The 72,089-nt window shown below is 40.4% G+C and overlaps 1 long non-coding RNA gene and 1 other non-coding gene across 2 annotated transcripts; both read right to left on the bottom strand.

The window, feature by feature from the left end:
• Positions 1-41,508: 41,508 nt before the first annotated feature.
• On the bottom strand, positions 41,509-69,869 carry Gm36282. Its single transcript, XR_374750.3, has 5 exons — positions 69,767-69,869; positions 63,972-64,000; positions 44,014-44,119; positions 43,579-43,726; positions 41,509-41,774 (listed from the first exon to the last, which is right to left on the bottom strand). It is a non-coding gene; the product is annotated as a predicted gene, 36282 (long non-coding RNA).
• Positions 61,920-62,046, bottom strand: Gm25420. The gene has a single exon (XR_003954220.1). It is a non-coding gene; the product is annotated as a small nucleolar RNA SNORA17 (small nucleolar RNA).
• Positions 69,870-72,089: the final 2,220 nt, after the last annotated feature.

Here is a 72,089-nt window from a genome sequence, read left to right as displayed (position 1 = left end):
AGTTCCAGCACAGCAATAATAAGAGGCCCTGTCACAAACGTAAACAAACAAAAAGAAAACATTCACTCAATATTCTGAATATGTGTAGTGAGCACTAGCTCTGTGTCAGGCTTGTTAGATCTAAACCGGAGAAGAGGCACTCCAGAGAACACTGTGCTGTCTGCAGACATGTCCCTTCCACTCACTCATGGTTTCTGTGTCTTGTATCCTCACAATGGTTTTAGAAAGGAAACCTATGGTTTGTAAAGACAAAAAAGCGATAGTATGCTATGAAGTCCACACTGAAGCATCATGGACATGTAACATATGTCTAAAAAGATAGTCCAGTGTGGCTCTAAATGCAGAAGTAGACATTGTCCTATGTGGAGGTTAATATGATGCCAGAATTTTTGAAGCCATTCAACTTTCATATTGGCTCAATGAAATCTCTACTGTCCTTGACTGAACTCTGCCACTATTGGTTCCAATGTCAAACACCAGAGGCTTCGAGAGTTTCTACCCCCAGAGCTCAGCCCTCTTGCTCTACCTCCAACCCTCCCAGACACTCCCACAGTACTTGAGCCTGTGGCTTGATGCGCATACTATTTATAACTTCAAAATTGGAAAAAGGGTCTTTTCATCCCTACTTTCAAGTATGAGCCCACTAAGGCAGGATGCTGTGCATGAATATACTCACCTACAAAGGACTTTCCTCTCCAGTAAGGTTTCATCTCCACAGTGGTAGCCCTGGTAACCTAAGAACTGTGTTTGGCCTTTGTGAGTCACATTAAGCACAGGTAGGGAGCACCTTGGCTGCAGTTTCAGCAATCACAATGTTTGAATCCATCTCTCATAATCTGGATGAGGATTCATGGTACCATGGATATTTTTTAGATAGGTAAAGAACATCCAGGACATCAAACCAAGTCATTAGTTAATTGTTCTTTCTTTTTTATGGTTTCCCCAGTAATCCCCCGATTTTACTAAAAACTCTTACCCATCTCCTTTGTTCCCTGTTGCATGTTCTCAAACCCAATTAACATGCCAGAAATAGCCAAAAGCTACGCACATACCAGGCTGTAAAAATGCAGTTGCTTCTGTTGGGGAAAAGGCTGTGGGCTAGAGAGAGGTTCTCTGAAGACCATCAGCTTTGTGTTCTCCCACACACCAGTCTTCAAGCTCTCTGTTGCCTACAAGAACCTTTGCATTCTCAGCAAAGTGCTCAACAGGTATCTTCAAACACTCGCCCTCCCTCTCCACAGGGATGTGTGTACAAGCCGAACATTAAGGAGCAGCTTTAAAGCACTCGGGCTGCTTCAGGGTGCAGACATGATTATAGATCTTCAAAGGGCATTTTCTCAAGCCACGTGTAGCGGCAACCTGTATAGAACTCCTGGCCTCCCTACTTGAAACCTACAGTCAACAACCACGGGTGCTGATACTCACTAGCATTCATTCTTGTCAGCATCTGTGACAGGTAGGAATGCCATGCCAGCCTTTCCTCATGGAAGAATTTGACAGCTTGTGGGCACTTGGCATTGGCTTCCTCAAAAAAGGTCCAGGGCAACCTCTTAGAGCTTTTGTAGTTTTTAAAAAGCATGAGCTCAGCAGTTAGGTCTGTGGCTCTAATAACGGTCCTGGGCTTTAAGCCCTGGCAAAATCTTGCGGCTTTTGACTTTTCTTTGCTCTCTTGAGCTTCATCTTCCACATAGGAATCAGCTGCAGCTTGTGTGGGCCTCCTTCTCATACATCAGTCTCATGTGCTGTTTTCTGTGACTTGTCAAACTCAGCAATGAGGCAGGGACATGCTCCCATCCTTGCTTGAAAGATGATTTTGAAAGACAGCCCAACATTTACCTTGACAACCCAACCCATCACCTGAGAACTTTTTCCACCATATTTCTCTTCCTCTAGCATATCCTGTGCTTTCTTCAGGTTTGTTTCCCTATAATACTGTCCCCTAGCTTTCTAGGATGAAGAGTGATGTTGCTAGAAGCTGAGACACAGGAAGCCTGCAGGCTCAGCACTCAGGAAGTTGAGAAGGGAGGATTAAGCGTATTCTTGAACTCAGGTGACCCAGAGCAGTCTGATGTCAAAACTGCCTTCTCAGTAAATAAATAAACAAACAAACAAACAAACAAATGCCAAGCCTAGTATCTCAACAGACCAGTAAACGCAACTACTGGGGAGGCTGAGGCAGATAAGATCTTAAGTTTGAGTTCAAGGCCAGCAGGGCAACTTATGAATACCCTGTCTCAATATCAAAAGGTAGCAAAGAGGGCTGCGGACATAGTTCAGTGGCAGAGCACTTACCTAGCACGTGCAAGGCCTCGGCGGCGATATAAACCAGCTGGCAACCTGAAATCTGTTGTTCATATACTGTTCTTATAGCCTCCAACCCACCTCAAGCCTCAGTCATTATCATTACAACTTTGACTTCCTTGTGGCTGGGGTTTTTCACAGAATCAGTTGCAGAGCTTCACTGCTCAGCTCACCCCTTCGGTCTGAAGTCAAAAGGTGCTAATGATCAAAGGGATATCGTGCAGCTGGTAGAAGGGGAGACTAGACTCCGATATCTGGGGTCCAGTGCTGACCATACTACGCTTAATCCTGAGATTTGCTGGAGAAAAGTCAATTCCACCACTTGGGGCCAAATTTAAAGTAAGCTTTATCAAATATTAAATACTGACCAAAAGATGAACTTTGACCAGGACCCAACCCTGGGATTTCTTAGCAGAGTATATCCTGAAGCCATGTATTGAAGCAAGTTATAAGGACAAACCTAAAGGCCACATTACTTTCCCGTGAGGCTTTGTTATTTTCCAAGAACTATAATTTCCAGCATTCCAGGAAGTTACCTGGTTCTTGGGCAGGTAGGGCTTACAGGTAAACTTTGGGCATTACAGCAACATTCCTTGTAGAATCAAATGCATTATTTTACTTTTCAGGTGCACCCAACTTTCTTTTTCTGTACACTGGAAGGTAACACTGACCCACATATAATAATTGTTACAAGAAATGTGCTGTGACAGGAAAAAAGTTTAAGACAAGAACTGACACCTTCATTCTCCTTCGAAGGACAGAAGTATCCACACTTTGGTCTTCCTTCTTCTCGAGCTCCATGTGGTCTGTGAATTGTATCTTGGGTATTCTGAACTTCCAGGCTAATATTCACTTATCAGTGAGTGCATACCATGTGTGTTCTTTTGTGACTGAGTTACCTAACTCAGGATGATAGTTTCTAGTTTCATCCATTTGCCTAAGAATGTCATGAATTTGTTGTTTTTAATAGCTGAGTAGTACTCCATTGTGTAAATGTACCACATTTTCTGTATCCATTCCTCTGTTGAAGGTCATCTGGGTTCTTTCCAGCTTCTGGCTATTATAATAATGTTATTCTATGAACACAGTGGAGCATGTGTCCTTATTACATGCTGGTGCATATTCTGGGTTTATGCCCAGGAGTGGTATAGCTGGGTCTTCAGGTAGTACTATGCCCAGTTTTCTGAGGAACTGCCAAACTGGTTTCCAGAGTGGTTGTACCAGCTTGCAATCTCACCAGCAATGGAGGAGTGTTCCCCTTTCTCCAATCTTCGCCAGCATCTGCTGTCACCTGAGTTTTTGTTTTGTTTGGGTTTTTGGGTTTTTTGGTTTTTTTTTTTTTTTTTTTTTTTTTTTTTGTCTTTTTTGGTTTTCAAGTCAGGGTTTCTCTGTATAGCCCTGGCTGTCCTGGAACTCACTTTTTAGACCAGGCTGGCCTCGAACTCAGAAATCCACCTGCCTCTGGCTCCCAAGTGCTGGGATTAAAGGCGTGAGCCATCACGCCCGCTCAGCCGTTAAAGGGTAGGCTCACAGCCACCTGAGTTTTTTATCTTAGCCATTCTGACAGGTGTGAAGTGGAATCTCAGGGTTGTTTTGATTTGCATTTCCCTGATGACTAAGGATGTTGAACAATTCTTTAGGTGCTTCTCAGCCATCCAGTATTCCTCAGTAGAAAAGTTACTAGGGTTAGTTGGTTCTCTGGAGTCTAACTTCTTGAGTTCTTTGTATGTATTGAATATTAGCTCTCTATCAGATGTATGGTTGGTAAAGATCTTTCCTCAATCTGCTGGTTGCCATTTTGACCGATAGACAGTGTCCTTTGCCTTACAGAAGCTTTGCAATTTTATGAGATCCTATTTGTCAATTCTTAATCTTAGAGCATATTGTGCTCAAGGCTCTTCCCCACTTTCTTTTCTATTAGTTGCAGGAGGGGGGTAGGGATAAGGGGTTTTTGGAACGGAAACCAGGAAAGGGGATAAGATTTTAAATGTAAATAAAGAAAATATCTAATGAAAGAAAGAAAGAAAGAAAGAAAGAAAGAAAGAAAGAAAGAAAGAAAGAAAGAAAGAAAGAAACCGTGAAAAAAATAAAAAAAGAACTGACACCTTGTAAACTTTTTTTAAGCTTTTATTGGTCTTTGTCATATGATTCACAGAAGACCAGAGGACTTCACCATACCCAATGACTATGACCTCAAGGCCTTTGTGCACTAAGTTCTTCTTAGCTAGCTTGTTAAAAGCAAGTTATAAGTAGGGTATATGGGACCATGCTACCAGACGGGCATAAGAACTGGTGAGATGGGGCATGTTCAAGCCCTGGGAGACTCAGAGATCTGAGATGATAGGAGTGGAGCTGCCCCCTCCCAGCCTGTAAAGCCTGCTCTGGAACATGTGACCACAACCACCGACTGAGAGGACCATGGGCACTCAGTCCTGAAGCATGCCACCTGGAGCTCTAATGCGGCATCTAGATACCCTTAGGCTTCAACCAATGCCCTTTCCTTCCTGGATATTCTCACACCTTCCCCACAAAAGTATAAAGTCCCTGGTTCACCCCAAATAAAGTGCATGTGTTCACATCCACCCACAATAAAGAAATAGAAACAAGCTAAGATCATCTCAGAGAGCTGCTTCATGGGGAAGGCTTTCACCTAAAGGAGCTCAACACTAAGACTCCTGAAGAAGGCCTTCTTGCTTCTCCCACCTCTTGCACTTGGCACCAACTCCCAATCAGACCAGATCCTGCCAGTCCAGGGCTATGTTTTCCCCTTCCAGCCTGCTGAGCAGTCTGATACCCTGAGGAAAAACCTGAACCATGGACCCCTCATTCCTCAGTTGCTCTCAAGGCTGATGCACTGACAGCATCCTGGCACCCTGAGAGGGAGACCTTGGAACCATAGCATCCATCCCAAACCCTACCTTCTCCTTCCGGTCTGTCATGCAGCAGCGTTCTCACACCTGAAGGGAAACCTGTGGACTGCTGTGGACTCCCTGCTCCAGACTTTGCCCTGCCTTCTCTGGCCAGTGTTTTGGCAGCAGTCAGGCATCCCCAGCAGAGAGGCAGAATGCAACACCACACTTATATAAGAAGACAAAGCCAGATTCTGACAATATTGTCCCTATATTTGATATCTATCTAGTTCCCTCTCTTTTTAAAGTAACTCCCTTGTTTCTTGAGCCATCTGAGTGGGTTCTGGATTCTTATAACAAAAGAGCCTTCTTATAACAAGTCCTTAAGATGTGTGTGTCCTACAGAAACTGTCTTTATGACTTTTGTATGTGTTATTGACCTGTAGTACATATAGTATGTCATTGTTATATCATAATATTATATATTATTATATGAACATATAGTGCATATGTTAATAACATATGACCTACACATATGTTATTATGCATAGGTCATTATGCTAAGATAAAAAGGGCATCAAGGCTCCCCTGTTTAGGTCAGGAAGAGAAACTGTGCTCACTGTTATTCAGATGCGAAAGCCAAGCAGCTTTTGTGTGAGAATCTGGTTTATTACCTTTTCAAATTCTCTTCTCTAACCCATTAAATTGAGCCCTGAAGGGACTTCGATTTTGCAATATTTCCTTAGTTACAATGTTAACTTGAAAGTCAAAACTATATTTTGTTTTTTGGTTTTTTTTACGTATTTCATAATCCTGATTTCCCAGGAATTTGAACTGTATTTCCCTGCAGTCTAAGAAGGTGAAGTTTTTATCTGTTTTCTGTGATAGGAAGGATTGGGCCTTTTCCTACCTGTTCAAACCTGCTTGATGGCAACTTTGCCCACAGTGAAGAAATAAGAAAACGTCTCCCTAGAGTTGATGATGGGCAGCGTCTCTGCCTCAAGGACATGGTCTATGTCTTTCTCAGCTCAATCAGCTCAGCACCATGCCAGAGCCCTGCACAGACAGATGCTTCATAAACGCTTTTGAATCGACTGAGACAGCCAGAAAATGGAATGTCTTCCCTCCTCACTTCACCTGCTGCCTTTTAAAGCTGGTTAAGCTACAGTTGGAACACGTTGGAAGAGGGAGTGATTAGGCAGAACTTGGATGCTGAGCCTAGCATTTAAGATCATAATGAAATTTCCTGAGATGATTCTTACTAAAATCCACATGTATTCAGATAATCCCGGCAGGAAATATTACAGATGATAAATTGAGACCGATCACATTTCCTCCAGGTTTCTTGAAAGACTTCAGCCATCTCAGTGTGACAGCCAGAAATCAAAAAAGGGGTGGAAAATTAATAACTGTGCGTTTTAAGGCTTTAATGAAACATTTATAGACTATTTGGGCTCGTAATAAAAGTTATTACCCTTTGGTTGGCAAGTGTGACCTCCAGGGGACAATAATATTCTATTACATTTCAAATTCTATAAAGTTATTAGTTATCTCCTCCAGGAAACCATCCTCTATTGACAGGAGCTCAGGTGGATCGTCTAATAGCTGAAATGGCTCCATAAATAAACTTCAACTTGAAGGCTCCGTTGGAGTACATTGCCCAAGTCAGAATTTTCAAATTTGTTGTTATAGGATCTCAAAATTATAGGTAAGCATTTTTTTGAGTTCTGCAACTCGGCAGAGCAAGCTGTGTGGTTATGAATTGCATAGAAGCTGAATGCAAAAGAACTAAGACTTTCTTTCTTTTTGGGTCTATAAAGCCAATAAAACACAATTTTGAAGTAAGCTCTTGGCAAATAACACCACTTTTCTACAAATAAATAAATAAAAAACGGGGGGGGGTGATGTAACATATTGTTTCCAGATGTATGAAAGCATTGAAAAATACACTTAAATGTATATATATTAGTTCTATTTATATTTGCAATATATATTTATACACATATTATATAGAGGGGGAAAGAGAAGAGATTGGATAATCTAATGCTGTTTTAGTTGGGATGAACGTATAAATAAGGTAAATTGCTCCATCTGCTGGCTGCATTTGGAAACATTCTAAGTTGAAGCTCAAAGGAATTAAGTAAGAATTGAATTGAGGATTGCTGAAGGTTGAAAGAGAAAAAAGAAGCAAAGAGGGGTGGGATAGTAGCAAGTGGAGAAAAGGCACCTAACACGCACTAATGAAATGTCACTGCACACCCTGCCCCCACCACCTTTGAAGACCCAAGAAAGCATCAAGAGTCTCAGACTCACCAAGAGTTTCTCTGGCATGTGGAGAGCAAGCAGTGAAGGAAACCTGTGTGCTTGTGCAGGGCAATGACAAATACTGTGCTTAGACACTGAAAAATCTAGATGTGGTTTCCATAAACAGACTATGTAACCTTATAGCATTATGGTCTCCAATTTAAACATGCCTTTGTAAATGTATGGTGTTGAGGTCCATGTAGTGTTTTCAAATACACTATAACCAAAAGGGAAATGTCCAAGTCAGGAATGGTAGACCAGACCTTTAATTCCAGCACTCAAGAGGAAGAGGTAGGCAGGTCTTTGTAAATTCAAGGCCAGCCTGGTCTACAAAGTGAGTTCTAAGACAGCCAGGGATATTACACAGAAACTGTCTTGGAAGGGACGAAAGAAAAAGAAAGAGAGAGGGGGGAGGGAGGGAAGAAGAGTAGGGGAGGGGAGGGGAGAGGAGAGAGGAGGAGAGGAGAGGAGAGGAGAGGAGAGGAGAGGAGAGGAGAGGAGAGGAGAGGAGAGGAGAGGAGAGGAGAGGAGAGGAGAGGAGAGGAGAGGAGAGGAGAGCAAAGGCCCAAATTTAAAATTAGTGGCTTGCTCAACCTTACTGGAAAGTTGGAGTTCCCAGCTGTTTTTCCTAGGCTTCAGCCTAGCACTCTCTCACTCGTGAGACACACGCTAAAGCCTTCAGCAGTCTCCTTTCGTTTACCGTCTAACATGAAGAGCACTGTCCTGCAGGCCCCTGCCTGTCCTCTCCTCCTAAGCTTGGTGTCTTACTATTCGTCTCACTGCTAAGTTGGATGGATGAGGAATTTTGCTCTCACAACTCCTGAGGGAAGACAGTATTAATGCTCATACTCTACTAATGTTTCAGTAGCTGTTATATTTGAAACAGTGTTACCTTTATCTCTACTTAGTGCACTAAATCACGTTGTGAAAAATTCAATTACAAGTTCACATGAGTGATTCAAACTTGAGCTTTGTTGTTTATGAGGCTGCTGAGCTGCCCAAGTGCCGCGTTCAGCACTGAGAGCACATTACTCTCCACAGAGTAATAGCTTCCTGGGAGGCTTTGGTTCGGTGTCGAGTTGTGGCTTATCTCTAAGATCTTTTTCTTTCCTAGCATATTTTTCATGCTGTAAAATGTATCATTTTTCTATTCTAGTGTGAAGTACAAAAGTAACTTGTATTTAGATGCAAAAAAGAAAATCAACTTATCTTCCGAAGGAGCCCAAGTTTTGAGTTGAGTGTAAAGTATTATATGCAGTCCTCCAAGGGGAAGTGACAGTAAGGTATGACCAGGCCCGTCTTCTGACCTCCACTGGCCCCCTAGTCCCGGTAAATGTTGTCAAAAGAATTCAGAGAAAATGCATAGCGTACTGCAGAAGAAACCAGGTCATCATCAAGGGACAAGATAATGTCCAAAGGGACAATCACAGTGTACAACACTCTCATCAGATGCATGACCAGTGGCCATAAAGACCATTGTGACAATTTGCAACTTAGACAGATTTCACAGTAAGTCAAAGCTTCCAAACAAGACTACGTCCTTGTTGGTGTTTCCCTGCCCAGGTGACTACAGGGACATAGAACCAGAGGAGACAGTGATCCTGGAACCAGGTTCAGAAAGTTACCCATGAATGGCATTCTGGGAAGTTCAGGATGTCCCATCTTCTCCCAGATCCAAGTCCTGTTTCTCTAAGCAATAACCCAATGACTAGAGTTTTATAATTCTGGTCCTTGGTTTTTCAAGCTATTGGTTATGAGAAAGGGGTCCAACTCTGTCATCTCTAATCTTTCTAGTGCTTAATGACCTACCTAACAGGAGGACAAATGTTCTTGTCAATGATTATTATCAAGAACATTAATTATTACCCCCAAACCAAAACTAAATACTGATATTATCTCTCCACTTAAAATTCTTTTTGCATTTACTTGAAATTTCCCTATTACCTCAGCAATTGCTAAACATATAATTAAATCTAACAACCTGATGATTATTAGTGATAGCTGCCTTCAAGGAGCTTACTATCAGGGGAGGAGATCCAGAGACAAAGTGTGGAGCAGAGACTGAAGGAAAAGCCATCCAAAGACTGCCCTACCTGGGGATCCATCCCATAAACAGTCACCAAACCCAGACACTATTGTGGATGCCAACAAGTGCTTACTGACAGGAACCTGAGATAGCTGTCTCCTGAGAGCCTCTGCCAGAGCCTGACAAATACAGAGGCAGATGCTCACAGCCAACCATCGGACTGAGCTCAGGGTCCCCAATGGAGGAGTTAGATAAAGGACTGAAGGAGCTGAAGGGGTTTGCAACCCCATAGGAAGAACAACAATATGATCCAATCAATACCCCCAGAGCCCCCCAGGGACTAAACCACCAACCAAAGAGTACATATAGAGGGACCTATGGCTCTAGCCACATATGTAGCAGAGGATGGCCTTGTCAGGCATCAGTGGGAGGAGAGTTCCTGTGAAGGCTTGATGCCCCAGTGTAGGGGAATGCCAGAGTGGGCAAGTGGGAGTGGGTGGGTGTAGGAGCACCCTCAATGAAGCAGGGGGAGAGGAGATGGGAAGGAGGCTTCAGAGTGGGGAGGGAGACTGGGAAAGGGGATAACATTTGAAATGTAAATAAAGAAAATATCCAATGGGGGAAAAAAAAGAACTTACTATCTAACAGGAAGAAATGCAAATGTTACTATAATACAGGGTGGTGAGGATAGTGTAGACACATTAAGCACAGGGGCCACGGTGGCATCCTTCAGAGAGTGAGAAAAACACCAGATGTGGGGTAAATTGAACTCACCTCTTACTAGCCAGATAGAAAGGAGTTCACTACCTGGCAAAGGACAGGTTGGGCAAGGTTTTCAGATAAAGAAAAAGCACACGTTTCCTCTTCAATTTCCAGACCTTTGCATAGAAAGGTCTACATTGAGAACTGACTTTCTAGTAAAATGAATATAGAGCAAGTTCTTTATGAACTACAGGAAGTTTAACCCTGTTTAACCCTGCAGTTTCTACAGTGCTGAGGATGGAACCCAGGGCTTCATGAATACTAAGCACTCGACAAGCATACTACCTCTGGGCTATACCTTCAGACCAGTGAGCATGTCGTCACTGCATTTTACCAATGTTTTGTATATGTGGTCAGTCTCAGAGGAGGGGGATCTTGAGGGAATAATTAAGTACATGTGAGTGCTGTGCGGTAAAGTTTAATGTGATTAAAAACAACACGCTGAAGAACAGTGGAGGCAGATCCTTGCATTAGCTAGCAATAAAACACCTAGCTTTTTTTTTTTTTACACTGAAAATAACCTATAGTCAGGTTGAATAGCAGAGCAATGTCTCTGCCGATGGCTTTATTTCCTAAACGAAAATGGGTAATTAGGTATCCACTATTTTTATTAGAATAGATGCCATTGGGGATTTCTGCATGTATTTTTATAGACGTTTCACCTGATTCTCAGCTTGTGGCACCTGGAGCTGCTGCCATTGAGATTATATGACAAGGAAATAAATAGAAACAAGGCCTAAACACTCTTACAATAAAAACAATCACTGGTGTTGGTGAGGGACTGGAAGGTCTGAAAAGGCAGACCCCATGTAAATGGTGTGAGATACCGTGGCCCACGTGCACAATGTCTGCATCCCGCTTCCACCATTCCACCTCCGAGCGAGAAAGAAGGAACAGAAATTTATGTGTTTTAAATGTACGTGTATCTTTCACTGTGAAATCTCCAAACCTAGAAGAATAGAGGTTATATCAATATGGACAAGCTTATTTTACCTATAACCTAACACGTTACCCCTACTTCAAATTGTTTTTATAGCAAATCCCAGACATCAGATCACTTTTTCTGGAAGCTTAATTTTTTTTTTTCAACACCGGTTCTCTCTACACAGCCCTGGCTGTCTTGGAACTCACTATGTAGATGAGGCTGGCCTCAAACTCACAGAGATCTGCTTGCTCTACTGGGACTAAAGACAAGTGCTACTACATTGAGCTCTGTAAGTTGAAGCTTATATACTTAGGCCAGCAAGACGGATGTTGGGTAAAAGCCCTTGGTCCCAGGCCTAAAAACCTACATTCAGTTCCCAGGACCCTCATTATAGAAAAAGAATGAACTCCTGAAAGAAGTTGTTCTCTGACTCCCATATACTCCCATATACTCCCATATACATACTGGGGCATATGCATAAATGAGCAGGGCTGTGAATGTGCACACATGCACACACACCTGAAGAAATGGAATATTATGTATCTCTAAAAGATGATTAAGTCCATTGTACTAGCTAATGATTTTTTTTTTTTTTGATTTTTCGAGGCAGGGTTTCTCTGTGTAGCCCTGGCTGTCCTGGAACTCACTCTGTAGACCAGGCTGGCCTGGAACTCAGAAATCTGCCTGCCTCTGCCTCACGAGTGCTGGGATTAAAGGCGTGCGCCACCACGCCCGGCCTAATGATATTTTTAAGAATTAGAAATTAACCTTTTTGTGACTATATTTCTAATTTGTTACATGGTTAGTAAACAATTTCCAGGAGCATGTACCTTTTATCATGACAGAAAATAAAGTTTTATTATCTGAACATATTTTTTGGTGGAAAATTATTTCTAGGTTGTAATGGATCAGCCCAACCCCATCTTAAGAATAAAAACCACCCAGCACTCGGGAGGCAGAGGCAGGCGGATTTCTGAGTTCGAGGCCAGCCTGGTTCGCAGGGTGAGTGCCAGGACAGCCAGGGCTACACAGAGAAACCCTGTCTCAAAAAAAAAACCCAAAAATTAAAAAGAAAGATTAAAAACCAGCCCAGCTTGCTACAAAGTCAAAATAAGTTAGTTCCTATTTTCTCTAAATTTGTGGTTGATCAGGTCTTGACACATTTTATGGAACTTAACAGTTCCTCACCCTATACCCTGACCTCCACCCTGATAAGATGTCCTGCCAAATAATTCAAATCTTACGCTAAGTTCCTATATAACCACGATTCCCCTGGAAATCCTGTAACCCTTGGAAATGCCCTAGTCTTTTGGGAGCTATCTAAACCCCACCTTCTCCTGCGTTCAAGGTAATTTTCTCAAAATCTGCTTTAGGGAGATAGCCCTGTCTGACAGGAAGTAAAATCTGCCTAATTTGACAAAAGAATTTGGGTAATGGTCTTTACTCTCATCTGGTGGGATCAACAGTTGCCTATAGGAAGTATATATAAGATATATAGATATATAAATGCATGTGTATACATACCTATGGTCTTTAGCTCTTTATTTAAAATACATCATAAATGAGAAATAACAACATATATCTTCCCCCACCAGTCTTAGAATACATTAGCAGATCTGGGCAGATTACTCACAGATTAGAAACAGAATTGTACTCTTTTTTATTATTATTATTTTATTTTACTTTATTTACATTCCAGCCATTGCCCCCACTCCCTGTCCCCCCTCCCACAGTTCCTCATCCCATTACCCCTTCAAGGGAAGTGCCTCCAAGAGGGTCCTCCCATGCTCTCCCATCTCCCTTCCCTGATGTCTCAAGTCTCTCAAGGGTTAGACATATCTTCCCCCACTGAGGCCAGACCAGGCAGTCCTCTCCTATATATGTACTGACTGGAGGCCTCAGACCAGCCCGTGTATGTTGCCTGGTTGGTGACTCAGTCTCTGGAAGCTCCCTGGGGTCCAGGTTAGTTGAGACTTCTGGTCTTCCTATGGGAAGTTGTCCTCCCCTTCAGCTCCTTCAATCCTTCCCCTAATTCCTCCATAGGGATCCCTGACTTCAGTCCAATGGTTGGGTATAAGTATCTGAGTCTGTCTCAGTCAGCTGCTAGTAGAGCCTCTCAGAAGACAGCCATGCTAGGTTCCTGTCTGTAATCACATCATAGCATCAGTAATAGTATCAGGCCTTGGTGTTTGCCTCCTCCATGCCTGGCCCTGGGCAGCCTTTCCTTAGGTCTCTTCTCCACAAAATAATCTCCCAAAAGTTAAAAATTAAATATCCTATATATAATGAACTAAGTTTTATTTAGTAATGAATGTTTAATAATAATTAATAATTAATTTATGAATATTAATTTTAATAAATGGCCATCTCCACCTTGTGAGGTACTACTTAAAACAAATGAAAGTTCTTGAATGTGAACAGTTCTCTGTGCCCTCCTCTGAGGGAGCTAGGGAGTCACTATAGAAAGTCTATCACTCAGCCGGGCAGTGGTGGCACACACCTTTAATCCCAGCACTTGGGAGGCAGAGACAGGTGGATTTCTGAGTTCGAGGCCAACCTGGTCTACAAAGTGAGTTCCAGGACAGCCAGGGCTATACAGAGAAACCCTGTCTCAAAAAACCAAAAAAAAAAAAAAAAAAAAAAAAAAAAAAAAGAAGAAGAAGAAAGAAAGGAAGTCTATCACTCTGTGTTTGCCTTATATAAACTCAACATTGTATTCACAAATTGCTTAGTAGGTCTAGAGATGAAAGCATTATGACTATTAAATTTTCTTAAAGATCACAAACTGTAGATGAATTTAATCCAGCAATATGGCTGAACTGGCAAAGGATCACATCCAAAGATATGATTCAGCTAGAATGCAGACACGCCACACACCTGTAATCCCTCTAGCTGGAATACAGACATGCCCTTAGTACACACCATAAAAGTAAAATTAGTTATAGAAGGAAACAGCAAGGTTTGAAAGTGACATCTAATTGAGGGGCAGACAAAATGATGGATCAAAGAGAGATTGGGCAGAATGAGTCATAGATAGGATGTGCCCAACTGCTGGAAAAGCACAGGAAGGGGAAGCTATGTTAAGAGCAGCACAGGTAGAGTCAGTCAGTTGGGAGTCAGAACAATGAGTGCAGTGCACCGGAATTGAGTTGAGTTCATTCGTGAGTTCATGCAGTGCAGTGCAGGTCAGCAGAGGCAGCAGAAGCCAGAGAATAAGAAGGAGCAAGAAGATTAGAACAAACTGCCAGAGTTAGTTTGAGGCCATGCACAGCAACGCAGTGAGAAGTTGAGAGAAGCCAGATTGATTCAGTCAGTTTAGACAGGAGTTTGTGCCAGAACAGCTGAGTTGAACCAGCCACCCAACGTTCAGAAAGAACTAGAAAGAGTGAGTTTATGCAGCATTAAGTTTCAGAGGCTGAAACATTGTAGGCCTAGGTTAGCAGACAGAGGCTAGAAGTTGAAGCCTTCAAGGTCTGGGACTGCAGAACTGTACAGAGGCTAGAAGCCTTCAAGCCTAGGCCTAGAGGTAGTTAAATAGATATGCTCCAGGCTCAGCTCACTCTATGTATTCATAAAATTGGGCATGCCTCTCATCTCATCACTTCACCTGAAGAAATAAAAGTGACATTTACATTTACTACAAACTTATACAAATGGGTAATTTAACCACATATAAGAGCTGTTTCTGAGCCCACTCTTTGAGGCGAATGGAAGCCACCACTGCAGCTTAACCATCTCTGCTTAACCAGGGGAAAGCTATGAATGTATTTAACATCAAGATACTGTATGGAGGCAGGGGTGGAGAAACGTTTCATTAGGAGAGCTTACTGCGCTTTCACGGGACCTGAGTTCAGTGCCCAACACCTACATCAGGTGGTTCATAGCACTTGTAACTCCAGTATCAGGAAATCTAAAGCCCAAAGGTCACTGTGGGCACCGGCAGGCATATGATGCACATAAAGAGATTCAGCATCATCCATATAAATAAAAATAATATGTAAATATTTTGAAAGGAACTATATGGGCTTTCCCTCCTCTTTATTTCTCTATGATGAGATATGCATAAACATACTAAAAAATGAAAATTTGGAAAATCGAACTAAAAAGATTGAAATTTGGCGGAGTCAATTTTAGATGAAGAATCAAAGCACCAAAGCTCAGACAAGACACCAACTCTTTGCCATCTCAGTACATTTTTCTTTGTTAAAGAATTGCAGTCAATTGTCTGTGACTTGTTTGAAAACAAAGCTCTTTGGCCTATCCTCTTAGCTCCATCAAGGCTCCTACTGGGCTTTTCATCTGCCTTCTTATCCACGGGGCCATGCTAAGGTGACGTGTGTTCTGCCCATCTGAGTCTCCTTCCTGCAAAGAGCCAAGTGAGCCCATTAAGGGCACCATCTGCTTGGGCCTTCGTACTCATTCATCAATATTTACTCAATTGAGCATCTACTATGTGCCAAGAGCTCTGTTAGGTGCTGGGAGTACAGCAGTAAACAAGATAGACACAGTCTGCTTTAATGTGGTTTATAGTTTTATAAGAGCTGCAGTTGCAATTGTTATATCTGCTACAAAGGAAATGGCAAACTATAACTAGAGAGTCACTTACAATTATGAGAGCTACAAGGGAAAACAATATGATGAAATGTATGGACAAGAGCTTTGGAAAGTGCACTTCTAACTCATTGATATCCCTGAAATCAGTTCAGTGATTTGTATACTTTTATTTAACAGAATCTACTACTTTTATTTAATAAAATCAATTAGATATAAAAGAAAATAATCAGAGACATTAGTTGAAATACCCAATAAAGGGGAGAGAAAACCTGTAGAGACCATATACAGAGGTTAGGCATGGCCCCTGGTTGAGGCATGGGGCTACCCTCCCATCTCAAAATTTTTAACTCAGAATTGCTCCTACCTAAAGGAAATGCAGGGACAAAGAGTGGAGCAGAGACTGAAGGGAAGACCATCCAGAGACTGTCCTACCTAGGGATCCATCCCATCTGCAGACACCAAACCCAGACACGATTGCCAATGCCAAGACACGCCTGCTGACAGGAGCCTGGTATGGCTGCCTCCTGAGAGGCTCTGCCAGAGCCTGACTAATACAGATTCAGATGCTCATAGCCAGCCATCAGACTTTGCTCAGGGACCACAATGGAGGAGTTGGGGGAAGGACTGAAGGAGATGAAGGGGTTCCCAACCACATAGGAAGAAGAACAAAAATCAACCAATCAGACCCTTCCCCCTGGAGCTCCCTGGGACTAAACCACCAACCAAAGAGTACATGGAGGGACCCATGGCTCTAGCCACATATGTAGCAGAGGATTGCCTTATCTGGCATCAATGGGAGGGAAGCCCCTAGGTCCTGTGGAGGCTTGATTCCCCAGCATAGGGAATGCTAGGGTGGTGAGGTGGAAGTGGGTGGGTGGGTGGGTGGGTGAGTACCCTCATAGAAGAAGGGGGAGGAGGGATGGGATGGGAGGTTACAGAAAGGAAACCAAGAAGGGGGATAGCATTGGAAATGTAAATAAATAAAAGAACCAATAAAAATGTATTTTAAAAAAGACTAAGGGAAGAAAACTAGCCTTTTAGCATAGAAAGCTATGTAAACAAGCCTTTAATCTTTACAGTCTATTGTCTAGATTGAGAATTTTCAGGATTTCAAACTATAACATCCACAACAAACAATTCTCTGGGTTGGTTTCATGGTGTCTACATCAGTAGAGTGATCCATGTTTAGACACAGATCAGAGAAACTGGCTCCTTTCCAGGTCATTCCTATGTTAACAACGCATGAACAATAATCCACACAAACTAGGCTGAGCTTCAGTGTTCACTGGATGCAGTCTGTCCATTGCCTTTACTGTGGATGGCCCAATTGTTCCAACGTGGAGATGCCACTGACAGATGACACCCTTGTGCTCACTCATGTGGACCTTTGTTTGCTACATGTGACTCCGACTGCCATCCACTGAAAATCCTAACACAGCCCAGCTCTCTTTTAGTTATTCAGACATATAATGAGTTTCAGCAAAACAGAGGAATCTAAGAATCCGCATCCTCCAAAGAGTGCCCTTGAAGTGAAGGCTTACCTTTACAGGAATGAAATGCTGTCCACTTGGGAGGAAATCTGAAACTATGTACGTTGCACTTGAACTTCCATTGGACTTATTTTTCCTGTGCTTATGAAATGTAAATCAAAGGCGTCAGAATCACCATATGTCTTCTCTTAAAGGTACGGAGTGAGTTCCAAATCAGAAACACACGTCTTTCCAGTTCACTTCGGATGGTTACGTACCGCTAACTTTTGCAAGAAATGTACTTTTGAAAAATGGGGAAAACAGAAGAAAAAAAAGAAAAAGAAGAAAAACAATCTGGACAAGCATTTGTTTTAATGATCCAGGAAGGCTGCATTGCAGAGTCAAGCTGCACGAGCCGACGTTGCTAAGATGGCCAAGACCACGTGTCATCCTCAGTAAGTCAGTCCTTGGCTCATTCTCTCACTCCATCTCAGCCCTAATGCTGTTACCCAATAAGAATTAAACTTAATCCTGACCACAAAGGCCACAAAGCAATATCTTGGTGTATAAATAGCAGCTGATTATTGGTAGAGCAAAATAAAGCTGGGAAATGTCACTCATTTAATTACCAAGAGAGATCTGTGCAATATATAAAATTGCCTATTATTTTAATACCCTTCCATTTTTTCTAAAACATAATAAATATAAAAATTGACTAGCAGATATCATTTTCAAATTTGTAGGGAGATGAAATCTAGAAAGATAGAGACTCAAAACTTTTATTAGGTTCAAATACCTTTCAATATATTTGGAAAAGACATTTTATACCTTAAAATCTCATTAAGTTAAAAAGAATTTACATTTGGAAGGGAAAGGTATATACATGTCTTAGACGCCAAAGAAAAGTTCACGTTTTCATCCTGAGTAGAGGTATGAACTTCTACACTTTTTTAAAATATTTTTTATTACATATTTTCCTCAATTACATTTCCAATGCTATCCCAAAAGTCCCCCATACCCTCCCCCCCCCCACTTCCCTACCCACCCATTCCCATTTTTTTGGCCCTGGCGTTCCCCTGTACTGGGGCATATACAGTTTGCGTGTCCAATGGGCCTCTCTTTCCAGTGATGGCCGACTAGGCCATCTTTTGATACATATGCAGCTAGAGTCAAGAGCTCCGGGGTACTGGTTAGTTCATAATGTTGTTCCACCTATAGGGTTGCAGATCCCTTTAGCTCCTTGGGTACTTTCTCTAGCTCCTCCATTGGGAGCCCTGTGATCCATCCAATAGCTGACTGTGAGCATCCACTTCTGTGTTTGCTAGGCCCCGGCATAGTCTCATAAGAGACAGCTATATCAGGGTCCTTTCAGCAAAATCTTGCTAGTGTATGCAATGGTGTCAGCATTTGGAAGCTGATTATGGGGTGGATCCCTGGATATGGCAGTCTCTAGATGGTCCATCCTTTCATCTCAGCTCCAAACTTTGTCTCTGTAACTCCTTCCATGGGTGTTTTGTTCCCAATTCTAAGAAGGGGCATACTATCCACACTTCAGTCTTCATTCTTCTTGAGTTTCATGTGTTTAGCAAATTGTATCTTATATCTTGGGTATCCTAAATTTTGGGCTAATATCCACTTATCAGTGAGTACATATTGTGTGAGTTCCTTTGTGAATGTGTTACCTCACTCAGGATGATGCCCTCCAGGTCCATCCATTTGGCTAGGAATTTCATAAATTCATTCTTTTTAATAGCTGAGTAGTACTCCATTGTGTAAATGTACCACATTTTCTGTATCCATTCCTCTGTTGAGGGGCATCTGGGTTCTTTCCAGCTTCTGGCTATTATAAATAGAACTTCTACACTTTTATTAGTGTATATTAATTCTACAAAATGATAGGCTTTATTATGACACTGTCCTTCATCCACATAATGGGTTTTGACAAAATTCACCCTCACTGCCCTCTCTTGTTATCACTCACCCTTCTCCCTGACCATTTCCCAAAAATATTCTTCCCTTTTCTTTAACATCATGGACAAAATTATTTTTTAATCTAGATTCTAACTCTAAGCAAAAACTTGTAGTATTTTAGTATTTGTCTTTGTGAGTCTGGCTTATTTAGTTCAACATGAGGAACTCCTATTCCATCTATTTCCTTGCAAGGTACATAATTCTGTTATGTGTAAACTCTATTGTGGGGTGTGTGTGTGTGTGTGTGTATGTGTGTGTGTGTGTGTGTGTGTGTGTGTGAGAGAGAGAGAGAGAGAGAGAGAGAGAGAGAGAGAGAGAGAGAGAGAGTTGTTATCTTTATCCATTAATCTATTTATGGGTACCTAGGCTGACTATAACTTGGCCATTGGGAATAATGCTGAAATAAAATGGCATGGAGGTGCAGACATCTTTGTGGTGTACTTGCCTACCCCTTTGGGCATATACTGAGGAGGTGTGTAGCTAAATCAGACATATAATAGTTTTACGTTTTGAGAGGAACGTCCATATGGATTACCACAGTGCCTATACTACTTTTAGTAATTATAAATGTCTCTAACACTTCTAAGAATTAAGCAATTATGTAACAATCAGGCTGAAGGTGAAGAACTCTTTGGTATCATTGAGCCACAGGTATAGCAGCTATAAACTTGGTTTAGTATCCCTCATCAGATATATATCTAGCAAGTACCTGAACAGTGGGCAGACAAGAGTCTAATCACGGATGGCCCTGATGCTGTGGAATGAGTGTGTTACCATGAGATTCCCCATGGTAAAGTCCTAACCTCTGATGTGACAACATTAGTAGGGATACTTAGAGAGGTGATTATGTCATAGGTATGAATCCTGCATGAACATGGTTGGTACCTTCATGAAGGAGACACATGAGCTCTACCTCATCAACGTCATTCAAGTTAGTTTGCAACAAGATGTCGTAACCACAAAACAATCCCTCACCCACTATTATATATTCCAGAGACATAAAAATCAGTTTGTAAAAGAAATCTGGATGCTCATATTTATTTAAACACTATTTATGTGGCCAAGATATAGAACCAATCTAAGTGTCAATGGATAAATAAAGACAATATGTCTATTTATGTAATGGAATATTATTCAGTCACAGTAAAGGAAATGTTGTCATTTCTGACAGATCACATGAACCTGAGAGACACGAGGCTAAGCAAAACAAACCAGACACAGAAATACAAATACCATATAATCTAACTCATATGTAAAGCTTTAAATCATAGCTGAGTGATGGTTACCAGCGAGTAGGAGGTCAAGGATTATACAAATTTTAGTCAAAGGATACTAAATTTAGTTAAATAAGAGTAATAAATTCTGTACTATCATACTACATGATAACTCTAGATAATAATAGTAATATATACTTCAAAACTGATGAAAGTAATTTAAATATTCTCATCACCAAAACAGTTGAGAAATACTTTTCATGAAACACATGGCAGGTCATAAATAAGGACAAATTTATTTGTAGATTCATAATTAATGTAGGTAAGTTAAAAATTTTTATATCAGGAACTAGTATTTCACCCTAAGGGAGAGGGGAAGAGTCTGTCCAGGAGGTCAGGCAGCAGAGCTTCTAAACACTTGTGCTCTAGGTTCAACTCTCTCAGTTTCACCACAGCCTAACAACACTGGTGTTTAATTATTTTCCTCATTTCTCTTTAAATTGAATTTAGTTGTTTTCTGTGCTGTCCTGTCCTTGGGATCACAAACTTGAAGCCTTAGATTGTATTTTACTACTAATACCTGCTTAAACACATGATTTCATCCATTCGCCCTGCTTCAGCTTCTGTCAGCACACAGTCTCCTGGTGACATGCTCACATGCTGCACCCAGGCAATCGTGCTGAGATGGTGTCTTGTATCATGGACAGACAAACAGACAGACAGACACACACACACACACACACACACACACACACACACATACAATGTTCTCTTGCTCCCTGAAGTAAATGTTTTCTGAATTTGGTCCTCCCCTAAAGAGCCATTTGCCCTAAAAGTACTATTCGAAAACATGGGTACCAATTCCAGGTCAATACTAAGCCTTGGGTGACAAAGATTCATTTTTCCCTCCAGGATCCTGTAATGGGATAGTATGTGAAAACATTCTCTGAAGAAGAAATCTCCCACCACTGAACACAGCATTAGAAACAAACCTGATGGCAATGTGTACTGAGGAGCACAGGAGAAACAGTATACGACTTAGGACAGATCCATCGTGAATGACAGTAAGGCCTAAGACAGACAATGAGATCATCTGCGTGACCAGAGCACAAATATACAAATATATGATTATTAATACACATAATAAAGATTAAAAAGCAACACACCAAAATATCAAAACATTAACTGCAATTAGCTCTGCATGTTAGAATTACAAGCGAGCCGATTTTCTTACAATTGTATATAGTTGACCAATCTTCATTGATGGGCTTCTTTACTATCAAAATCTCTTCACTTTAATCGTAGGCTGCTATCTGCTTAAGACATTTTTATAACTGTATTTTTTATGAACACAATATCAAAAAAGGAAAAGAGCACAGCTTTAAGAACATTTAACCACTTGATTCCTGTCACAACCTCGCCAGTGACTTCATGCTTTCACAAACCCTTCTGACCCAAGTTCATTTTTCCTCATCACCACAAGTGACACCTGTGCTCATGAGATAGTCCACAAAGTCTGAAATCGTGTAGCACTTTATTTGACATTTGCTTATGACAATCATTTTCTAGCATTTTGAACATGAAAAAAAAGAGAGAGAGAGAGAGAGAGAGAGAGAGAAACCAGAATCACAGAATTCAAAACTCAAGGAAACCAGAGGTTTGCTTGGCAAACAAGGTGCCTGCAGCTCAACCCCTGTTGACTAAGCATCAAAAAACAAACTCAAAACTCCATGCAAGAAGATAACTCTGCCCCTATTCACCTGTCATAGAATAATCTGAGTCCTTTTAGGTCCAGGGATTAAATAGTTTTGCTAGTTGAACGGCAAACGTATTCGCCTGAAAACCCAGCATTTCTCTCTTCCCAATCAGTTAACCAAGTGTCTACCAATTACATCTGATACAAAAAGCAGTCATGCAATGACAACCATTTTGTTGTTGTTGTTTTGTTTCTTCTTGATTTTGTGTATCCCCTGTTGTATCCTCCAAAGCTACCCTCCATCCCCAACAAAAGAAAAAGTAGTCCTAAAAGCTGTTAGTATAAACCAGTGTCCATCAAGAGCACCAAGAAGTAACTTTAAATCTGACACTCTTAGACTTTTCCTCGAGCTTCCCAGGAAGGTACTTACTTAAATCCTGTCTCTACCCACCCATTCTTCACTTCTTCATTTAAATGTCAAATGCTTGTATAATGGAAAGTACTTCACTTTACTGGCAACTGAAGTACACTGATTTCCAAATCCAGCCAAGAATTCACGAACAATTCAAGCAAAGCCCTTTGTAGGAAGAGACTCACATGGTACATTAGGGATTCACTTAAGGGCTCCTCAGCTCGAGCTCAACCCACACTTCCTTGCATCTTCTTCCAACTCGATATTCCCTCATGCACAGAAACCAGGTTTTTAACGGAGTTCACGTGACCACTTCAAGTTAGCTAACAGCAGTGCAAGCTTTTCAAACAGCATTTCTCTTTCTTGATAAGCATTCGGTCACATAAAGATTTTGTTAAAAAAAAAAAAAGATTTTGTTTAGATTAACCTACTTGCGATTTGGGAAAGGGAAAAATAAAAATCAATGCATAGTATTATTCATGAAATTGAGGGGGAAATAACAACTTGACATGCCCTCAAAATAATGCATCTTTAGCCTCAGTCAGATATTTGGACTTAAAGAGATTCCTGCTTTTAACCTCGTAAAGGAAAAGAAGAAAATGACGGTGTTCAAAAGGCTGGACTATACTATCAGTATTTCCTTAAAGTGTTTTTTGGTGCTGCTTCAAGTACCCGGGAAAGGAACCTTAAACAGCATGTCAGTCTCTCTCAGGTACCACAAGGGTTCCAGTAAACCGTCATTAAAGCTTTGACATTTTGTTCTTAGATAAAAAGAACTTTCTGTGCACCAGCTCCCTGGGCTCGTCCCTCTTCCTAAAATAGTGGCTCCCCCCTCAACCCCCTGCTTTGTTAAGAAGCCAAATGGTTCACTTCAGGCTGGTGGCTGATTTCCCATTGTTCAACTAAAGTTACCCTTGCTCATTGTGCCCACAGTGTGGACCCCAGAGGGATTTGTCACAGTTCTCCAAACCTCTCTCTCCCTCGGAAGCAATTTCTATTTGATTTCTCTTTTCCTTTAGTTTTATAAAAAGAAAACTTCTCACTTTAACATACCCTGTCAAATTGTCCTTTGGTTAGGAGAGGAGGGAAGGGCCTTATTTTCTTGGAACCCAAGCCACCTTGCTGGTGAACAGTTGCTCATTTCTTCTTGTTATGACTCAGGGATGTGGAAATGATACTGTTAAAATACTTTCCAGTCTACAGTGGAATCTATTCACCAGAACTAACTTCAGTATAACTCAATCATAGAACTCATGAGATGACTTATCTTTATAAGACCTTCAAAGCAAGGAGGATAAACAATCGCCTTGCAGAAGTCTGGAGTGGGAGGCAAAGATGAAACTTTGATCTCAAAGAAGTGGTGGAACTTTCCAGGAACAAATTATATTCAGTGACAGAGCACACATTCTGGAAGTCTTTCTGAGTAGAGACATACACTCTCAGACACACAACAACAAAATGGCAGCTACTGATTGTCAATAGTCTTCCCTCATCTACACAGTAGACACTGGAGACTGCATTTAATTTGAAAAGCACTCTATGAGGCTTGTAATTTTTATATTACCTTTTATTAAAGTGCTTGGTCAATTTCAAACACATATGCAATGCATCACCTCTCCCATCCACCTTACTCTCCCACTGACAGAGCCCCCTCTTCCTTTCAACCAGTATCTATCCATTTTGTGGCTCAGATCTCCTGAAGGTAGCCACCACTGTTGCAAAGTCATGTTGCAGTGGCTATGTTACATTCTGAAGACAACATTTCACAGCATGTCTCTCCATTCTCCAGCTCTTAGACTCTTTTCACCTCCTCTTTCTTCCATGATGTTTCCTAGGCAGTGCAGATGGTTGCTATAGATGTCACATTCAGAGCTGAGAATTCCAGCATCACGTATTCTTAGCACTTTGACCAGTTATGAGTCTCTGCAATGACCTTTGTACTATGCAAAAATAAACCTAACTACTAGTTTGTAGTTACAAGCACACATTTAGACAACCCTTTGACTCCGTGCCCATTTAGCAACATCATAGTAGTAAATTCTATATACTAGCAGACCATACCAGCAAGGTCACATAATATCAAGTGTCACATAGCAGAGTCATTTCTATTCATATGAAATAAGAAAGTTGGGGTACAAGAAAACCATCAAATTATCTCTATAATTGACTCTCCCAATGACTGAGCCCCCTTTTTACTCTCTTAGGCATAAAAATGAGAATGAAGATCTGACTTCATGAGAATTAAATTGTTTCTCCCAGTGTACTTTCTGAGCCTGTATCTAGTTACACTGCACAGCAAATGTTCAATTTTTTGCTAATTGTAAATATAGAGTCAAACACAAACATTATTCTAAGGATAAGTCAGTAAAATTTGGAGATGACATGAGTCAATTTGAAAGTTATCAATGCTATTACGAAAAATATGTATTTGAAAACATTTTATGTTTTAGCATAACTTGATACGTGTGAATAATTCTGTTCTTTTTAACTCATTCTTATAACTTATCACACCATTTTAAAGGTTTTCAAAATGTTGTTCATACAGGAACACAAACAAAGTCATCAAAAGTGCAGTGAAGAGATGAAGAGACAGCTGAACTATCAAATGCTAAGCTCACAACTGAAGCACCGAAAGTACACTAACCTTACAGCAGCAAGTTGCATGCTGACGGATAATTTCTCTGATTTACAACCTGACTTTCTTTACTTATAGTGGCAGTAAGATGCAGTGGGTATAAAAGATGCTTCTGAGGCAGTCCTAGCATCTAAGGACCTTTCATTTATAACTCGTTTCTCATTCAACATCACAAAGGGAAGATGGTCATTCAAATCACTAAAAATCAATCCTGAAGAGTAAAGGACACAGATTCTTGCTGATTTTACTGAAAAGTTTGAGGCCTTTCTGCCGGCACAAGATTTTTGCAACTTGTCCTCTAGCCCACCACCCAGCAGAGGTAGTGGAAGAGAAAAGTTATTAGGATATGGGAGGAGTGGACCTGTTCAGCATTAGTTCTTTGGGGATGAGCTCAACCTTCTTGGGCAGCAGGTCAGTCCCATAGCAAACACCAAACATAAATCAGCAGCTGCAGACCAGTCCTCTAGGCAGGCAGACACCAGGCATGAACCAGCAGCTACAGTCCAGTCCTTTCAGCAAGCAGACACCAGACAGCTGTAGTTCAACCCAGAAGAAACCACCAGGCTTGCCAACTGGCCTGAGGTGAGGGCACAGAAGCTGCAAGCTGCCACAGGAACCTCACAAGCAGTTCTTGGGAAAGTTTCTCTCAATGGTGGCATTATCATAAGTTGAGCTCAACAACACTATGTAAGGTGAACCAATACATGTGTGTCTTTAGTTAAAAAATATGGAAGCAAAGCAAAACAAACCAAACCAAAGCTCAGTGCTCCTCTCTCACTGTCTGTGGGGTCATATTTATAATTCTTCATCAAGAGTCCTTTTACATGCATGTTCTAGCCAAACATCCTTTCACCTGTGTCTACTTCAGGAAAACAGTCTTTCATGTGTTTGCTTTAGCAAGACATACCTTCACCGGTGTGCTCCAGCAAAACATCATTTGGTATAACTAACTTTCTAAAGAACAAAATGTTTCCAATTGACCTTTCCTACACTGTTTCTCTTCATTGAATAAGTCCTTCCAACATCAGCAGAAACCACATCCCTATAAATCAAGAAATTAGGCCTGCCAATTTTTAAAATAATACAAAATTATGTTCCTACATACACCCTTATCCTTTCTCCTTAAGATTTCTAAGTCAAAAACGGTAGTATTGATATTCCTTAGGATGTTTATTTATAGTCTCCATAGCAGCAGGCAAGTTTTAATATGAAAATAAATCCATGTCTTAAATCTCATAGTTTAGAAAAAAAACAGAAACAACTAAGTATGAGAAATAAAGGACTTTTAAAAATGGAGACAGAGCCTCTAACACTTATAAAGTCTGATAGTCTGTCACACAGTCAAATGAGGGGCCTTTTAAGGTTTAACTGATGTCCTGGGAACCTCTGGGTTTAACAGCATAGTATTTTGATAAGAAGAGCTATAAACAGATGAGATACATGTGGGTTACATCTCCCTTGGAATTCTCAGGGTTTTAAAATGTAAGAGATGATGTGCTCTGAGCTTTCAAATTCAATGACCCTGAACATAGACGGTCTCTCCCTCACCTCAGATTAAGAACCGGCCTGGAAACACTAGTCACATTTCATAGCAGATCAGTGGCTCAGGAAACATAAACAGAACTGATGCTCCAAATCCACAATGTGTGCTCAGACTTGTAATCCAAGCCCAAGAGGCACATGAGAAGGGTAGGTAGGGGAAGAAGCAAAGGAAACCAATGAAACAGAAATGGCCCAGAGCACAAAGACTCTATTACACTCACAAGTCAACAATTCCTTCTTGTAAATTACTTGCGCATCACAGCAATATCAATTAATCTGAGTAGCCCACAAGGTAGATCATCACTTATATTAAAAAGACATAAATAATAACTGCCAAACAGTGAATACATTTGTATAGAGAGCCCCTTTGAACATACCACACTATTAAACGCTGTCATTTAGGAAATAAAGGCAGAAGTTTGACTAATTTTTTTTAATGAAAGTGAATCCTTAGGAGGTAAACACAAAATAATGACCTGAAAATAAGCCAGCAGCATAAGCAGCTGCATGAGGCACACTGTGCTCCACTCTGAGGGTGTAACTATGATAAGGGTATGGTAGCCATAGACTTAAAAATGCATAGGAATTAGCACTGTCAGAGAAACAAGTCTTTTTCAGAGTCTGCTCTAATCCAGGCACTATACAGCCATACAACATCTCTGATCTCCTTTTATCCTACAAGATCTGTAAAATAAGCATTAGGGATGGCTATAGGCTTAAATTTTTTAAAACCTACTTTAATAAGGGTTCTTAAACTCTTTAACATCCCTATCAGCCCAGCACCTACCAGAGGTAATGGAAAGGAAAGGTTAAAAGGGCAAAGGGGGATGTGGACCTGGTTAGAAAGAGTTCTTTGAGGAGATTCCAATCTTCATCATCAGGGCATCAGCAGTTCAGTTCACACAAATCAGCAGCAGTCGCTCAATCCAGTCTCTGCCAATCGCCCGAATCCATGGAAGTGGCAAGAAGCCACAGGACTACCGCAAGAATTTCTGTGGTGCATTTCTCTCTACGAAGTCACAAAAAATGGTGATCAGTGAATAAAGGAAGGTGAGCCAATGACATGGCATCATCACAACGACCAGCATCAACAAAGGCCAACAAAGACCAGCAAAGAGTGGCAAGGTGAACCAATGCCACAGCATCGTCCACTGTCTGTTGGGTTATATTTATACCCTTTCCAAACATCACATGTCCTCTCAAGTGTCTACTTTAGCAAAACATCACATGCCCTTTTTTCCAGTCTGCTTCCAGAAAAACACCACGTGTCTGTTCTCAGCCAAACATCCTACCATGTGTCTGCCTCACAGAACATCCAAAGTTTCCAGAAAAACATCATATGACACAACTAAGCCCCCAAAGAAATCAGAAATTTCCACTCCAGGTGGCCTTATGTATAAATAGAAAGCCTAGGATTTGTGGAATTCAAGTCATATACACATGTCTCAAGCCTGTCCAGAGGAAGAGGAAACAACAAATGAAATGTTCTTATCAGTACAAACCACTCTTAAGTGTAAACATAATATTGTAAAGCTTCATGATTAATTTCTGGTTCGGTAAGCCATGGAAAGTACAATCTTTCTCTCCTGAAGAGGAGACACACACAAGAGCAAAAGCGAAGACAGTCATCTTCAAACCAAGGAAAGACATTAGAATGTTTCAACCACCAGCAAGCTGACCAGCAATCTCCAGCTTCCCAAAGGATGAGGGGAAAGCATGCTGTTATCTGTCATTGTTGCTTAAGTCACTCAGACTCTGGCACTTTGTGATGGGAGCACTAGCAAATTAGGAAGAGTCAACCAGAATATCACCCCTATAGTCAACTATCATACTCAAGACCTTTCACAAAGAAGATCCCATAATAACTACTTATTTGGGTCAGTGTACTCCATGCTTCCAAAATGTGTTTGCTCAACAACAACAAAAAATCAAACTAAAACCAACCTAACAGAAACAAAGTGAAGAGGGGAAAAATGACTGTGAATTGGTTAAAACAATGCATAGCAGAGACGCTATCTTTTAAAAACACTTAATTATGTATCTGCAGAGGCTTGGTCTATCACGGAATGAAGTCATCTCAGAACAGAGAGCTCTCCTGTGGAATTTTGTTTCCCCACAAGTCCACCCACACTGCCAACCACCTGTTCACAGAAAGCTGTGGATAATAATTAGTGAATGAGAAAGAAAATAGTGTGGCTTAAAAAACAAACGTAGGCTGGTTTTCCTTGACTACATTCCGGAGCACTTTAAAACATGGAGGAAGATTGAGTACCAGAACTTTGTCATATTCTGATAATAGATGCTACATGTAGATGGGTCACAAATTCCAAATTCCCTTAACTGACAAGCACAGAAAAGTCTAACCTACAACAAATGGGTTAAGTTCCAACTTACAGAGAGACAAAACAATTTCAGATGGATGATAATGGCAAAGTGGGTAGGTGGAGAGGTAAATTGATTGGCTGACTGGCTAATAGATGAAAGATAGCCAGAAAGACAGAGATAAATATTTGCTAATGCTCCATCATGAAATGTTCAGTCTTGTAGAAAATTTAATTCAACTGCTTAAACACTTTCTTGATAGCAATTATCACCAGCTGTATCAAGCTGCTCCGATGGTATGTGGTGGTGATCACAAAGCCACACCTTTGCTGGTTTTGCATCCCACAATCTCTAGCTGAATGACAGCAACTTACTCTTTGTCTCATCTACCATCAGAATCCTAGCCCATGAGTACACAGCATTCTACAGCATCCCTTGGCAGACTGGGTAGACTTACATTCACATTTTATACCTCAAAGATGTTTAAACTTCAGCTCACTGTTTTTATCTTGTCCTGTGTTGTTATCAAAACCATGTTCCCATGGCTGTACCCAAGCCTTAAATATAAGAGCTCTAACAGAGGAAAAGGATCTAGTTCCAAGAGCTCCTTCTGGCCTTGATTTAACCAGTCAGGACTAAAACCCCTACCTCTTTTCAGAGCTGACCTTCCACTTTTTTTCCCCTTCTTCCTCTCCCCAGCATGTGGAATAGCAAACTTGACTAACTTCCTCTTCCTACCTAGTCTCTCTCTCTCTCCCTCCCTCCCCCCAGTGTGTGTGTGTGTGTGTGTGTGTGTGTGTGTGTGTGTGTGTGTGTGTGTTGCATACATGCATGTGCATATGTCAAAGACCCTGAAGGGAAACTTTCGGTGTTGGTCCTCCTATGCCTGCCATCTTTTGTTTGAGACAGAACATCTCATTAACCTGCAACTTCACCAAAGTGGCTAGACTAAGTTAATAGAGAACCCCCAAGGATCAATGTGTCTCTTCGTCCTTAGAGCTGTTATTACAGACATAAGGGCCACACCCAGTTTTTGTGTGAATGGTGGGAATCTAATCTCAGGATCTCCTGCTTGTAAAGCAACTGCTTTACCAACTGAGCCATCTCTCCAGCCCATATATATGACATCATCTACAATAGAATGTCATGCCTACACCCTGAGAAGTTAAAACACAAAGCTGCCCAGAGACTCTCTTCTGAGAACACTTAAACTACAAACTCTTATTTTGAACATGGGAAGATACATGTTACCTTTGTTCTTCTTGCATGTATTCCTAATCTTCTCAAACCAAATCTACACCAGTGTATACTCAGCTACAACTGAAATCATATACTCAATGAAAAAAAATGAATTTATTTGTAAATGTTTTTAAAACATTTGTCATATTTCAGAGTAGTTACTAATATAGTGCATGACCCATCTATCCTAACTAGAGGTTCATCAAATCAAAAGATGAAAATATTGTTGGAATGTTATACCCTGAGGGATTTCCAGGATCTTCCATGAGATTTCTGTGACATTTTTTAGGGTGATTCTGAACTTGTGTCCTATATCTTCTGGAATATTGTTCTTTGGTTTTTGTTATTCTTGTAAGTCTTGTTTACTTCAGCCAACCCAAGCATGTCCACCTAAGCCCCATCTCTTTGCTTTTCTCTGCTTTCAGTGCTATTCTCAGTGGTCGGCTTCAATATGGATTTGAAGGCAATGGTAAGCAATAGACTTAACATTGTCAAACCTTTAAGCTGAAGGCTAAAAATCTTTTTCTTAAAAGAACTATTCATGCTTCATAATTCAGATTCCAATTTTCCACTCTTGCACCTCTCTCTCTCTCTCTTTCCCTCCTTCCCTTCCTCTTTCCCTCCCTCCTCCCTCTTTCTGAACAAGTCACAGTGAAACTTTAAATTTTGCTTCCATTTTACTACAGAAAAAAACAAAACTGTGAATACTTTCAATTTCATCATCTGGTAATAAAAAAAGGTGATGTAACACAAAAATATTTTTCTGTAATAAAATGAGTAAGTAGGGCTGGAGAGATGGCTGAGTGGTTAAGAGCACTGACAGCTCTTCTGACGGTCCTGAGTTCAAATCCCAGCAACCACATGGTGGCTCACAACCATCTGTAATGAGATCTGATGCCCTTCTTCTGGTGCATCTGAAGACAGCTACAGTGTACTCACATACAATAAATACATAAATCTTTAACAAAAAAAACTTTGAATAAATAAATAAATAAGCATGTAAATGTGCTAGAACATTATATCATGGAGACTTAAAAAACTAGTCCCAGAAAGCCACAAGTTGTTTAATTCCATTTGTATGCAACATTCAAAATAGATCTACAAAATTAGAAAGCATCAGGGTGGTTGCCCCGAGCTGGGGAATCCACAAATTTACTAAATGGACACAAAGTTTTGATTATGAGGTGATGAAACATACAAAATGTATTTGATGATCGTTTCATTATTCTATGTGGAAAAAACTGCTAATTAAAGTCGAAGTCTACCATTGACCGGATAGCCTTCTGGGGCTTGGTGATAACGGAGGACTCCCTTCCTTAGCAGAGTTTCTCCTTCTCTGACCTTGTCTCGGGTATTCTAAGCCCACACTTCGGCCTCTACCTGAGGAATGTCACGTAGCCTCAATTAGATTACATGATCAGTTTCTTTCTAACTGACAAGACCTATTCAGCCAGCATCTGAGAGTCCTGAAATGCTTCCCCATGCTAATGAGACATTCCAGCTATACCAAAGCCCCCAGCCAATGACCTTTGCCCATCCTGGATGTCCCTGAGCTCAGTCCCCCAAACTTTACCAGCCTTCAATCACCCTAAAGTTGGCCTGCCTACTGACAAGCAGTCAGGTGTGGTCATTCACTGTAAGTATTTGTACAGCTCCCAAATCCCCTGCTCCACGTCTCACTGCCTTTGCAGAGCAGGAAGACCCATAGTTGGCACCCAAAACATAGGGCACAGGACACACTGGAGATTGGTGAGCGCCCCCTCAAACACTGGCGGGTAGCAGCATCTTGTCATATCATCCTCTGAGTGTTGGTTACTCTTTTCCTTTCTTTGCTATACTTCTGGCCGAGCCTTTGAGTAGGACTGGAAACTGTTTGTGGAATAACTGATTAATATTATCAGTCGGGGCCACTCCCCAGTTTGAGCCAAAGGTTCTCTTACCCTCTTTCCAGACCTCAACAGCCCAATAGAGTGTAGGCAACGACCTCTTAACTTCTCACAAAAATCTGGTGACGCCGCAGCCATTTAAAAGTCACAAGGACGGCTGCCAGTTTCTTATTCTGTGGTAAAGCTGGCGCTCGTTGGGGCGTACCAATCCCTCTTGCAGAATAGCTTTGGGAAAGCTGACCATCCCTAGCTATACTTCCTCTCTTCCCTATTATAGGGAACATTGCATCTTAGAAAATAACCTCTCAGACTGGAAAAACGCGAGCCCTATCAAATTCCCCTGTAAAGGAACTCACCAAAAAGCCACAGTGGCTTTCGATCCCATCTACTTTCCCATTCCCCTTGGTCCTCAAGCCAACAAAGCTGTGCCCTTAAGGAGGAAAAGCCTCAGCCAAGATCCCTCCACTGTAGCCCTGCCGGGAGTCTAGAGCCCTAAACGTTTTCTCCTTCGATGACCACCCTCAGGGGCTGGATCCCCCCCCACACACACACACACACACACACACACCAAGCACACCAAGTGTTTCCACAGCTCGGGCAACAAGGGGCTACAGCTCAATACAATTCCACCACTTCAGAAGGCTTGAAATGGAAACGCACCTTGCCCTCTGGCTCTTCGGACTCCATCTCCAGCTCTGTCAGCACACTCTGAAACTACTTTCATGTGGATTGGGCAGACAAAAAGTTTGTCCCTTTTACAGGAACAAATTCTGCCCACAGGGCTGTGTCCTCATACAGCCAAGGTGTGCGGGCAAGGAAATGGGGGTGGGGGGGTGGGGTAGAGCTGCCGAGCACATCCACTGCAGGGTAAGACCTGGCCTATGGCAGGGCCCCAAAGAGAAAAACCAAAGCAAAGAACTGGCAACGGCAAAGTGGGTTTCTTCCCCAGGTTAGGAGCAGGAAGGACCTGCCAGATCACTGGTACAGCGTCACATATGGCCAAATTAAATCCTCTGGGAAGACTGACTACACGCGGTCATTCCTGTTAGTTCAGCTGGAGCACAGAGCTACAAACCTCGATCTCAGGGATGATGTGTGCAGTTTTGCTTTTACGACTGGAAAGGACATAGCTTGGAACAACAGCAGTTTGCTCAAAATTTAAACATTTCGTGCTTCTTTGTCAAAAATCTCCAATTAATACAAAATAAAGGAAGGCCATCTACTTAAGCCAGCTTATTTCTCACAGACAAGCTGATACTGCCCATTCCAGATACATAATTGACATGACTCTGCTACCTTAAGCAAATGAGATGAATAATTCCTAACTCTTTCCTCTGCTTTCCTTATTGCAACCCAGGTGACTTCCCACTTCCAAGATTAAAATTTCTTTAACACCCTTGCCTTTCTCAGAGCACCAGAGCACTGGTGTGCTGCCAATCAAACTGTTACAGGCTTAACGTGTGCATTACACCGTTTTGGTGTAAAACGGGAAAAAAATATAGATATAACCCCCAGTGCAGGTATTCCCCGGCCAGGGTCCTGCTCCCCTGTTAGGAGTATTCTACCGGCTTATCTTTATGAGGAAAAGAAGACAGCGGCCACTGCTACTGCTGCAGGCTAGACAGAGACCGAACTGTCATCTTCCCTGGACCTGCCTCGGGCCACGAAGCTGCCTTTATCCAGACACAGCATCTGACTGGAGTCAAGCAGGTGATGACATCCACAGTGTCAAACCCTCTTGCTGCTACTAAACTTAGGGGGACTTGCAGAGTAGTGAGGGAAAACCTTATGTCTATGCAGACGAATCAAATGTTTGAGACAAATGTTAATACCCTCGGAAAACTCTGTACAGACTTGCTCTTGGGATTTCAATCCACTCAGCAACTGACTTGGTTCAACAATCCCTTATCATCCTGGCTCCCAACCCTCAATTCCCTTCTGGTTTATGTTGTGTTCTATCCCTGCCATCCAGTTTTTAAACCGGCAGACTTTAGCAATACAGAAATCACTGCTAATCAGGTTCTGGTTCAGTACCAAAGCACCCCCAACATAAAGGTTGAATACTTTAGTGACGTTTCACCATAAGTAAAACAAGACTTCCGAACCCTGTTTTCACATTTCTGCTCCCGTTGCCCTCGTGGATCAAGACGGCTGATGATCCATGAGAGTGGGGAGACCCACAATTCTATAGATATACAAAAGGTCAAGTAGGTAAGTTCAATGTTACTTAAATTATTTCTGGCTAATCTGTTATACAAAAATAAATAAATAGGACAAGGGAAATTGTCCGTGTCTAACACATGTGAGTCTCTGGGGTTCACTCACCACTATAAAGAAACAGAAACAAACATACTTGCACCCAGCATTTCCTGCTAATAACTACAGTCACTATTCTGTGGTCAGACTATATGCAGTACGTAAGCCACAGTCCCTACCGAAATGTAGTGTGTAGGTGGTTTTTATCACCAAGCAGATGATGCTAAGAAGCTCCTGTATTGATTGATACTTATGAATCACTCGCATCTATACCCTCCGCTTGGCACAGTGATTATCGTATATTGCCACCTGTTCTCCACTTATCCCTTGCTGTGACTCCCATTGTTCTGTTCAGTCTATTATTAAATAAATCTGTTTCATTTTAAAAATCCATGTTCTGGCTCATGATACATAACAACAAGCCCTTAGAAGCTTGGCTCTTCATGCGTCTTCCTGATATCATTTTAATGGATTTTGGCACACACAGGCAAACCCCAGGTAGATCATTTCCTCAAAGCTTCTTTGTTACAAAACTATAGTAAAATCTCAGATATTTTAAAAATTAAATTTGAAGCTTTTTTCTTCTTTGCCTTTTTATTCTTTTTTTTTTTTTTTTTTGGTTTTTCGAGACAGGGTTTCTCTGTGTAGCCCTGGCTGTCCTGGAACTCACTCTGTAGACCAGGCTGGCCTCGAACTCAGAAATCCACCTGCCTCTGCCTCCCGAGTGCTGGGATTAAAGGCATGCACCACCACACCCGGCTCTTTTTATTCTTTTTATTTAAATTTTTTATCTTTTGAACATTTCTACACAAGGAATGTATTTACACCATTTCTACCCCCAATCCAACTCCTCCTATGTCTCCCCCATTCTCTCTCAAATTTAAGACCTCTTCTCCTATAAAGTAATATAGTTGCTGTTACATTATTAGCATACACAAGTAGGTATTATCATATCTACTAGGTCCACTTAGTGTTGCTCTTGTATACATGTGTTTAGGGCTGACCACTTGAGACTGGATGATATTTCAGCCCTGGAGAAGATAGGGTATCTTTCTTTCAGTGTCCATTGATTTCCTATAGTTCTTCATATAGGGGGTGGGACCTCGTAAGAACTCTCCATCTGTGTTGGGATGTCAGTTGATGTTGTTGTATAGGTTTTATTTAGGTGACCATATTCCAATTTCATCTGTGCAGCTTCCCTAGAAGACACTATCATGTTGCAGGAGTTCTAGCCCTCTAGCTCTTACAATCCTTTGCCCACACATCCCCCCCCCCTTCATGATCTTTTCTGAGTCTTATGTGTAGGGGTTACATTTCAGATACACCAGTTTGTGTTCAACACACCATGGTCATTTAGTATCTGCATTTTGACCACTTGTGGATCTCTATAACAATCTCCATCTCTCTTTGATGAGGGATGAGAGCTACACTTATCTGTGGGCATAAAGATACGTATTTAGAATACAGTTTAAAACAGTATTGGTGTAAGAAAATGGCAATAGTAGGGACTGTTACCTCTTTAGTCACAGGCAGTTGGCTAGGTTTATAGAACTGCCCATAAGTTCTTCCTACTGAATCTTAAATCTAAATAGACTGTTGGTTACCCCAAAGATAAAAGTACAACTATTGAACAATTGAGATTATCTTGTGAGGCCAATGATTGTTGTGGTTTTACATCTGGAGAGCAATATTTATTGCTTTTCTCCCTTGGTAGTTTGCACAGTTTGTCAATTTGTGCAGCACTACTGTAAGGTCCTCTAAAAGGAGGTTTCCAAACCAGTTCCAGCTCATTCCTCAAAGTCCTGTCTCCTCAGCATGTCGTGTCATCAGCAACGCCTTACAGTCAATAGGAAATTAATGTCCAGAATACACAGACCTCAAAAAAACATCTTACATCTTGGCAGTGTCTCTGTCTCTCTATCCTACACTTCTCTGGCCAGGACCTGCCCCTCTCCAGCAATGGTGATCTCTTCTTCCCTTGCATTCCTTGCCTGGGAACCTCAAAATCCCGCCTGTCTCTCTGCCTAGCTATTGGCCACCAGCAACATTATTTACCAATTAGAACCAGCTGATCTCTCCTAGTTCCCCCATTTACCTGCAAAGTTCCTGATTTCATTTTTCTTTACAGCTGAATACAATTCCATTGTGTGTGTGTGTGTGTGTGTGTGTGTGTGTGTGTGTGTGTGTGTGTGTGATATTTTCATTATCCATTCACTTATTAAAGAGCATTTAGGTTGTTTCCACTTCCTGGCTACTGTATATAGGGAGCAAGTGTTTATGGAAGACGGAGTCCTTTGGGCATAGGCTATGGAGTAGTATAGCTGGGTTAAATATTAGATTTAATTTTAGTTTTTTTTGAGTATTTAGCCTTTCCATTATAGCATGTCTATGATGCCTATTAACTAAAACAATGGCCAACATGCCATGATATCCCTAAGGGTGCAATAGTGGTACCCATAGCTTGGTAGTATCTTATACGCGTTCTCGCGCCCGGCCAGGAAGAACACAACAAACCAAAATCTTCTGTGGCAAAACTTTATTGCTTACATCTTCAGGAGCCAGGAGCGCAAACCCCCAGCCCCAAAAGCGAAAGCCACCCCCTTCTTACATCTTTAGGAGCCAGAGCTCCGGCGCGCCAAAGCGCAGAGCGCGCTCTATTGTTTACATCTTTAGGAGCAAGCGAGCAGGCGCCAGAGCCAGAGAGAGAATGGCGGAAACCCCGTCCCCTTTAAGGAGGAGTTATCCTTCGCTTAGGACGCATCACTCCCTGATTGGCTGCAGCCCATGGCCGAGCTGACGTCACGGGAAAGGCAGAGTACAAGTAGTGGTAAAATACCCTTGGCACATGCGCAGATTATTTGTTTACCACTTAGAACACAGGATGTCAGCGCCATCTTGTGACGGCGAATGTGGGGGCGGCTCCCAACAGTAGTAACCAATATCTCTCTAATCAGATTTAAGACTCATTTAACAAGAGGAACATTATTCCTAGTACTGGAAACCTAGCCAAGTATCAGGAGCTAGTGAAATCATAAGTCATGGAGAAGAATTTACTACCATTGCTTTACTAGACCAGAATAATCCCTAACTAACCTAGATATCTATCCTTATACCCACAGATAAATATCAACCTCACCATTCACCAAAGATGTAAAAGTTTCCAGGAGATGAAAAAAATAGAAATTTGAGATTGTGTAGTGATGATTTCAATACCAACTTAGATCTCAAAATGAGTCATTCCAACCAAAAACATAGTGGGATAATTTTACAACTATGGAAAAACAGATAAAATCCAAAGTTTATAGAAAATTTAAAAAGACAAGTAATGTTCTGGAAAGTGCCCTTCTTTCCAACTCTGAACGATGTGATTGACCTACTGGAGCCATTGGAACTGTCCTACTACTTTTTAAATCTAATTTTATTAGCTGCTGCTGCCAAGGAGCACATCAACTTAAAATGAAAATGTTGTGCAGTGTGTCCTTCAGCAAAAGCCACCAAGTGTTCAGTGTTATTAACAATGGGCGCCTTATATCTACAGAGAACTTAGTCTCAGTGCTTTGTAAAGAAAAGAGGTCAAGTCAGCGAACAGTGCCCTCCATTTATTGCTGACTTTTTCTGAAGCTCTGGGTATTTGAGCTGACAAATACAGACACAGTTTTCATTTTCCGAAACAACATTAGTTTGCTGCACCATTGGGTGAAATCCAAGCATTTAGTCAGGCTTGTTTCCCTTGCTGCCTGGCTTAGCACATGTAATGAGAATTATGTCTTTCACATCCATGCCAACTTGAATACATTAGATGCAAGAATAACAGAGTCAGCACTCTATCAAGATAGACAAGCCTACAGAAAATAATCTAGTGCAGCCTTACCCAGGTGGCATTTGGCTTTGAAGCACTGTAGCTAATGAACCACGGAAAACTAATGATGAACTACAGTTTTATATTAGTCTCATAAAATTTCATAATTTAAACTATTCAATCCATTTGTTCTACTTAAAATCCATTTGTTCCTTTAAGCCGTGTTACCTTAAGACCATCTGATAACATACTCAAATAGGTTTCATCTTAAAAATAAATATATAGGAAACATGGAAACATGTTAGATTTTATCTTGGTTTGATTTGTTTGGGGGATTTTTGTTTCTGGTTTGTTGTTGTTGTTGTTGTTGTTGTTGTTGTTGTTGTTGTTTGAGACTGAGACACTCTACAAGGTGTTGGCTGTCATGAAACTCACTACACAGAGCATGACAACCTCAAATTCACAGAGGTCTACCTGCCCCTGCCTCCATACCAAGGTTTGTTTAGATTTTGTTTGAGCATTTAAAGGGTCAAATATCACATTTATCAGAACATCATTCCTTAAGAAGGATCATGAAATGTAAATGTAGATCACTATTTTTATTTACATACATGCAAATTTTAGACTTTTTCAATAAAGTTCAATATACTAGATTATACTATTTTACATACATTTTCCTTATCTTTTTAAGTTATATAAGCCTTTAATGGCCAAGCCATCTCGTCAGCCTTTATTTTGCATAGATTTTTCTCATTTGAGTATTCTGGCCATAAATAAAGTATATACTTCATTATCCTCATTCTTTTTTTTAAAGATGTATTTATTTATTATATGTAAGTACACTGTAGCTGTCTTCAGACACACCAGAAGAGGGCATCCGATCTCATTACAGATGGTTGTGAGCCACCATGTGGTTGCTGGGATTTGAACTCAGGACCTCCAGAAGAGCAGTCAGTGCTCTTAACCGCTGAGCCATTTTTCCAGCCCCCATTATACTCTTTCTTATTAATTTCTTAGCATACAAAATAATGGGCTTAATTGTATATATAACACACACACACACACACACACACACACACACACACACATACTTTCCCTTTATTTACCCCTCACTGTCCTCCCCTGTGATTTCTCCCACCCACTCCTTGCTGCCCTCTTTCCTCTCACCACGTAGTTCTCCTGCTTTCATGTCACATACATTCCAGAACTTTCTCTTGCTCTCTTTCTCTCTTGCCTCTCCCTTCTCATCATTTACTCCTTCTCATTCACCCTTTTCTACTTTCATACTATGTATATTTTTCCACATGTGTTAAAAAACATGGGATAGTTGTCATTCTGAATTTGTAGTAGTTTGCTTAATATAATGATGTCTACTTATAAATATTGGTTTTATCTTCAGAAGAAAGGATAAGATAAAAGCTGTACCCAAAATTTATGAATACATGGCTTTGACTAATCCCAGAGCATTTCTGTGTAACTATCCTGAGGCCTAGGCCTGGAAACTTGTAGCCCCGATACAATCTAATCTTCTGCAAACCAGAGCCTTGAAGGCTTCAGCTCTTACCCTCTGTCTGCTAACCTAGGCCTAGAGTGTTTCAGCCTTTGAGACTTAGTGCTGAATAAACTCACCCTTTCTAGCTCTTTCTGAACTCTTGTCGGCTGGTTCAACTCAGTTGTTCTGTCTCACACTCCTCTCCAAGCTGACTGGTTCAAATTGGCTTCTTTCCGCTTCTGAATGATTGTTCTGCTTGGGAAAACTGCCTCTGGACTCCAGGAACTGGATTGCACTGAATGCACAAACTGACAGGAATTGAACAGAACTGCACAAACTCAGTTGAACTCAACTCCATTCAACTGAGCTGCACCAAACTCAACTGAATTCAACTGCATTCATCTGAGCTGCATTGAACTCAGCTAAACTCGACTTCACCTCTCTTCCTACACTGCCCTTAAATAGCTTATCTTTCCTGTCTGTTCTTGAGAGTTGGGTGTATCCCATCTCTGACTCATTCTAAAAAATCTTTTTTTCTGATTTGTCACTTTGTCTGCCCCTCAACTAGATGTCATTATTTGGAATTTAGGTATGCACTAAAGGTATGTCTGTATTCCAGCCAGAGAGATTAAAGGTGTGTCATTTAATCAGGATCACACAGACCTAGAAGTTCTTTGGATGTGATCCCTTGCCAGAGCAGCCATGTCGCTAGATTAAAATTCCCCTTCATCTACTTCCATAAATTTTTTCTGCAAATGCTGTTTTGTTCTTCTTTAACCCTAAATAAAATTTCCTTGTTTATATTATGTCAGGATCCATCATAGGAGAAGCTAATAACTAGCAGGTGACCTTCCTGATCCGAGTCTGCCTTGGATTAAAATCCATAATAGAGTTTCTCTGATAGGCAAAGCCCAGGAGAAATTTATTTTAGGACACATTCTTGCTATTAATATTTTTCCTGTTATTATTAAATATATAACTATCACTAGGTATTAGCCCACCCTTTTGAGCAGATCACTGTAGAACAACAAAGATGTGCTATCTTGTGGTGATGCTACATAGACAAATAGATAATGATTCTATAGAATTCCTAATTTGATTCAAATAATTTTAGGAAGAAAGTTTAAGTCTTAATTGCTAGAAAGATATAATAAAGTTAGAATCAAGAATAGAATGTGCCCACTTCTCAGGATAGTAAGTAAAGGCTGCATAATAAGAAACATAATGAGCTTTCATAATTACACTAAAAAGACAATTAGACTGGGGACAATTTTGTGATCAAGGAAAAGCATTTAGGTCCAAGGATAAAGTCACAGGTATGCACTGTGATAAAGCAAGGCCATGTAAAAACTGTCGCTTTGAACTTTTCATGAGTATATGATGATGAAACACTGCTTTGGACTTAATATCAACATCCTCTGTAACTCTCATTCTATGTAACATTTTATCTCTGAGGTAATTTTCTAAAGAACTTTTTGTCTAAGAAGGTATAAAAGACCGGAGGAAAGAAATAAAGTTGTTAGTTGGATGGTTTGGCTTGGGGAGCTTTGCCCCATCCATCTATCTAAATGTATATGTCTATTTGTCTACATGTTTGTATGTAGGTATATGTGTATATGTGTTAACATGCATGAATACGTGTGGAGTTGATTGTGGCAGATGGTCTGGCCTGGCCAGAGTGGATGTGTGAATGCTTGAATGTATATGTGTTTGTGCATATTGGCGTGAATACAGCATCTTAATTCTTTTCCTTTCCTTCCTCTATGGTTCACAAAGACTTAACCAGCTTAGCTAGAGAAACTTCTGACTGATTCCCCAGAGAAAGGAGCACCAGCAACTTTTCACTTAATCTCCCATTGTTTTATGATGAGGTGCTAAACAGTTTCTGGCCTCAGAGAAACTCAGACAAGCAGGTCAGCTACCACAACAAAGTGGCTTAGACTTAAGGCAAGGAAACAGTTTATTATTGTCCATCAACCCCAAATATCTTGGAAGACCAAGTATTACCCCGCAGATGCTCTTCCCCCTCCGTTGCCTCAAGAAGAACCAAGAACAACCACTGAGACAGCCCTCTCCCTGGCAATATTATATGTCTTTATCCGTTCATCTGTAGCCCAGACCTAGAAAGAAAAAAAAAAAAACATTGTCTGTTTTCTCTCATACACAGATTTATCTTTGAATCTTTAGATATATGTGTTTCATTTGGAATTCTCACAGAAATTAGGAAACAAGCAAGGGATCATGGGGGATGGAGGATCTTTCAAAGGAGGAGACATGGAATGCAGTAATATAAAGGAGGTAAAATGAATAATGGAACAGGAAGAATTAAATGGGACAGAGCATGTGAGGGCAAGTTAGAGGGGGGCTATGGGGAAGGATAATGAACACTATAAAAACTTCTTCAGTCATGTAAGAATCTGCTACTGAGAAAGAAGAAAAGTGTGGAGAGGCCATGTGGAGACACCAAGAGGATTTGCCATGAGGTCTCCATGTAAGAGCAGCTATGAGCACACACACGAAGCAAAGAAAGCCAGAGCAAGACTCAGATGACCAGTAACAGGGCATTTATCTGAGTATTAACAACTTAGAAGATAGAATAACTCAGAACCTTACCAGCATAGTGCCAGCAACTTGTTAATAAAAAATTTTTAAATAATAAACAATAAAATAACAATCTGCTACTGAAGTTTCCTAAAATGTATGCATATATACTCATAAAAGTAGTTTAAATGAAGTTATTCTACAACATGGGAACAATATCCCAACTAAACACTACATGTTAGCAAACCTAGTACCAGGAATAGGTTCCCCTTTTTTAGTTTGGCCAGTGGGGTACCAGAGACCCCCAAACATTACAGGCTATTGCCAATGATGTGGGTTAACTTCCATAACTTCATTGTAAGGTCTTAATACTGAAGACACTGTATAGCTGAGTCCTAAAATGTGGAAAAAACAAGCTGGCACTGACCTCAGACCTTCATCCTTTTTAGTTAACTAGCATATCTCTGCAACATACCATGTATGCTACCAGAGCATAAAAGTAGTAATATGTGTCATCCAGCTATGAACTCTGCAAGCTGAAATACTGACTGGCATGACAAGCTATGTACAATGATGCAATAGTGGCATAAATGGTATAGGAGTAACCAGCCACTCTCTCATTGGACCTAAGAGCTCATCCGTGAGACAGGATTAATACCTACACCAATAATAAGGTCAAGAACCTGTGGCTAGATAGACCATAGACCCTAGGGAATAAACTAATGTTATTCAGCTAAAAGTACCTAGTATTAAAATGACTCCTAATGACTTATTGCTATGTTCAATGATCAGTACATTCCTCAACCCTGCTTGGAGAAGCTTTTTTCTTGTAGGGGATGGCAATTAACATTGAGAGTCTCAAACCAGATTAAACTGGTCAAAGAGCAGAGAGTAAGAAACTGTGGAATGTTCAACCTCAAGTAGAGATGCATATCATATCACTCCCTGAGAGGTTCAGAAATCATAACGGAAAAAAAGACAGAAAGATTTAAGACATAAAGGTGATAGAAGACTTCAAGGAAACTGTTGCACCATGCACAAGAACTTCACATGCTCAAGCCAAAGAAAATCCCAACAAGCAGAGGAAAGTACCCAAGGAGCTAAAGGGGTCTGCAACCCTATAGATGGAACAACAATATGAACTAACCAGTACCCCCAGAGCTTGTGTCTCTAGCTGCATATGGAGCAGAAGATGGCCTAGTCGGTCATCACTGGGAAGAGAGGTCCTTGGTCTTGCAAACTTTATATGCCTCAGTACAGGGGAACACCAGGGCCAAGAAGTGGGAGTGGGTGGGTAGGGGAGTGGTGGGGGAGGGCCTGGGGGACTTTTGGGATAGCATTTGAAATGTAAATAAAGAAAATACCTAATTAAAAAAATCTCACCACAAACTAAGCAGTTATTGACATTTGATAGCTGCTGGAAGGGGAGTCAATGTTCTTTAATAGCATGATCCTGGTAAGCTTGAACATGCTCCAAGTAGGCTCCACCCTTGAAAGTAGCTGGACAACACAAATTATACTCGATGGGTTCCTGAAGAAGAGTAAAAAGGTAGACAAGGAGGAGGAAGACTTGAAGTTGGATGAGGGCAGAAAGAGTGGATCATGGAAAATTTGAAAAAAAAAAGGTAAATATAATCAAAACACATTCCATGAAATTCTCAAGGAATTAATAAAAATATCAATTTAATACATTTACTCATTTTGTGGATTGTCTTACTGTTGTGATAACTTCTATCAGCTTGCTATTACCATAGCCACTGACAGTCCTTTCCCCTTTCCTCTCCTCTGCCCTAGAGTTTGAATATTTTGAGTACTAACCTTTGAGACTCTTTCATCCAGAAGTAGCTACGTGAGTCAAGTATATTCAATGAGATACGTAAACACACAAGTCTCTTGGAGAGCTTGCTAAAAGCACCTCTGTTGCCTGATGACAAAAGAAAAAAAAAGCCACATGTTACTAGCATACTAATGCCAATTTTCCTTCCCTGTCTGCTTAGCTCATAAATAAGGTATCTAGCAGTTATCTTATTATCCATGAGTCAAAAGACAAAAGACAAAGGAAGAATATAGCAAAACTGTCAGCACACATAGAGAAGTCTTGAAATGCTGTTCCTACTCTATTACAGTTGATACTTAGGTTTCTTGTAAAGTCTCCACAAGCTCTCTTGGCTACATTTTCTGTATCCCAGAGACAAAGTATCGATTCACTTATGTGTGTGGATGGTATGCTTCAACGAATGGGACGAACACTCCTGTGAAGCGCATATCCTCAGAGAAAAGGCATTCTACAACCAAAAGTAAAGGTTTCCAGGACTAAAACAAACAATAAAGTAGGGCAGAGGATTGAGGAGTGACAGGCAAACCTAGAGATAGCTTCTCCGTGTCATCCTTAAGGAACAGCAACCAAGTCATGTAACACTCATGGCAGAAGCCCTTTTCAAGAAAAAGGTCTCTATGAAATCATCTTTGGCACAAATGTGGGGTAAAATCAGTCTATGATTAAGTGCAAGCTAAGTCAATAGAATACCCGAGAACTGTGAGAAAGGGGGATGTCATGTGTATTCTCCAGTGCACACGTGATCAATGTGGCTGAAGCCCAGTGAGATTGCCGGGAAAGTGAACAATTTAGTTAACATTCGTGTATTTGATTTTATAACATTTTAGTTTGTCAGAATCATTTGACTTCTTGGAAGCTATAAGTCTGACTTCCAGCAATTTGCTGCCTTTCACTAAGACATTCTTAGAACATTATTCCCTCTCAGATATCATTCAGCCATGACAAGCCTGAGCTGATTTCAAACAAACATGCACTCTCTTATACTGTAAAAACAAGGATGACATGAGGAGTGGTGAGGTTTCTTCAAAGGTTGACTGTTGACAGGGAAGGGATAAAATACAGTGTTTTAGGGGATTGTACAATTTAGCTCTCTAAACAGAGGTTTGGCATATTTTTCACCCTTTTCCCTAAAATACTCTCGACATGAACCTACGTCAATTTCTCTTTTAACTGAGTTAGCACCAAAGAATAGGGAAAAAATTAAATAATTTCTCACAACATGTTCAGAAATTTTGACACCCACATTTAATGATGAACTATGAAATTCCTTCAAGTCACCATCTGTTAGCAGACTGCTCTAGGAGCAGTGGTGCAAAAATGTTGGATACTTCCTTCCACAAGGAAACAGCTGCTGGGTGAAGCAAGAGAATGATGTATGCTAATATAACCAGTTAATCTCGTTTCCATATCCTCTTGGATAAGCGTCGGGGCAATAAGCTAAGGATGACTGCTTTTCACCTTGCATCTAAGAGGGAATATGTGATAGATTTGCAGAGTTCTAAAAATAAAATCAGAGGAAAATAATATAAAAAATGGCAAGTCTGGATTCACTTCCATTTATTTTTGAAATTACAACATCAGTGTCTAGATGAAAATCACCACAAATCAAAAGTTGGATCAGAACATAAACATAGACACAGTCAAAAAATAACAAATATATTATTTTCTTTTGCAGTTGACTTAAATATGTATGTCAGATCTATTTGATCACAAGAAAATATTATTATAAAATTACAGTTAGCGTTAGGTCCTCTGCATATATGCTGTGGTTTTGTGGGGCTCCTAACAGTGAGAAGAGTCTCTGACTCTTCCTTCACTTGCTTTTGAGACCCTTCTCCTCCTACTGTGTTGCCTCGCACAGCCTTGTTATGGGAGTTAGTGCTAATCGTATTGCATCTTGTTGTGCCATGTTCAGTTGGTATCCCTGGAAAGCCTCCTCTTTTCTGAAAGGAAAGAGAGAAGTAGTGGACCTGGGGGAGAAGGGAGGTGTGGGAGGCACTGGGAGGAGTGAGGGGGGGGCTGCAGTTGGGATATATTATACAAAGGCAAATAAATAAAAGAAAATAAAATAGAATTACAGTTAAAAATATTAAAGAGGTGGGAAGTATATCATTATTGTGTACCCCTAATAAAGTCATCCATCTAGATTATTATCAATAAATAAAATATTAGGAAATTGGCATTCAAGTTTTCAGTGAGGAGCATCAGTCTGTGGTCACCACAAACTACTGATGATGGTTAATGTGAGAAGAAGTGGGACATCCTGACATTGTATCTCGTAATGTAATAAGGTAGGAAAATACAGAGAACCACCTACAAAATATTCTGACTTGAAAACTTGAAGGCACATCTAGTCAAACTTCTAAAACTTTTTTTATAAGTTGTCTTAGTTAGGGTTTTACTGATGTGAACAAACACCACAATCAAGGCAACTCTTATAAGGAAAACATTTAATTGGGACTGGCTTACAGGTTTAGAGGTTCAGTCCATTATTATCAAGGCCAGAGCATGGCAGCACCCAGGCAGGCATGATGCAGGAGGAGCTGAAAGTTCAACATCTGGTTCCGGAGGCAACAGAAGACTGGCTTCTAGGCAGCTAAGACAAGGGTCTTAAAGCCCATGCCCACAGTGACACACTTTCTCTAACAAGCCACATCTACTCCAACAAGGCCACACCTCCAAATAGTGCCACCCCTGGACCAAGCTTCAAATCACCACATGAGTAGATTCTGAAATTGAATAATTGAAACATCAAAACAAAGCAAAGAGGCAAATGTGTGAGACAAAACAATTCAATAGCATAGGTAAAGAGATAATGAGGAGACTGTCCAATCTAAAAAGAAACACAAAGATCAACTACTGTCTTATTTAGGGTTCCTATTGCTGTGATAAAACATCATGACCCAAAGCAACTTGGGGAGCAAAGGGTTTATCTCAGCCTACATTTCCACATCACAATCCATCATGAAGCATGAAGTCGTCAGGGCAGGAATTCAAACCAAAAAAAAAAAAAAAAAAAAAATGGAGGCAGGAGCTGATGCAGAGGCCATAGAGTAGTGCTGCTTACTGGCTTGCTCCTCATGGCTTACTTGGCCTGCTTCCTTATATAACATCCAGGACAATGAGACCCAGGCTGAACCACCCACAGTGGGCTAGGCCCTCCCTCGTCAATCATAAATAAAGAAAATGCCCCACGGGCTTACCCACAAGCCAATCTAGTAGATTCCTCGGCATAGATTCCCTCTACTCAAATGACTGAATCTTGTGTTAAGTTGACAAACAAAAACTAACCAGGACAGCCACCAAATATGTAAACCAATTGAAATCTTATACCATAGCACATCATCTGACAAGAGATTCAAATTTTCAGGAAATTATTAAATATGTATTAGATGACACCAAACAATTATTTTAAGTCTTGATTGTGAAAGTAATCATCAAGAGAAAATAATTAGCCTTTACAAACTTGTACTGAAAATTAGTATTGCATGTAATTTGTTTTAAACTTAATCAGCAATGAAAGGAGGAGAGACTGTTGCAAATAAAGTAAAACTCCGATAAGCCTGATAAACCAATTTTCCATATTTGGAAGTTTTCATAATACTTTTAATACTCATTGATCAGAGCTTCATTAGGCAATTTGTATGAAAATGTCCTTTCTAGGACAAATGATATTAGCAAAAGGCAATTAAAAGGAAAATATACAGCTATTGAAAATGCAGTGATAGATACAAGCTGTCATATATTCATGGTGCACCACAGGTATAAAACACCATACATTTATATATGACAACTTTCATTAACTATTTATGAAATTTATGTACTATCAGTGCCTGATTAATAAAGGAAATAAGATATGAGGCAATTAGAGAACCGTTCAAAACATATCTCAGTTCATGTTATACACTAGCTCCACATACAGATAAGTTTCTTCAATTTAGGATTGTTAGCAGAGCCATGCATTCAACTACATATGAATATGTACAAAACTAGTGCCTGTAAATTTTTAAAAACTCTAAAATTCTGACTGCTTATAAACCCCTGCTATCATTTGGTTTGTTTGTTTGTTTGTTTGTTTGTTTGTTTGTTTTTGAGAATAACCAAGGAGGTGTTGTCACCTGCTTTTAATCCCAGCACTCAGGAGACAGAGGCAGGTGGATCTCTATGAGTTCAAGGCCAACCTGGCCTACAGAATAAATTCCAAAACAACCAGGGCTACACAATGAAAACCCTGTCTCAGAAAAAGAAGAGAAGAAGAAGGAGGAGGAGGAAGAGGAGGAGGAGGAGGAGGAGGAGGAGAAGGAGGAGGAGGAGGAGGAGGAGGAGGGAAGGAAGGAAGGAAGGAAGGAAGGAAGAAAGGAAGAAAGGAAGAAAGGAAGAAAGGAAGAAAGGAAGAAAGGAAGAAAGGAAGAAAGAAGAAAGAGAGAGAAAGAAAAGAACCAATGAACAGGCTGGAGGGATGGCTCAGCACTTAGGAATATCAGCTGTTCCTCTGAAGGACCCAGGCTCAATTCCCAGCATCCACATGGCAGCTCACAACTGTCTGAACTCATGTTTCAGAGAATCTGACAGCCTCACGCTGATGCACATGAAATATAAATAAATGTAAAAGAATAACCAAAGATAATGAAAAGTGTAGATATGCAAATATTTCTGTGAGGTGTTAACTTAAAGTCGATTAGGTATGCAGTCATATATTCAAGAATAATATAGCTACATAGTATAGAAGTTTTTAGAGGAACCTCTACACTGACTTCCATAATGGCTGCACATAAATTCCTAAGTTGTATATAAGTGTTCCTCTTTCCCAACATACGTGCCAGTATTTGAGATTTTTGTTTTATTTTCCTGAAAATAGCCACTCTGATTTTAGTGAGATGAAATCTGAAAACATTTCATCTGTATTTCCTAATAATGATGGTTGAACATGTTCCTAAATATTTATTGAACATCTGTGTGTCTTCTTTTGAAAACTATTCATTTCGATAGCCATTTGTTGGTTGTAAGATTTTGGTTTGGGTTTTTAACTTTTGCAGTTTTTCTAGATTTTAGATATCCCCTGTCTGATATGTATACATTGATGTGTGTGTGTACATATATATATATATATACGTATATATATGTATATATATATTGCACTTTATATACATATAAAGCCTTTTAATCTGCTTTGAACAGGTTTTGTGCAAGGTGAGAGCTATAAATCTCATTTTCTTCTTGTATGGGTGGATATCCAGTTACCACAGTGCCATTTATTGAAAAGACTGCCATGTCTCCAATGTATATATTTTGAAACCAGACTTGAGTAGATACCTGTTAGTGAAGTGCTTGCTCTGAGAACATAAGGGTTCATATAAACACACACACACACACACACACACACACACGTGTGAATACATACACATGTACTCCTCATCCATACACACCAAGAAAGAAAACAAGTGCCTATAGCTGTGTGGTTTTACTTCTATGTCTTCAATTCTATTTCCTTAGACTACAGGTCTGTATTTTATGTCTGCACAGTTGTTTTGATTTTATCTTATTTTACTTTTATTTTGGTTTTGGTTTTGGTTTTTGTTTTGGTTGTTGGTTTAGTTTGGTTTGATTTTTGTAACTATGGCTGTGTGGTATAATTTGAGATCAGGTAATAAAGTGCCTCTAGAATGGGAATTTCTATTTAGTGTTACTTCAGTATCTTCCATGCTCCCATATCAATTTTATGAATGTTTTACCTAGTTCTGGGAAGAATATTGTTGGGATTTTAATTAGAATTATGCTTCAGTCTGAGAATTTATTCATTTTAGGTAACATTGAGATGTTTATATTTATTCTGTCTATGAGCGTGGAAGATCATTCCATCTCCTTATGTCCTTTTTTTTTTCAACATCTTTCTTCAACATCTTACAGTTTTCATTTCTAACATCTTTAGTCTCCTTTATTGGCTTCATTTCTAGAGTGTTTAGTTTTTCCTGGCTATTGTAAAGCTGAATTTTTCCTCTGGTTTCTCTCTTATAGAAAATCTAGCTTTCTGTATGTTGATTTTCTGTTCAGCTCGTTTGATGAAACTGTTTAACAGATCTAGTTCCATGGTGTCCTTGGAGCCTTTTAAGTATAGTTTACATCATCTGCCAAGAATCTTATCACTTCTTCCTTTCCTATTTGTGTCTTTTTTTATTTCTTTCTCTTGCCTTATGACTCCAAGACATATTGAATGACAGCAGTGAGAATGAACATTCGCATTCCACTTCTACTCCTAGAGCAAATGCTTTCAGTTTTCCTCCCTTCAGTATCCAGTGCCATGGAATTCACCTATTATATTATATTGAGATATGATCTATGTTCCTTCTACTCCCAGTGTGGTGGCTTGAATATACTTGTCCCAGGAGTGGCACTATTACAAGGTGTGGCCTTGTTGGAAAAAAAATGTGTTGCTGTGGGGTTGGACTTTGAAGCTCCACCCACTGTGCAAGAGACAGGCCTGCATGCTGCCATGCTTCCTGCCATGATGATAATGGACTGAACCTCTGGACCTGTAACATAGTCCCAATAAAATGTTGTCCTTTATAAGAGTTGCATTGGTCATGGTGTCTCTTCACAGCATTGGAAACCCTAAGATACCCAGTTTCTTTAAGGCTTTTATTATAAAAGGATGCTGGAGTTTCTTAAAGATCTTTTCTGTATCATTTGGTCTATTATGTTAGTTTGCATACTATAAACCAGTCTTGTATACAAGGTATGAAAACAATTTGGTTATGATATATGATCTTCTCTAATTTGCATAAAGATTTGCAAGAATCTTTATGTCAATTCATCAGGGAAATTAGTACATAGTTATTTTGGTGGTGGTGGTAGTGGTGGTAGTGGTGGTGGTGATAGTGGTAGTGATTGTGGTAGTTGTTTTAGTATGTGGTAATGGCTTGAAGACAAAGTTATATGTTCCTTCCCCTGCCCTCCTATGTTGTGGAACATTTCAAACAGTTTGGTCCTGTCTCTTCTTTAAAGATCGGATAGAATTCAGTAGGAATCTGACTAGTCTTCAGTATTTCATTTTAGAGAGATTTAATTTTTGCTTCAACTTTGATTCTTGATACAGATCTATTTATGTTGTTTATATCATCTTTACTTGATTTTGATAGGTCATATTTGTCTAGGAAATATACCCATTTCTTTAAAATTTGTCTTTTTTATTTTTTGTAATAAAAGTTTTCAAAGTAATCCTTACTAGTCCTCTGCATTTTATTGGTAAAGGGCCCAGCTTAAAGGTCTAGTTTAATGTTACAGACTTTGTTTTATGATTGCCCTCTGAATGAACTCAGCTACTGGAAAAGCCCCATCTTGTTCCAGAAGCCATGTCTCCCTGGTAACAATCACAAGTCCCCTGGGAAAATAGTCACTCGACTCCTAGTAACAACCAATCAGTTCTTAAGGGGAAAGTACCTAAAATCTAAAATAGATTAATTGAGCTAGCAACCATTGCTCATATCAAGCGAAATCATTACTAGGCAGTAGAAGTGCAACAAGCAAATGTCAACCAATCATGTAACAGCCAAGGTGGAAAGTCCCTTATTCTGCTAACATGATAAATAGACAAGACTTGTACCAGCTTAGGACCTTCCACTATGCTGGAGATGTTGGAGGGTCTGAACTCCTGCTTGAATAATAACTCTTTGCTTTTTCAAACTAGCTGGACTCCTGGTGATCTCTGGTGGTCTTTGAGGACCTTGTAATCTGGGTATAGCAATTGGCATCTGTTGTAACATTTTTTGTCTCAATTTTACTATTTGGGTCTTCTCTTTTTGTTAGCTTGGCTAGCAATTTGTCAATCTTGTCATGTATTTTCAACAAACCATCTTTTTGTTTGTTTGATTTTACATATTATTGTTTTTGTTTACATCTAATTACTTTCTGTCTTGATCTTTATTAAATTTTGCCACCCTTTGCATTGGGTTTGATTTGTTCTTGACTTTCTGACACCTTGAGTTGCATTATTAAGTTATTTGCTTGCTATAAGTTTTTCTTTAAATTTTTCCTTAACTATGTCCCAATAGATCTATTAGATTGTGCTTTACTTTGTTGTGGTTTTATTTTTGTTTTTGTTTTTGTTTTTGTTTTTCAAAACAGGGTGTCTCTATCTAATAACATCAGCTATCCTGGACTCACTTTGTAGACCAGGCTGGCCTCGAACTCACAAAGATCCATCAGCCTCTGCCTCCCAGGTGCTGGGATTAAAGGTGTGTGCTACCATGCCATGGTTATTATGCTTTAATTTTCAGTTGAGTCTGAGAATTTTAAAATATCCTTCTGAATCTCTTTAATGACCCATTGGTTCATTATATTGTTTAGTTTCTAAGTATTTGTGTAGTTACTGGAGTTTCTCCTATTGCTTTTGTGTGTGTGTGTGTGTGTGTGTGTGTGTGTGTGTGTGTGTGTGTGTGTGTGTGTTTTATGGTGATCTTACAAACATTTGGTTTTTATTATGACTTGCTCTGTGAACTAGAACTTGGTCTATTGTAGCAACAATTCCATGGGTTGGTAAGAAGAATGTATATATGTTTTCATTGGATGGAATATTCTACAAGTTTCTATTAAGTCTATTAGTGTAATTAAATTGCAAAAATTTTTGGTTAGCGCTCCCAATTTCATAAAACAACCACTAGTAGACATTAAAAGTCTGATAGGTCTTGGTAAAGTAAGAGTGAGTAGATTTTAATATCTATTAGTATATGTTTTGTGAAATTGGGAGCCCTTACATTACAGATGGTAGAGATACAAATGATAGATGATATAGATAGATATAGATGTTTATAAATATATTTATAATTGCCATCTCTTCTTGAATTTTTCCCTTGTTAATATATATGCACCTTATTTATCTCTTTTGTTTAACTTTAATTTGAAGTCTAGCTTATCAGATATAACAGCTACATATATATATATATAATATCTTCCATTTGCTTGATAGTAGATTGACTTCCATTCTTTTACTTTTATTTATATATATGGACATTTAGTTGGGGCTGGCTTACAGGTTCAGAGGTTCAGTCCATTATCATCAAGGTGGGAGTATGGCAGCATCCAGGCATCCATGGTATAGGAGGAGCTGAGAGTTCTGCATCTTCACCTGAAGGCCTCTAGTAGAAGATTGGCTCCTATGTGGTTGCCCACACCACAGTGACACACTTCCTTCAACAAAGCCACAACTACTCCAACAAGGCCACACCTCCTAATAGTGCCACTTCTTGGGCCAAGCATATTCAAACCACCACACTGGTGCTTAGCCTCTGATGGGACAAACCAAGTACAAATCCTACCTGATGTATTCAGTTAACAGAAGAGAGTACACATCACATCACTAGACTAAGGCAACATTTTATTTTTTCTATCTACCAGGTCGCTGAATCACCACTTGTGTTCCAGAATCACTCAGTTTTGCTAGCTCATTTGGAAAATAGTGCAAGTTGAATCCCATACTGTGATACTGAGATATAAGGACGTATTTCCCAGCTGCCTGCAGGTAGTACTGCTGACCTAGAGCTCTGAGTACTGTTCTTCAGGGGTCACTCTTGGCTGAGGAGGCTTTTCTTGCCAAAAAAGCATGTACCTCTTTAGAAACCTCATGACTGCTCAGTGGATAAGTGCACAAGCCCAGCTATGCACCCAACTCCAGATAACTCCCAGAGGCCATCTCAACTCCAGAGGAAATCATGGATTCAGACATCTTCTCCAACCAGTTCCTACCTCCCTCTGTAGATAATGACCTCAAGAAACATCTGAAACAAACATTCTATAACCAATCTGGAGGTTGCCTAGTTACCAGGATATTCATGTTGGGTTTTTTTCCCAATTTTTTATTAGATATTTTCTTCATTTACATTTCAAATGCTATCCCAAAAGTCCCCGATACCCTCCCCCTGCCCTGCTCCCCTAGCCACCCACTCCCACTTCTTGGCCCTGCTGTTCCCCTGTACTGTGGCATATAAAGTTTACACAGCTATTAAAAACAATGAATTTATGAAATTCCTAGGCAAATGGATGGATCTGGAGGGTATCATCCTGAGTGAGGTAACCCAATCACAAAAGATCTCACATGATATGCACTCACTGATAAGTGGATATTAGCCCAGAAACTTAAAACACCCAAGATACAATTTGCAAAACACATGAAACTCAAGAAGAATGAAGACCAAAGTGTGGATACTTCGTCCCTCCTTAGAATGGGGAACAAAATACCCATGGAAGGAGTTATAGAGACAAAGTTTGGAGCTGAGACTGCCCCGCCTGGGGATCCATTCCATAATCAGCCACCAAATGCAGACACTATTGCATATGCCAGAAAGATTATGATGAAAGAATCCTGATATAGCTGTCTCTTGTGAGGCTATGCCAGTGCCTGGAAAATACAGAAGTGGATGCTCACAGTCATCTATTGGATGGAACATAGGGCCTCAATGGAGGAGCTAGAGAAAGTACCCAAGGAGCTGAAGGGGTCTGCAACCCTATAGGTGGAACAACAATATGAACTAACCAGTACCCCCTGAGCTCATGTCTCTAGTTGCATATGTAGCAGAAGATGGTCTAGTCAGCCATCTTTGGGAAGAGAGGCCCCTTGTTCTTACAAACTTTATATGCCCCAGTACAGGGGAACACCAGGACTTCCATTCTTTAATTGCTCATCAAAGTGGCTTTATCAGTGAGATATTCTTCTTGAAGACAATACAGAATTTGATCTAGCTTATAAATCCAGTCAGCTAGTAGTATTCATCTCTTTGTTGGCATCCCAAAGCCATTTACATTTAAGTTTACTAATAGTGCTTAATAATTCTTGTGATTGCATTGAGGGCTTGAAACACATTTCTCTATGTAGCCCTGGGCGTTCTGCAACTCAATATGCAGACCAGCTTAGTTTTGAACTCACCGAGATTGCCTGCCTCTGCCTTACAAATGCTTTTAAGACAGTCCTCTACCACAACCAGATCTAATCTTCTGATACTTATCGTTTTTTTCTGGCTGTTGGATTATTGCTTGTTCGTTTACTTCTAACCTACTGGTACTGGGGTGCTGTTGGTTTAAAGGCTTGACAGATTTCTTCCTACTGCTCCCTGCTCAGATATTCCCTTCATGAAATTTACTCTCTCCTTTGCTGTCATGATTGATACTGTCCTCTGCCCTCCTCTCACATATTACCTTAAGCATCTTCTACAGAAAGGGATTGATCATCACAATCTGCTTTAGTTTATGGTGTCTTGAAATGTCCTTATTTAATCACCAATCTTACAAGAGTTGCTGGATATAGCAATCTTAGTTGGTAGTTATTTTGTCCAGAGTTTGAAACTATCATTCCACGTTTTCTTAATTTGGATGGTTTAAAAAGAGATCTGACAATATTCTGTTATGTTTGTCTTTGTAGGCAAGTTAGCATTTCCCCTATAACTTTCAAGATTGTTTCCTTGCCTTGTGTTTTTGACATCTTGACTGTAATAAGCTATGAGAAGGATTTCTCTAGAGATATCTATTTGGGATTTTTAAATGCCTCTTGCATTTGGATATCCAATTATTTTCTCTAGATTTGGGAAACTATATGCTATCATGTCATTAAATAGATTCTCAGTACCTGTAGTGTTTGTCTCAGGTACTTTTTCCGTCCTGTGGATTTTGATATTTGGCCTGCATCACGTCCAAGTTCTTGGATATTGGGGTCATGCTCAATTTTTTAGATTGATGTTTGAGGATAGTATCCTTCGACCTTGACCTTTATCCCTGCCATTCTTTGTTCTGCTGGATCAAGTCTATTCACAATGCTTTCCACTTTAAATCTTAAAGTCATTGCGATTTTGATTACCAACCCCTCTCTCCCCCCAAAAAAAATCTCAGTTTCCTCACTGGTGGTCTTTTCTTTCTTGCTAATTTTCCCATCCATTTTGCTGGCTTTTTCTCCAAAGCTACTTTTTCATTTCAGGTCTGAGACTGATTTCATCTTGATCATCTCTGTTGTCTCTGATGTCATTGATAAATTTTACTGGTAAACTTTTGAAATCTTCAACATTTTTACCTATTTCAATGTCTTTGAATTCAGTAGCTAAGGAGCTGTGATCTTTTCACTGAGTCATGTTCCTTTCTTTTTCATATTTCTTGTGTTTCTGTGATATGATTTGTGCATCTGTTGGACATCTCTTCCAGTTTGGAATGATAGTCATATTGGGCATGTCACATTTAAAGACTCTATCCCAATACCACTTCACAAATTGAAAACAAAATAGGATAGTAGCAACAAAAGCAAACACTTCAAGATAGAGAAATATAGCTAAAGTCTATTGAAGCATCCTAATACATTACCAATGGTCATGAACCAGAAAAATAGGAAAACCAATGTAGAAGATGCTATGATATTAGAATCATTTGCATGTATATATGGATGTACTGTATGAGACAACAGGAAAATGGAGGAAAAACAAGGTTAAATACATGAAAATGAAAAGAAATGGAAACACAGAGAACAACTTTGGACAAAAAAGAAAAGAGAGTAAGAAATTAGAAAAAAAAAATGTAAAATAAAAGAAACGCACACGCACAAAATTTCCAGTAATAAGGATATTTGACTACAAAATTAGATAAATGTAAGAAAGGAAAGAAAAATTAAAAGTGAGTTCTTTTTTTAATGAATAAGATAAATTCAAATTAACATTTGAAACATAGTGCAGATGAAAAGAAGAAAGTGGGGAAAACGTGGGGGACAAAAATTAAGAGTAAAATTCAGAAGATTGCATAATAATGAAAAAGACTAAGTAGGTGCATAAAAGGAAATAAAAACATATGATAAAGTAAAAATAATATTTTTAAAAGGAAAAAAGGGGGGAACAAGGGGCAAAAAATATTGTAGCTGCTTCTTTTCTTTCTGGGTCCTAAAAAGTTGGTGAAGAGGAGGCTCAGCTGAAGCTGAAGCTGTGGGCAATGGATGCTCCAAGGGTTTGTGCTGGTGCTGAGCCTGCGTTTAACCATGAGTGACCAGTGAGAGAGTACAGACCAGCAGAGCTGTCTTCACTTAGCAGTTTCTTGTCTTTGCATACCAGGGCATTTAGCTTTGCGGTAGGCTGGGAAGGCTCATGTTCTAGCTGGGGAGAACTGTCTCCAAAATGAGTTAGTAGTACAAAAAACCACAGCACTGAGAACTGTTCGGAAGGAAAGCCTGCCTTCATGACAGAAGAACTTCTAGGGATTTAATGGCCTGCAGCAGGGACAGCTACAGTGCCCCAGTTCTCTGGAGATCCTGAGATTTTAAAGTCTGTGAAGTGTATGCCATCGAAGAAAAGGTAGGCATCATCAGAGATTGATCCATCCTCTGAACTCAGAGTTACCAAACCTCCATATTAGTTTCTATTGATCATACTGGGTCTTGGCAGGGCTGTCACAGCCTGAGCCAAGCTTCCTGACATCTCCACTGAAGATTTTCTGCATATGACCCTCTTACTTGCCCCAACTGCTTCCCAGGGATGTCTCTCACTATGGGTCTAGAGTTGGTTTCAAAGAATACAGTCTCACTCAGAATAGTGCCTGGCCTCTGTGTTTCCAGTTATGCAGAATGACAAAAGATGTCTCTCAACTGCTCACCCTCCTGCTGGAGGAATCAATGTCTTACCAAACTTTGCAAGTGAATTTGAGGCTCATGTGGTCTCCTGGCTTGGTCAGAGAGGATTGACAGTGCCCTGTCTTTTCTGTCTTCTCTTTGAAGCTTGTCTCCCTCCCTCAGGTGGGAAGCCATGCAGTTGGGACTATGTCCCAACTGACTTCTTTTCCATTCACTTTCTGCTTTTTCCTAGGCACTTTTGGAGTGTCCTGTAACTTCTTTTCTTTTAATTTCTGAAATTTTCCCCCTTTTTTGAAATACAGGTTTTTTTTTTCCCTTATTCTGAATTCTTCAACTATGTCACATAAAATAAAATCATCTTGATCTGTATGAATGTATATATCTTTTTTTTTCAAGCCTCAAATCTTCTTTATGACCAGCATGGTCCCAAAAAGAAAAAAAGATAATCCTTAAAAATGGCAAATAGAATTAGATCAACAATTTTCCAGATTTTCTACCAGATAAGTTAACCTTTTTATGAGAGAATATATGTCTTCTGCTGTGGTTTGAATGTATCTCCCCCAAAGCCACGTGTTAGAAACTTATCCCCTAATTCATAGTCGATGGCATCTGGAGGTGGGCCTAAACATAATGGTTATTATTGGTTGACAATTTCACACAGCTGGGAAGAGAGGATGTGATGATTTGTATATGCTTGCCCCAGGGTGTGGCACTGTTGGGAGGTTTGGTATTGTTGAAATAGATGTGTCACTGTGGGCTTGGTGTTTGGTTGGTTGGTTGGTTGGTTGGTTTTTTGTTTTTTGGTTTTTGTTTAAATCTTATCCCCTTTCCTGGTTTCCCCTCCAAATCCCCTTACCCCTACCCCCCTACCCCTGATCACCAATCCACACACTTCTCCTCCCTGCCCTGGCATTCCCTTACACTGGGGCATCAAGCTTCCACAGGAACAAGGCCCTCCCCTCCCATTGATGACCAACAAAGCCATTCTCTACTACATATGGGACTGGAGCCATATGTCCCTCCATGTGTGCTCTTTGATTGGTGGTTTAGTCCCTGGGAGCTCTGGGGGTACTGATTGGTTCATATTGTTGTTCCTCTTATAGAGCTGCAAGCTCCTTCAGCTCCTTGGGTACTTTTTATAGCTCCTCCATTGGGGACCCTGTGCTCAGTCCAATGATTGGCTGTAAGCATCCACTTCTGTATTTGTCAGGCACTGGCAGAGCCTCTCAGGAGACAGCTATATCAGGCTCCTGTCAGCAAGCACTTTTTGGCATCCACAATAGTATCTAGGTTTGGTGGGTGTATATGGGATGGATCCCCAGGTGGGGCAGTCTCATGATGGTCATTCCTTCAGTCTCTGCTTCACACTTTGTGTCTGTAATTCCTTCCATGCGTATTTTGTTCCCCCTTCTAAGAAGGACTGAAGTATCCACACTTTGGTCTTCCTTCTTCTTGAGCTTCATGTAGTCTGTGAATTGTATCTTGAATGTGTGTATCTTAGTGTGTTATGATTTTTAACTACTCAATTACTTTGGGAGGGTGTACTGGCTAGTTTTGTGTCAACTTGACACAGCTGGAGTTATCACAGAGAAAGGAGCTTCAGTTGAGGAAATGCCTCCATGAGATCCAACTGTAAGGCATTTTCTCAATTAGTGATCAAGGGGGAAAGGCCCCTTGTGGGTGGGACCATCTCTGGGCTGGTAGTCTTGGTTCTATAAGAGAGCAGGCTGAGCGAGCCAGGTGAAGCAAGCCAGTAAAGAACATCCCTCTATGGCCTCTACATCAGCTCCTGCTTCCTGACCTGTTTGAGTTCCAGTCCTGACTTCCTTGGTGATAAATAGCAGTATGGAAGTGTAAGCTAAATAAACCCTTTCCTCCCCAACTTGCTTCTTGGTCATGATGTTTGTGCAGGTATAGAAACCCTGACTAAGACAGAGGGGTAGGGGCAAAAACAACCTCTAGCTTTCCTGAAATTCACTATGTAGATATGTAGACCAGGCTGTTCTTGAACTCATAGAAACCTGCCTGCCTCTGCGTCCTAAACACTTGGATTAAAGGTATGTGCCACCATGCCAGCCTTCCAGATGCCTAATATAGATTATGTATATATAACTGTGTTTTATGTAGGCATAATATTTAAGTTTACTCTCTTTATAAACTAGTTTTCTAGAAAATTGCCCATTCTGAATTTTTAATTTATAAACGTATACTTCTACAGACTTTAAAGGTATGCCCTGCTGTATCTGGAGTTATGCTCCAGTTCTGTTCTTATCATAGATACTTGCTCTCTCTTTACTCAATCTAGCTAAAGGTTATCTATAATTCCTTTTATAACACAATCAGTTTTGGGCTCTTTGCATTGCTCTGCATTATCTTCTTATAATTTGCATTCAGAGTGATGTGGCCTTTGACGTAATTCATCAGTTCAGTAGCTTCATCTGCTTCCTCTTCTCTTTATGTTGGCTTCACTGTCTTTTTTTCTAACTTCGTTTTTGTAATTTTTTTTAACTTTTTATTGGTTCTTTGTGAATTTCACAACCTGCACCCCAATACCACTGAACTCCCCTTCCCCTCATAACCACTCTCCATCCACCTCCTCCCAATAGAGAGAAAAAATCTGTTGTGGAAGCTGTAGTGTGGCATAATACATCCCACAGTACACCCTTTTGTCCATAATTCCTTACTTGCAAATGTCTATTTCAATGACTTGTTGGTCTGATACAAGGCCTGTGGCTCCTGCTACTCTGTCAATACTGGAGCCTCACTGAGACCCCTCTCAGATATCTAGTTACTCTGTGTCACGTAGATTCTATAGTTTTGGATCTTTAGGACCAGCCCCTTCATGCATGCACTCCAGCAGTTCATCGATGGGATAGATATTGGGGTAGACAAATTCAAAGCCCTGGATCTGGGCCTGAGAGGTATCTGAGATAGCCCACTGGCTTTCCAGTTCTCGTGCCCCCAGGGCCTGCTCATCAGCAACACTCCACTACCAGAGCCAGCTCTACCCTGCTGCCCAGGCGAGGTGCAGAGTTCCCACTCCCAAATACTGCAGATAATGGGAGGAGACATGGCCAGTTCTCCCAGTCTCATGACCACAGGGCCAGATCTCCTGCCTGTCATAGATGGCAAGGGGAAAGGATGGGAGAAGCACTTCCAGACAAGTTGCTAGAGAGCTCGCTCACGTTCATACCCTCAGAGCTGGCTGGCCTGCACCTTGCCACCAGAGTCAGCTCTACTGTGGTGCCCAAGTCAGGTGGAGGGCCTGCTCTCCTGAGTGCTGCAGCTGTTGAGGGGTCAGGGCCAGCTTTCCTGCTCTTGTGACCCCAAAGCCAGGTCTCCCACCTGCCACAAATAGTGAAGGCAATGGAGAAGGAAGGTATCTTTCTCTCATCCATGCTACCACATGACAGATGAGTAGCAAGGCCAACTCACACATGCTCATATTCTTGGGACCAGTTCACCTGAAACTCTGGGAATGTGCAGGGGCTGCTCTCCCAAGTACTGCAGCTGTCTAGGGTTAGGGTCAGCTCTCCCGCTCTTATACCCCACCCCCAGGGCCAGCTCTCCCACAAAGCCCCGGTGAGGGATGGAGGCAGTTCTACACAGCCCTAAGGCATCAAAAAGTCCCTAGATGGCAGCCCAGATCAAAGATGTCTGCCTGGCCTTTGTTGGTAGCAGACCCATGCTGCTGCAAGGTCACGGGCCCAAATGTGGCCCATAGTGGCAGCAAAGACAAGGACCACACCATGGTCCCAGGTGACATCACTAGCTGCTTGCATCTGACTGTTCCTCTCTACCCTGGAGTCTTCAGTTCTGCCTCTCTTTATTGTGCATACATCCTCTGGTTTCTCTTTCTCTTCTATTTCTCCACGATCTATTTCCTCCTCTTAGTGGCTCCCAGGGTCTCTGAGTATCTGGGATCATCTCAGGAGTGGTCTCCAGAATGCTATGCCCTGCTCATGCATTATGACACTGGGCTGGGTCATCTTGAACATGATCTGCCCACACACACACACACATACCCAGCCTGCATGGTGCTCCCTATCTGGGCCACAGGGCACAGGTCTGGTGGTTGTCTTGTGCTTGCTCATCACCTACCTAAGTGAGCCCTTGTCAGGGTCATCTGTCTTGGGTTTACTCCTGCCCAGAACAGCAGTCCCAGTTGGGTTCTGGCATGCTCCCAACCCTGGGATATAGTCCTGGCCTGCATGACACAGGACTGGTGGTCATCTCAGGCTAGCTTCCTGTCTGAGCACCCTGGCACCAGAATGGTAGGTTATCTCGGGCTCACTTTTTTCATGCCATATTAGCCTGTCCATAATCATTTCTGTTCACAGGTCAGATGAGCAGACATAGCCTTTCTCCTCTCTGCCACCTACTGATGCACATGTGGCACAGCAGCCACACCTGCACTGCCTCTAGGGGCAGGGTTTTTCTAACCTAAGTTGGGCACTTGTTTATTTATCCCTCTTGTTTTAGTATATGTAGTTAAGTTATAAGATAATAATATTCTATTATATGTAGTTAAGATATAAATTCCTCTTTAAGGCTAACTTTAACTTCACTCCACAATTTTAATGTGTTTATTACATATGTTAGCTATATATATAATAGTGGATTTCATCATGACATTTTCATACACGTGTCATACATGACATTTCCTGCTCATTCCTTTAATCTTCCCAGCCAGTCCCCTACTCCCTACTTCATATCTTTTAGGAGTGGAAGGGGATGATCCAATGAGTTTCATTAGTATTTCCTTGAGGAACTTGAATGAGCCGTTATTACAGTCACATGGGAACCTTGCCACAGGCTTACACCTCTGGAGAAAATGTCTTTCTCAGCCTCAGCAACAATAAAGTGCCTAGAGATGTTCAGGGTGATGGGGTAGCCTTGTGAGTTCTTCCCTGTTGCAGCACAGGATGTTTACAGGCCCAAACGTGTGCAGGTTGCTTCAGCCATTGGGTTTAAGAGGTCGGCAGTGGCCATGCCATGCCTGGAAGACAGCATTTCACAGTAGTCCTTGTCATCCTCCAGTCCTACTTTTATCCTGCTATCTCTTCCACAGTGTTCCACGAACCTTGGAAGGAGTGGCCTAGATGCTCCATTTAGGGCTGAGCCCTCTATGCTGGCTGGCTTTCCAGCATCTTGGCCAGCTAATATGTCTCTGCAGCTGCACTGCTAATTGCAGAAAAGAAAGCTTCTCCGACCAAAGTGACAGATGTGTGTGCACTATGAAATGTGAGCTATTTATTGGGTGATGTCACACCACAGCCATTGTTACCAAAATTATTGTCATAAAACATCACTTCACTTCAAATAAATACCATCCTCCATTATGTTAAAATTGCTAACGTCAATTTGTTTGCTTTAATGTCTGCCGTTTACTGTGTAAATTTGTTATACTTTCATGGTCAAGCAAACTTGCTACCTGATTTCATGTGGCTGTATGCTTATGTAACAATATAAGGACGTAAGAAATGTCCACAGATTGGGTATGGAGAAAGGATAAATTCTTTCTAGAATTGTTTGCTGGTGCAAGATATTTGAAACTACATAATTCCCATGCATATGATAATAATGCAATGAGCTGTGCAACACCTACACCATGGAATACTATAAAACAGATGAAAGAAGATCTATGCAAACTTCTGTGATGATTTTCCAAGATGTTTTAAGTGAAAAAAAATGGCACAGCATAGAGGTATCTATGGCATGCTAGTCTCTCCCATGAAATACAGTGTAAAACCATGCAAGAGTATAGTAACGAGGGTGAAAGAAGCTAGCCAGGTATTGTATTAGTCTGCTTCTAAAATCTAGTCCCAAGGAACAACAATATGAACTAACCAGTATCTCCAGATCTCCCTGGGACTAAACCACCAACCAAAGAAAACACATGATGGGACTCATGGCTCTAGCTGCATATATAGCAGAGGATAGCCTAGTCGGTCATCAATGAGAGGTCTTGTGAAGGTTCTATGCCCCAGAATAGGTGACTGCCAGGGCCAGGAAGAGGGAGTAGGTGGGTTGGTGAGCAGGGAGAGGGAGGAAAGGGATAGAGGGTTTTCGAAGGGGAAACTAAGAAAGGGGATAACATTTTAAATGTAAGTAAAGAAAATATCTAATTAAAAAAAATCTAGTCCCAAGCTTTATACTAGCTCAGAGGTAGGTTTAAAATCCACTATAATTATTGAAGTAAATAATTCTATCTTGAACTTCCATAACAGTGACAGTAATTTTCCTTTTCCTCATTGGATGATCTATGTCCACTTCAGTGGCCAAACACAGGAAAACACTATCGGTAGGAAGGAGGAGACATGGAGACATCCTTGTCCTAATTGTCCACGTACTTACCTTCACTACCCAGTCTCCCCGGCTCCTACCTGCAGACAAAAAAGAAAGAAAGAAAGAAAGAGAGAGAGAGAGAGAGAGAGAGAGAGAGAGAGAGAGAGAGAGAGAAAGAAAGAAAGAAAGAAAGAAAGAAAGAAAGAAAGAAAGAAAGAAAGAAAGAAAGAAAGAAAGAAAGAAAGAAAGAAAGAGAAAGAAAAAAAAAGAAAGGTCATTCATCGATTGAATTCTATCCAAATGTGAAAATCCTTCATATCATTGAACAAGTTCAAGAAACTTGAGCATACCAAGTAAGATGACAGGCCTAGTACTCTTCATCTGATGTCTATCACACAGTGCCTTGTGATTTTTTAAAATTAGTTCCCTAAATTGCTTTTTTTTTCCTCTCCTTTCATAGTTTTTTAAGATATTTTCCACAACTAAATTTAGATAACTTGAGACAAGATCTACCAATCTATGCCCTGTATTTCTTCCTTGCATTGGACCAAAACAGTCATTTAGTAAACATGTATAACTGCTTGAAATGTGAGTTTTCATTCATCAAGAAAACCAGGCTGCATTCAGACAGAGGGGACAGAGTGCACGTAACCTCGTGGTAGAAAAGAGTTAGAAAAACCGAAAATGGTGAATATTGGAGAAGAGGTTACGCAAAGCATAAACCTGCTGTCCTGAGAAGGACTTTGTGCGCCATTCTGTGAGCAGCTGAAAGCCATTAGACATGACTTAAAGCATTGTCAATGTCAAATTAGAAGTGGATTTAGAATGTCCTTTTTAGCCATCTGTCTTGCTTCAACTTTCCCGGTGGTCCTTTATAAAAGATTTCCCTCACTGACTGAATCAAAAAGCATTTAAAGGGCTTTCCTTATCATTACTTTAGATTTTTCAATTAACGGAACGCTCAGAAAAAAATGCCATAGTATTTTAAAAAGAATCTCCTTAAGCTTTTGTCAAGCCTTTTTTATTTCCCGAATCCAACTATATTCTGTTAAAAATCCTCCCTTCTCAAAGGTGGTGAGTGAACTCCTGCTCATCTGAAAATTATCCAGAAGTCACTAGAGGTCTCATCAAGATGTAATTAAGTACAAAATAAGACTTGTCTAGCTCAGATCCCTCACAAGTTTAGTGGATACCACTGAAAACAGACTAACTACATAAATAATTCTTTTATAAGAATAGATCTGCTAAGAAAATGCAAATGTAGTATTATTCATGTAAGTTGCAAGGGACTGCACCAATAGGAAAGGGTTGGTCAAGGAGCATCCAAGAAGATCCCTAAAAGCTGGACACAAGACGCTAGTAATAGCATGTGTCTTGTGGTTGCCTGTAGAATTACAGTCACAATATTTGGATTTGTAACTTATTTCTAACAGTTGTAAACTTAAGAAAAACTAATATTTATAAAATTAAGTCTCTATGTTTCTAAAATTATTGCTGTAGATTGTTATAAAGACTAAGTAAAATATAATGAAAAAGACACTTAGTAGAACAAACAGCTCAGTAAACAGTAATGCATATTATTACCCACATGCTTTGGGTGGGCTCTATTAAATTATCTAGAACTTGTGTCAGCTTTTGCAGTTCTTGAGTCTCTCCAGGATTTTCTTGCAAGAGAAGAAAGTCTTCCGAAGCAAAGACAAACTCGTAAGTCCTAATCACATGTCTCTGGGCAAGCCATTTTATCTGTTACCACATGTTTTTCAGCTTCTAAGAAGGAAGCACAAACCATTCTGAAGTTGGTGTGGAAGATCATACAGGTGAATTAGTGTGGAGCCAAGCTACAGTGGAAACTTAGACAAGCCTTTCCAGGCTGCAGTTGTAGACTAATGCCTTATGAAGTGAGAAATGTATTAAGACAAACAAAATTATTTGATGCATTAAAAGCTGATTTAAAGATTCCTTTTTAAGCCGGGCGTGGTGGCGCACGCCTTTAATCCCAGCACTCAGGAGGCAGAGGAAGGCGGATTTCTGAGTTTGAGGCCAGCCTGGTCTACAGAGTGAGTTCCAGGACAGCCAGGGCTACACAGAGAAACCCTGTCTTGAAAAATCAAAAATAAATAAATAAATAAATAAACAAACAAACAAACTTTCCTTTTTAGGGTGGGGGGAGGATCTAGGGAACTTTTGGAATAGCATTTGAAATGTAAATAAAGAAAATATCTAATAAAAAACAAGATTCCTGTTTAGGAGCTGAAGAAGTGTCTCAGTGGTTAAGGGTAACATCTACTCATTCAGAGGACCACACTTGGGACCCAGCATCCACACTGGCTCAAAATTGGACTCACAATCATCTGTAACTCAGCTACGGGGGTTTCAACACCCTCTTCTGACCTCCATAGGAACATGCACATAGGTAGCACACATACAGACATGAAGGCATACACCACATGTGCATAAAACAAAAATAAATCTTTTTAAAAGACTCCTTTTCAATAATCAATAAAAGTAAACATAGTAAGGTGCTTTTTAAAACCATCAAAAATACATTGTATGCATATATGAAGTTCTCCAAACAATAAATGAAAAATTGAAATTAAAAAAATTTAATGTATCAGACAAGTGTATTGATAGTCAACTCTGCCATTTACATTGTTACTTGGAGCAAGTAAATAACCACACTGAATTTTAGTTTGCTAATGTGTAAAGTGGAAACAATAATTACAAGCATACTTAATTCTGCTGTGCCACATTGTATTGTACCTCACATGTAAGGTAAGGTATTTAGTTTTGTCTTGTTTTGTTTTAGTGATTGAAGTTGTGTGGCAACTCTGTATTGAGAAAGTCTATTGCCACCACTTTCCCAAAATTTGTCTTTATTTCACATTTTTATAACAGTTGCAATATTTTGACTTATTTACTGTTAACATTGTTTTTGGTGGCTCATGATTAGTGATATTTGATGTTAATATTATAATTGTTTTAGAGAACCATGAGCTGCACATATATAATGCAGCACATTTAATTGATAAATGTGTATGCTCTGACTACTTGTCCAATGGGTCATTTTTCCATGTCTTTCCCTCCCCTTGGGCCTCTCTATTCTCAAAGACATGACAGTGTTGAAATTAGGCCAATTAATAACATTGCAACAACCTCTAAGTGTTCAAGTTGAAAGAAAAATAGTTCATTTCTCAATCTAAATCAAAAGTTAAAAATGATTGAACACAGAGAGGAAAGCATGTGGAAAGCCACAGTCCTTTGAAGGTTAGGCCTCCATACAAGTTAAACTCAAGAAGAAGGAAGACCAAAGTGTGGACACTTCAATCCTTCTTAGAATGGGAAACAAAATATCCATGGAAGGAGTTACAGAGACAAATTTTGGAGCAGAGCCTGAAAGAATGACCATCCAGAGACTGTGACACTTGGGGATCTACCCCATAAACAATCACCAAACCCAGTCACTAGGCAGATGCCAACAAGAGCCTGCTGACAGAATCTGATATAGCTGTCTCCTGCGAGGCTCTGTCAGTGCCTGGCAAATACAGAAGAGACTTCTCTACAATGTGCAAGGGCAAGATGAAGCACCCCATGCCTGTCTATACGTTGCAACAAGTTACCCAAGGGGTTTGGCTGTGACTGACTATTGGTGGTGCCCACACTAAGCCACAGTGTAGACACAGCCATTTCATATGAAGAAATAATGCCAGCTAGAATGTTTCTAGCTGAGGTTGAAAATGCATGGCTGGATTCAAACTTTCAGAGGACTTTCTTCTTAAGTTGACTTTAGCTGGATTCATTGCTCATTTGCCAGTCAAAAGATCCTAGGGTTCTTTAGAATTATAGTAGACCTATTCTGCCTGTATTAAGTAGGTGAGACTGAGAATGGTTGCTGGCACATATATTCATGATATGAATCAATGAATATTTTACCACCTTATTTGCAAATCATCAAATGCTCAAATAAGGCTCATTCATATTTTAATGTGTTTTAATCATTTAATATCAATGATGTCTATTATATCATTATGCAAATAAAGTGTGTGTGTGTGTTTGTGTGTAATTGTTATTAAAGTAGAATGTAAATGATGTAACCCTAATATTTATTTGAGGCCAATTTCCTATAGCATAGTAGACTATGCTTGTTAATTAAAGCCACTTTGGGTAAAATGAATAATGCCTCGCATTTTACCCAAGAACTGCTATGGAGTTCTGCTAGGAAGCCATAGTCATTAACTTCCACTGTGGGTGTCTACCAAATGAGTAGCTAAATGAAATAACCTGATTTTCTTCTTTCCTCCTTTCCTTGAGTATTGCATTATAGGTCACAATGAATAACCACAATAAATGACCACTACATGACCCCTAGTCCTAATTAACAAAAAGCTATTCCTTATTACACATGGCAGTGTACATCTGTAACTGCCATGGGGTAGAGGAAAGAGAGTGCCATTAAGTTTGAGCTAGCTATCAACTATCAAAAGTAATCAAAAGAAGATGTTGTTGAACATACAAGGAAAGTTATATAGAGAGGAACAACCCACATTTCATCCACAATTAAGATTTATCTATATCATTTAGTCCTCAAAGAAACTCACATATACAGAGGTATGCTGAATATAACAGAGGCACTAAATAAGAATTTTAAATACAATAATGTCCAAAAATTTTAAAAAGGAAATGTACATACACATGCATATATAGTCATCACCATAAATATTTGTGTTAGAAGTGATATATAACTAATTATATAGTGTTTTATGGTGTTGATTTGTCCATGTTTCTTGAGAGATATAAAATGCTAAGAAATGAATTGAGAAAAAGCATCTAATTTCCCTAAAGAATTTTGGTTTTGCTAAATTATTAAAGATGAGTAGAAAACAAAACTACGTGGTGATTAACTTAAAATGGGGAAATAACAGAGTCCCAAACACCTCAGCTATTTCAGAAACACGACTGCACTGGGGGTGAAAGTGTTACGCAAGGAAAGTGCAATACTGGTCCTTATTTGTTTCTCTTGCTGAAGCCCCTGTTGGGCAGTGGCAGATAGGACAGGAGTGGAAGGGTTGGTCACCTGGAAAAGGAACTCAATCTACATGAATGTCAGGCAAGAAAAAAAAAAAAGAAAGAAAGAAAAAAGAGCAAATTTGTTGAGATGTTTTGTGTTGGCTTCTCAGAAACTGTGGGATCCACTTGCTAGTCATTATGTGTCTCAATGTTTGTTTGCTTGGATTTTTTTCCAAGGATATTTCTTCCTTGTTTAATGACTTCATTAGAACCTGAAAACCCTGCCGTTAAATAAAGAGCTTTGGGGGCGGGGCGGGGGGGCAGGGGAAGGCTTTCCATTAAAGCTAATAGGAAAATTATGTTTTATCTCAATGCAAGATACCCAATTTTCACAGCCAGAAAAATGAACCAGTTTGTACTAGCAATAAACAGCAATTTTTGAAAAGCAAACACATACCCCCCCATACTTAATAACACTCATACAACAGTATTTACATTGCTGGAAACCTTTTCACTAATAGTTCAAATTTGGGGGCTCGTGATTATTTTTCAATTAGATTACACTAGAAAATAAATATCATATCACAGGAAAACACCTTGTCAGCAAGATACTGGCATAGTGAGTGGGGGTGCAACAGACTGTAGACTCAGAACACACTACATATCTATCTTTCTTACTTCGACTATACACACAAACAAAAGGCTTTGTGCTGGCCTACACTGACAGGCAGCCAGCGCATGTGTCCCAGAAGTATTGCTCCAAGTGTGCTGTCACGCTTGCCACATAGGTGCCACGTGGCCGTCCCAGGTGGTTTCGCCACATCTGGTGCGCTCTCATCGAGGCCTGAAGAACAGCTCACCTAGTGATCCCAGCCTCACCAAAACCACCACATTGACTCCCAGACTACCATCTGTTTGAACCACTTGTTCTCTTCCAAATTTGAGGTCTTTTGTTTCTCTCCCTCTCTCAACGTTCCTTAGTTGCCTGTATTCTTTGTGTTCCCATGGTTTATTGCTCTTGCCGTTGTTCAGCTCATGTAAGGCAGTCATGTTGCTGAGACTTCGCGGGTGTACATTCTGTTGTTGCTAGGAGACACCATATCACAGCAAACTCTCTGATCCACTGTCTCTTAGAACCTTTCAACCCCCTCTTCTGCAATGTTTCCTAAGCCTTAGGTGTAGGAGTGTTTCACGGCTATATCCACAACACTGAATTTTGATTGGATGTTGTCTTAGTTAGGGTTTTCATTGTACACAGACACCATGACCAAGAACTCTTCTTATAAAGGCAACATGTAATTGGGGCTGGCTTACAGGTTCAGAGGTTAAGGCCATTATCATCGAGGCAGGAGCATGGCAATGTCCTGGCAGGCATGGTACAGGAGGAACTGAGAGTTCTACATCTTCATCTGAAGGCTGCTAACACAATACTGCCTTCCAGGCAGCTAGGATGAGGGTCTTAAAGCCCCATCCAACAAGGCCATACCTCCAAATAGTATCACTCCCTGGGCCAAGCATATACAAACCATGACAGCTGTGTAATTTTTTGAAGCCACACTGTTCTTTCCTTATGTATTTTGGCACCTTCATTTGAAAGTCACTTGGCTGAATGTGTGAACTTCTTTCTGGAATCTCCACTGATCTTTCTTGTCTGTTTTTGTACCAGTGCCGTGAAGTTTTGAACAATGGAGCTTTGTGATATATTGAAGATCCCATGAGACAGGCATGCTGATCTCTGCATTTAAGGTCAATCTACAGAGCAAGAACCAGGATAGCCAAGCTTAGGCAGTGAAGGATTTAGAAAACATAAAGCTAGTGATAATGTAATAGTACAAGGGGATCATGTTCTAATTCCTGTAAGCAGCAGAACTCGGCAGCTTCAGCCATGTGGCTCTGGCTCTAAAGTTAAGAATGGAAGGAACTACTGGGAAAATTGATGCTGGTTAGCTGGAGCTAAGGAATTAGCAGTGATTAAGAAGAGACCAGCATCACTGAGGTGAAATCTTCTGGAAAGTGTTTTCTGGGAGCACAAAAAAGCTGTGTTCCAGAGATACCCAAGGTTGTACCTCATGCTGCGGCTGGACTTGGTAATGTGTAAGAGTCACTCAGGTGGTACTGCTTGTGAAGGAATGAAGGGATCATGGCTTATTGTTCTTGAATTTGCTATTCACTTCAAGGTTACCTTGGGAATGCATGGCCTTTATAGAGCCAGACATATTTTGGGATTTTGTTTCTTTTCATGAGGAGTGTTGTTCAAGGTTTGTTTTTTGGTTTTTTGGGTTTTTTTTTTTTTTTTTTTTTTTTTTGGTTTTTCAAGACAGGGTTTCTCTGTATAACCCTGGCTGTCTTGGGACTCACTCTGTAGACTAGGCTGGCCTCGAACTCAGAAATCTGCCTGCCTCTGCCTCCCAAGTGCTGGGATTAAAGGTGTGCACCACCACCACCCAGCATCGTTCAAGTTTTGATGGTTATTACACAAAGACTTCAGGTTTATGGAGTGGTGTGCACATTTTGACCATATTAGCTCTTAGACTGCGGGAAGGGACATGTTCCTATCAGGTTGTACTCTGATTTCTTTCCTCAGAATTCCATAGTTTTTGATGCAGGCTTTTCACACCTATGATTGGATATATTCTTTTCTTTTCTTTTTTCTTTTCCTTTCCTTTCCTTTCCTTTCCTTTTTTTTTAATCTTTTTTTTCCTGATGATCAGTAAGGTTTTTTTAATTGGATAGTTTATTTACATTTCAAATGCTATATCCCCTTTCTCAGTTTTCCTCCCTAAAAACCCTCTATCCTATCCCCCACCCCCTGCTCACCAACCAGCCCAATCCCACTTCCTGGCCCTGGCAGTCCCCTATACTGGAGCATAGAACCAACACAGGACCAAAGGCCTCTCCTCCCACTGATGTCTGACAAGGCCATCCTCTGTTAAATACACAACTGTAGCCATGGGTCCCTCCATGTGTGCTCTTTGGTTGGTGACTTAGTCCCTCGGAGCTCTGGGAGTTCTGGTTGGTTGATATTGTTGTTCTTCCTCTGGGGTTGCAAACCCACTCAGCTCCTTCAGTCCTTTCTCTAACTCCTCCAGTGGGGATCAAAGGCTCAGTCCAATGATTGGCTGTGAGCATCCCACTCTGTACTTGTCAGGCTCTGTCAGAACCTCCCAGAAGACAGCTATATCA

The sequence above is a fragment of the Mus musculus genome, chromosome 2, assembly GCF_000001635.26.
Source record: "Mus musculus strain C57BL/6J chromosome 2, GRCm38.p6 C57BL/6J".
NCBI lineage: Eukaryota > Metazoa > Chordata > Mammalia > Rodentia > Muridae > Mus > Mus musculus.
Note: the sequence above shows the minus strand (reverse complement) of the source record. Positions and strands in the feature narration are given on the sequence as shown.